Source organism: Bicyclus anynana, chromosome 19, assembly GCF_947172395.1.
Source record: "Bicyclus anynana chromosome 19, ilBicAnyn1.1, whole genome shotgun sequence".
Classification (NCBI taxonomy): Eukaryota; Metazoa; Arthropoda; class Insecta; order Lepidoptera; family Nymphalidae; genus Bicyclus; species Bicyclus anynana.
In genome coordinates, this window is record NC_069101.1 from 13765096 (window position 1) to 13829641 (window position 64546).

General features: G+C 39.1%; 6 protein-coding genes across 6 annotated transcripts; 4 read left to right on the forward strand and 2 right to left on the reverse strand.

Moving 5' to 3' along the window:
* The first annotated feature begins 5483 nt into the window (after positions 1–5483).
* On the forward strand, positions 5484–10766 carry LOC112049239 (collagenase-like). The gene is made up of 5 exons (XM_052887384.1): positions 5484–6032; positions 7369–7636; positions 9092–9181; positions 9788–9984; positions 10509–10766. Exons 1-5 carry the CDS (start codon positions 5793–5795, stop codon positions 10611–10613), a joined length of 900 nt encoding a protein of 299 aa, XP_052743344.1. The 5' UTR covers positions 5484–5792; the 3' UTR covers positions 10614–10766.
* A 3733-nt stretch (positions 10767–14499) lies between these two features.
* On the forward strand, positions 14500–18292 carry LOC112049234 (collagenase-like). Its single transcript, XM_024087044.2, has 5 exons — positions 14500–14797; positions 15371–15638; positions 16269–16358; positions 17196–17386; positions 17947–18292. Exons 1-5 carry the CDS (start codon positions 14597–14599, stop codon positions 18049–18051), a joined length of 855 nt encoding a protein of 284 aa, XP_023942812.2. The 5' UTR covers positions 14500–14596; the 3' UTR covers positions 18052–18292.
* A 7938-nt stretch (positions 18293–26230) lies between these two features.
* Positions 26231–31817, forward strand: LOC112049236 (collagenase-like). The gene is made up of 5 exons (XM_024087046.2): positions 26231–26428; positions 27964–28231; positions 29213–29302; positions 30561–30757; positions 31713–31817. Exons 1-5 carry the CDS (start codon positions 26231–26233, stop codon positions 31815–31817), a joined length of 858 nt encoding a protein of 285 aa, XP_023942814.1.
* A 1880-nt stretch (positions 31818–33697) lies between these two features.
* LOC112049217 (collagenase-like) lies at positions 33698–39209 on the forward strand. Its single transcript, XM_024087016.2, has 5 exons — positions 33698–33895; positions 34976–35243; positions 36539–36628; positions 37743–37939; positions 39105–39209. The coding sequence occupies exons 1-5, from the start codon at positions 33698–33700 to the stop codon at positions 39207–39209; spliced, it is 858 nt and encodes a 285-aa protein (XP_023942784.1).
* A 1993-nt stretch (positions 39210–41202) lies between these two features.
* On the reverse strand, positions 41203–45375 carry LOC112049218 (collagenase-like). Its single transcript, XM_024087017.2, has 5 exons — positions 45181–45375; positions 43921–44188; positions 42756–42851; positions 41965–42158; positions 41203–41307 (listed from the first exon to the last, which is right to left on the reverse strand). The coding sequence occupies exons 1-5, from the start codon at positions 45373–45375 to the stop codon at positions 41203–41205; spliced, it is 858 nt and encodes a 285-aa protein (XP_023942785.2).
* Positions 45376–46773: 1398 nt separating this feature from the next.
* LOC112049238 (transmembrane protease serine 9-like) lies at positions 46774–59848 on the reverse strand. The gene is made up of 10 exons (XM_052887607.1): positions 58882–59848; positions 57789–58056; positions 56559–56654; positions 55464–55654; positions 53899–53964; positions 50876–51070; positions 48977–49244; positions 48407–48502; positions 47235–47428; positions 46774–46878 (listed from the first exon to the last, which is right to left on the reverse strand). Exons 1-10 carry the CDS (start codon positions 59083–59085, stop codon positions 46774–46776), a joined length of 1683 nt encoding a protein of 560 aa, XP_052743567.1. The 5' UTR covers positions 59086–59848.
* Between the last annotated feature and the right edge of the window lie 4698 nt (positions 59849–64546).

The following is a 64546-nucleotide window of genomic DNA, read 5'->3' on the forward strand; positions in this document are numbered from 1 at the left end:
TTTTCATCTTCCTCCCAACAAGTTAGCCCGCTTCCATTTTCGACTGCATCATCACTTACCATCAGGTGAGATTGTAGTCAAGGGCTAACTTGTAAAGAATAAAAAAAGCCTTTTATTTCCAGTACAATTTTTAACTTTTTACAAATTTCTTTAGGTAAAGGCCTCCTCCAAAGATCATCATTTTTCCCGGTCTTTGGCAATTCGTAGCCATTGTAGACCTGCATTTATTTTTATATCGTCATCCCATCTAGCTGTAGGCCTTACTTGGAGTTAAAACTAGTATGGAATTAGTCAATGGGGATGATGACTAATTGACTAGGTTTGAATATATTGATTTTTATAATAAATTCATGTGTCAATGTGACATTTTTTAATAAATGAACTATAAACATAAACGCAGAAATAACAAAGATATTAGTAATTTTGTTTAAACACCCATACAAACGATCATTAAGTGCCTACGACATCATTAGTTCGTACCATTTTGTATGGGGCGTTTCTCAGGTATCCGCGGCAGCGCCGCAAATCTGACCCTTTAAATCCCCTGTAGCTCTGAAAGTAATGATCGCAGATACCCTGTTACTTTTACAAAATTGCTTTACTATTAGCATAATCTTAATTTATATACAATTTAAAAAACTGTCATCATCCATATTGCAAGTGCAATGAACTCAGATCATATGCACGATAAGGCGTTGTGAGCAAATTCTGGTGTCAGCTGTCAGCGAGCGCGCAATTACACGCGACGTCTCAAATTATCTACCATGGAGCCTGCAGTAGCCAGACATACCTGATTTTATGAAGACTGAAAGGAGACCGACCATTTTCCGTACATCGCTGGGCCCAGATTTGATGAATAAACCGTTACACCACAGTAGATATATTACAAGCAGTAGTTGGACTTCATACTAAAGGTCGAAACGCGAGCTATACCTACGCAGCTCGTACGTGGGGTGATCGTGGGGTGAAGACCGTTGCGACTGTGCCGCGGTGACGAACGCAGTGTATTGGATTTTTATTGACGACTAGAAAAAAAGTTATTATTTTTATAAAGTTTGATTAATATTTTGTATTCTAAAGGCATAATTTAATAAATATATATATAAATAAATGCTTAAATGATAAAATTGTGTAAATAGGTAAATGACGTAAACGTTAATATAATATTATTAAATAATTATTTATTAACTTCTTCATTTAGGTTGTTTTCTTTGATTATTATGTAATACATAGATTTAAATCTTATGACATGTATGTTTTGTATACCTGTATTTTAAGGTAATAAAGAAGTTACGTAAAGAAGTTGTTTGAATATAACAACATTATTGTGTTGCTCATAGTTTAATGTATTTGAATAAAAAAAGTAAAGAGCCAGCTGATATCAATATACCTATCCAGATTTTTTTATTAAACTACTAGCGAACCCGGTCAATCTCAATTTGTTTTTTGTAGTTCCTTCCCTACATGCCAAGTCAGGGTCAATTTTTTATCGTCTATTCTATAGTGTGGGGGTATCGTTATCGGTATTTTTGTACATTACATAAGGGGTTAAAGTGCTAACATAATCTACGGAACCCTACACTGCGCGTGGCCCGACACGCACTTGACCGATTTTTTATTATTTGGTCACCTAGTGTGGTGGTAATAGATAGATGGCATCACCAAAATAAATATATGAAGGTCCTTCAAGATCATTGATTAGTATCAGCCTTATTTAAATCTACCAATCAAAAAACAACACGCATTTTATTGATCACTTCCTATTTTACTACAATTTACAAAGTATTTTATTTGTTTATTTAAAAAAAAGTATATTTACAATTACATAACTAAATGGAAACACAAAGTTGGCAAATGTAATTAAAATGCTGGAGGCAGGCAGCCCTATCACATGTTTACGGAGCGCGCGGCTGTAGGTATTTATTTCAAAAATATGGCCGAGTTATTATACTGCTTGTAATATATCTACTGTGGTTACACTGTCCAATTTAGTGTAATTTGTTAAATAATAATATCAGCTATTTTTTAGAGCTGTGATAGCCCTGTGCATATGACCTCTGCTTCCGATATCGGAGGTTGTAGGTTCGAATCCGGTCCGGGGCGTGCACCTACAAGTTTTCAGTTATGTGTATTTTAAGAAATTAAATATCACGTGTCTCAAACGGTGAAGGAACAACATCTTGAGGAAACCTGCATACCACAGAATTTTCCTCATTCTCTGCGTGTGTGAAGTCTGCCAATCAGCATTGGGCCAGCGTAGTGGACTATTGGTATTGGCTTAAACCCCTCTCATTCCGAGAGGAGATTCGAGCTCAGCAGTGAGCTGCATATGGGTTGATAATGAAAAAAATCGATTTTAGACTGGTTTAATTTAAAGATTGACAATTGCACAATCAAGATATGGGCCTACATTTAACATACCTAAAACACTAAAATACATACGTTTCAAAATAGTCTCCTTTGTCAGTCCATGCTTCCCAATTATGGAGTTTACGGAGGCTTTGGGAGGTAGCAGGTTCCAAGTGTACAGATCCTCAGCTGTCCAAGTATTAGGCTTTGATTATAAGGTATCAGGTGTATTTTTTAATATTTCCCTAGACGTAATATGAAAAATTATATCCCCAGTCGTCAATCCTTAGCTTCTCGGCAACTCTTCGAAAGTGATAACTTAAACCTGCTGCCGTATTGTGAGAGAGACGGCAGCCAGACAGAGTGGCACCGTTACGTGTTACGTTACGGTGCGGTTTACCCTCTCATGATAAGTAATCTATTAAAAACCCTTCCCTTCCCTTCCCGTCCCTTAAAACTTACTCTACCAAAGCAATCATGGACCAAACTCTATAACTGAAAACCGTACTTACCTAGGCTAAGATCATGACGTTTTAGCATTTATAATGAGGCATGTGTGGCTCTCGCAGGCTCTTTTTCAACAATCAAGATGGCGCGCTATCAGTCAGTAGAAATCGCTGCCGACCGAGTGGACTATTCTAGGAATAAAATATCCTATTTACAGTGGCATGCACGACATAGAAGCTAAATCGCACTGCCTACCCTGAGGACTATGAACCTGTGTTGTATTTGTAGGTGTAATGCCTACTTTTAGATAAAAATCTTATGCGGTATCAATGATCCGGGCCCCCGGACTACAAGGGCCCCTTACGTGTGAAGGCAAAAATTAATAAAATGTAATACACAATCTCACTTAATCTGTTGCTCCCCGGGAAAAATCATTAAAAACTGTAGTTTCTAAAGTAAAAAAATCAGTTTTTCCCGGATTCCGCCTAGCTAGCTACGCCTACGCCTAGCTTTTTTTAATAGCACATACGCAATTGTGTTGTTTTTAATAATAAAATTATTTGATTTAATTCCTTCTTGAATATAATATAATAATTTATTTATATTGCTATCATCCGCGAAAAGCCGACGAACCCATGTGACAACGTCACCCAGGTCCGACAAAATACTCTCTGCGTACATTTCACTCCGAAACCAAATAAACCAAACCGGTTTCGGGCAAAGTGAGTGAGGAATCCTCAGGAGATCACTTTGCAATTGCACGTTGTAGAGTCAACATCTCCTGAGGATGCTCCGATTTTGGGGGTGAAACGTACGTAGAATTAAAGGAATTATTATTAGAAGGAATAAAATCAAATAATTTTATTATTAAAACAACACAATTGCATATGTGCTATTAAAAAAAGTTAGGCGTTTCCATCAGAAACTCAAACTCAGCGAACAGAAATGTAGTACCGAGTGATTGACATATAATAATACCTTTGTGCTGAACCGTAAAACAATAACACAGCCACTAGTCCCCGGCAGCCCCGTTATTCCTAGTTCTGGCAGCGGTTATATGGTACTTGCTAGGCAAGGGGTGTTAAGAATCTCCGAAAGAGATTCCGCTGCCAACCCCGACGTTGGGTCTGAGACTTGGTCGCTAGCTATGGGCCATAAGAAGGCTCAGAGTCACACACAGGGCGGTGGGATGAGCTATGCTAGGAGTATCTTTGCGTGATCGAATCAAAAATGAGGAGATCCGCAGAAGAACCAAAGACACCGACATAGCTCAAGTGTATCGCCATAATATAAATGCGAATGTAAGTCTGTCTGTCTGTCACCTTTTCACGACTAAACGGCTAAACCAATCAAGATGCATTTTGGTATAATGGTAAATAGAATCTTGGAGCAAATCATCGGGTACTTTTTGACCCTAAAATAAAAATAGAAGGAGGTAAAATAGGGGTTGAAAGTTTGTATAGAAAGTCCTTTATTTGTAGAGTTATAATTTTAAAAATTTGTTCATACATAATTAAAAAAATTACGAAATGCCTCAATAACTCATTATAAGAAAAAAAAAGAATAGATTTGACTCATTGTCATTAGTCTGTAAAATATACGCGTTAAGGAATTCTTGTACGATTTAGGATCAGCCTGTAGCCAAGTGGCACGATTCTCTTTCTACGATCGCAAACGCTTCGAAAACTAGAAAAATGTATGGGAATGACAGATCTTGATCACGTGACCTGTCGATAGCAAATGTCATTCCTATACATTTTTCTAGTTTTCGAAGATATATTAGCTTCAAAATATAATGAACAAGATATGTTAGCTTCCAAAACCACTAGGTAGGTATTGTCCAAACTTTATAATTTGGTTGGACACTCTACTCTCCGTATATTTTTTTATGCAATATTGGCTTGCGCTTGACTACAATTAAGCCTGATGGAAAGATATACATATATGTTCTGCAATATTTTGAGCTATTATTGTTACTAACCCTTTTTAGGGTCCCGTAAGTCTGAATAAAAAATGGTACACTTATACAACAATCAAACATTAATAATACACGTGTATTTGAAGACTTCTCTTTTTTTTGAAGTGGGATTAAAAGAGTGCTTAGGGCTTGTATTCTATATTAGGTACTCCAATTCGAGTTAATAGGTTTTTGTGAAATACCTATTCAATTTTCATTATTTTTGGATCACCATAAAATATTTGGGGAGGGGGGGGGGGGGGTCGGTAGCAATGTGGCATAATCTTATTACCTCCTGTGGCATTCATGCTGAAACTACTCAATCATTGGTATACTTAATCAAAGATTTTATATTATTAGATATGTGTCACTATTTTTATATTTATATTATCTATTACATATTTATAATTTATGTCACTAGCGCGTCAAAACCGAGACGAACAAATATTGTATTACACAATAATAATTATTTACTGTTTAAATAAAAAAGACTGTAGAAGGTTTCCACCATGCCAGACGTGGCAGCGCTCGACCAATTCTTTAACCCTGCTACTAGCGGTTGCCAGTCCGTAATCCCGCTCGTGCTTGACTACCTGCCCTATAATAGTTAACCCTGGTTTACATTATATATTGTATTGTACTACTGGTTTACATTATTATATTGTAGTTAGAGGGTAGAACTTTATTAGTAAGTTAAGCGGTCGTTCCGGTAATGATCGATAGTGTTACTTTGTGTATCTGCCATCCTTGACACGTAAAGCTTAGAACCTGCTCTGAGGCTACGACTTCACCGTTATCAGAAGTGGAGTTTGGTCTTTATCCGCCGTTATATACATAAATATATAATGTTAAATGTAAAGTCAACACAAAATTGTGCTAAATTCAGATCACTTATTGCGGGAATTTTGGAGGCACGTAACATATCTAATAGTATAAAATCATGGGATATAATCTTATAATCAATCAAGTAAAAATACCAAACAAAGATTAATAGTTAAAAATAAATTATCAGATAAGATTAACAACTTAATAAATATCGATGTGGACTCCTATGCATCAGACCACAATATCAGCAATAATGAAACTCCTGGTCATCATTTTTGGGCTGGTGGCAGCTGTTGCCTCGGAGGTGGAGTTCCCCCCGATCTTCCAGGACTACCACGAGGAAATCGGTATCCCGGCGGCCAAGCGTATCAAGCTGTTTGAAGATTCCCTTGACTTTGACGGCTCCAGGATTGCTGGTGGGCAACCAGGGCGTCTTGGGTCGCAGCCTCACTTGGTAAGTTATTAGTAATCCTTTAGTTAAGTTACGTAAAGTTATGTAGATCATACGAGTCCCATTTCTGGTCTATCGTCAGGCGGCGTTGCAAACCACCCTACCGAGAAAGATAAGACGTGCCAAACGATTTAAAAATCCAGAAACCTATACTTTCAAATCTAGCAAATAGCATTGTCGATGCCTTTCTCATTTACCAAAGCGATAAATTAATTTAATTCTTATTTATACCCCTCTACGAGTAGGTTCTATTTTACAACGATGACAAATGATCTGGAAGAGGCCTACGCCGTAGAGGCGACTTGTACATAGTGAAATTAATTATGAATAGATTTATTTCATTGTACTTTGAGTGAACTCACAAAGGCTGCCCAGTGGGCTATTTGTTACAGTATCTAGGTAAAATAAGTTTTTGATTTTTTATTGTTTTAGTTTTTGTTACTTGTAAATTGTATATGGCTACACTAGTGAATTGGGGATAACCTGTAATGTTAGTGTAAGTTTGTAAATAAATAAATAAATAATAAATAAAAGTTTTTCCATTAATATGTTAGACTACTAGCCCACGCCTTGCAAGTTTACCTGCGTAGTTTAGTTACCGTGATAATACGGGAATAAAATATATCCTATGACACTCAAAAATAACGTGGTTTTTTGGTGGTAAAGGAATTTCCAAAATCAGTTCATTGGATCCAGAAATTACCCTCAACAATACCATAAACTTTACCTCTTTATTATATAGAAGAATAACGAAACATTGTACAGTACTAAAATAAAGGCCTTTTAATTAATGACTAGCTGACGCCGCGTGGTTTCACCTGCGTGGTTCCCGTTCCCGTTGGAATACGGGCCGGCCTTTACTTACCTTTAAATACGGCCTTTCTTAATAAATGGGCTAACTAACACTGAAAGATTTTTTTGTCAAATCGGACTAGTAGTTTCTGAGATTAGAGCGTTCAAGCAAACAAACAAACTCTTCAGCTTTATAAAATTGGTCGTTATCAACCCATATACGGCTCACTGCTGAGCTCGAGTCTCCTCTCAGAATGAGAGGGAATAGGCCAACAGTCCACCACGTTGGCCCAATGTGGATTGGCAGACTTCACACACGCAGAGAATTAAGAAATTCTCTGGCGTGCAGGTTTCCCCACGATGTTTTCCTTCACCGTTTGAGACACGTGATATTTAATTTCTTAAAATGCACACGACTGAAAAGTTGGAGGTGCATGCCCCGGACCGTATTCGAAACCACACTCTCCGGAATTGGAGAGGTCATATCCACTGGGCTATCACGTCTCTTATAAAATTAGTATAGATGAGAAACTTTATAAATTTTCAGGGTGGTCTGATAATCGCCCTGACCGACGGCAGACAATCAGTGTGCGGCTGCTCCCTCCTCAGCAACACCAAGGCGGTGACGGCGGCCCACTGCTGGCGGTTCGGCAGCTTCCAGGCGAGGAAGTTCACTGCTGTCTTCGGCTCCACCCGCCTATTCAGCGGGGGCCATCGTACTGACACCAGTAACGTCGTCAGCTACCCCAAGTACAGACCCACCGTAATGGACTACGATGTCGCTGTCATGACCTTGGACTTCGTTCCTTTTAGTAGTAAGTAAAACAAGTCATCTGTTAAATTCTGAAAACGCACTACAGTCAAGATTTTTTTTTGTATAAGCAAGCGCTTAGCTGCATTCACGCCTGATGGTAAGCGATGATGCCCATAGTGGAACGCACTTGCCTACGAGATGTCTATTCACTCTTTACTTGGAGATACCCATATTGTAGTCGCTGCGATGCCTAGCAGTCCTGTAATAGAACGACGAAGGTGGCACAAGATCAAGCAAAGCAAATCTTGTGCCTACTTCCCGAAATATTTTGTAGAACACCAATGTCTATTCTATTTCTATACCGATGAATACCGGTGTTCTACAAAATATTAAACTAACCTTTCGGCGTTGCTCTCAGTTTTGAAGTGTAGAGTTTGTTATTTCCTTATTACCAATGAGCCTGCTAGCGCATTTATCCACTGAATGAAAGCAGCAAGCTGGTATTTGGTGGAACCATCCCACAAATGGGAGCAGTACACTCCATACACGATCTAAAACGGCTTTGTCAGAATATACCATCAAAACGCCGATTTTGTACCCACACATTCTTTACTTTCTTTAATTTAATAACTAACACCCGTAATTTTTTGCGTTTAGCGTCACAATAGTGTGGCAAATAAAATGAATCTTTTATTTGCGACACTATTGTAGTGTCTGATGCCGCAACTATAGGGATCAATTTCTCTTTAGGGATTTCTTTTCAGATTTCTTTTAAAATTTAATTTCAAGACATTGAGGTCTTACTTTTTGGTTCTCAGAACGTTTTCGTAACTGAACGTTGCATAATGCAATCAAGATTAATTTATTTTTATAGACGCCTGCAGTTATACCCATTACTGTACAACAGTGGCGAAGAATTTTTTTTTTAATGCAAATAGGCTCGCGTTTGACCATGATCTAACCTGATGATAAGTGTAAATATAGTCTAAGATGGGACACGCTTGCCTAGAAGGTGCCTATTCACTCTTGTTTTGAAGATACCCAAGTTATAATAAACACAAACTTGGGAAGGGTATTCCAAATCTTAGCCGTGCGTATGAGAAAAGAAGACGCAAAGCGTTTTGGTCCTAGGGACATCTACAACATAGGGATGAAAACCCACCCGATGTCTTGCGGTGCAGGATGGAATTTTGATGAAGATAAGCCGTCCCAAAGAAATGTAAATTCATACCGCATGATACTCCACAACTCCAATATATTTATACATATAAAATTAAATATCCATACATTAAATTACATCGCTTAGACTCGTTGAATAGAATATTTGATTACTTGATCGATGTTTTGCTGCTTCGACTAAAGAATCGATACATTAAATTAATTATAACAATGAATATTTATGAATGTATATGTATATGATCGGCTTGTACGAACTCTTCGCCGTTGCTGTACAGTGACTTTTACAAAGATAGCTCTACTCGTACAATAAAATTGATGTGTTTATGCACAATTTCAGACTACATCAGAGCCATCGCAGTGGCTACTGGTACTGATGACTTCGTCGGCGTGTGGGCCTCAGCTGCTGGGTTTGGCTCTACTGGAAACAGTAAGTACAAGGGCATTAATGTTTCTAAACGCTGTTTTTCACCCATATAATAATAATAACCTGTATGTGTGTGTAGTATACATTTTTCTACGAACGCTAACGCTTCGAAAACTAAAATATGTACGGGAATGACACTTCCGATTTATAGGTTGATCACGTGAGCTATCGATAACGAATGTCATATCCATACAACCAACGATATTTTAAATAGTTGCATACAACCATACGCTGTTTAGTTTTCGATCCGTTAGCGAGAAAGAAAATTGATATGTAACTAGGCTACAGGCCCTGATGCGGTTAGAATGTGCTTGTTATGTTATCAATAACTATATCCTCTAGACCGGAACAAATCAATGCTGCTGGTATAGGCGACTGTAACTGTAGGTAGGTGCTGTGAAATATTGGCCTTAATTTTTTTAATGAAAAGTAGCAGCCCGGAGAGGAAATTATTAAAGACGGCATCGTTACAAAATCGAAATTTATCGCCTTAAGCTCGCATTGGAACAGCGTGGTCTAACCTATAAGAGCCCTCTTATACTCTTAGAAGGAATAGAGTTAATTATGTAGGCTGCTGATTAATTAATTCTCTATTGTCTGTATTCTCAGATCATCCCATTACCCAGGCTCAATCTAAGAACGAGGCGATACTCCCAGTTATCACAAACGAAGTGTGTTCGCGAAGTTATGGCGTCTTCGTGCTGGTGCCCTTCACCATCTGCGGGGGAACGACACACGGTCAGAGCACTTGCCCAGGGGACTCCGGCGGCCCCCTCGCCGTCGGAACAGGAGATGATCGTAAGCTGGTGAGTAAAACATCACCTCAGGCAGTCATACTTTACCGTACTGGCGTCCCCTGCTCCCTGTGGAGGAACGACACACGGTCAGAGCACTTGCCCAGGGGACTCCAGCAGCCCCCTCGCCTTCGGCACCGGAGGTGATCGTAAGCTGGTCAGTGCAACGTCACCTCAGGCAGTCCTACTCCACCGTACTGGCGTCCCTTGCTTCCTGTGGAGGAACGACACGTAAGCTAGTCAGTACAAAAATTCCACCAGTCAAACAGTCCACCGTAGGTACTGGTACCCTCTATTCTCTGCGTGGGCACAAACCACGGACAGAACACCTCAGGAAACTCCGGCAGCCCCCTCGCCGTCGGCACCGGAGATGATCGTAAGCTGATCAGTACAATGTCATTATTCTATCAAGTAGGACGTACCTCTGGCAGTCAAACTTCACAGTGTTTAGATGAGCCGGTGCCGTGCCGCGATGCCTCTGTTAATAAATACTATGATGATCCTTATTTAATTGAAATAAAATTGTTTGTTCCCAGATCGGCATCGTATCGTTCGGTCACATCTCGGGTTGCGAGAACGGGCACCCGATTGGCTTCTCCCGAGTCACGTACTTCGCACCTTGGATCATCAGCCAACTCTGAAGAATACCAATAACGCAGCAGTTGAGGGGTTGGACGCAAAGAAAGCTCCTAGAGTCGGTCAACTTTCGCCAAAAACACTTTTAATACTTTCATTTCACTTTTCTCTATTACGGTTACTACAACTATATTACAAATAAAACAGTGATTTAGCTATTATTATTTATTACTGATTTATCTTGCTCAAAAAGTACCTACATCATAATAATGAGAAATGGCTTTTTTTTCCTCTGTAGCCACAACTCTAAGCAAACAATTTACCAAAAAGATCTAGATTTGTTAGATCACAGATTGATTAGTCCAGCACGTCCATCGGCTGTTGATAATGATGATGAGGCATTAGTTAAAATTTCAAGTTTATTTTTGCTAAAAGGATCTCATAAAGTCCCATTTAAAAAAAAAGAATTACATTTATCTATTTGTTCAACAAGAGAACAATATTTTTTTTTGCTGTGACTACTGAGAATATAATGTAAATACAGTGTTTTGTGAGAGATCTAAGGCACGAGAAAAAATTACTGTACCGGCTCTCGTAGGACATACTACTTTTCTTCTAACTTTACTACTAGCGAAAAAACACTAGATGTAAGAATAAACCTACACAGGGACTGTGATTATGTCATTTGCGAATAGAGCTATATACAAAACGAAGCAACCATTTACTACTCTATATTAAAAAAATACAATATAAATTGAAAGTCGTTCCATATCACCTGCATCATCACAATCATTGATTGTTAGGGTAGTATACAGGTATTCAAACTGTAGAAGACAGTCATAGACTAATAAGTAAACAAAATAATCTATAAATGCAGTCCATACCAAAGAGATAGTAGAATTCAAAGATGGCCGCCAGTTGCATCACGTGACAAATACGTAGACATCCGCCCGATTGTCAAATACCGTTTGTGTAAGGGTATAAATGTCGTAGCTCATTAGAGCCTCACGGGACTTGGGCATCGCCTCGCCTCGAGTAGTTAGTACTTTTCGTATGGATTTATATGGGCATGCGCTCACTACATCAACTCTGTACCATTACCAGATCGCTTCGCTCGCTAGGTGTCCACGCGTGGACTGCGAGTAGACCATTCGATGATAGCTCGCTGTTGGCATGCTTGCCTCGCGTGAAATACTACTCGGAAATTCGTTGACCACGCGAGGTTCACTGGTGACAACGCGGCGTCCATCAGTGGTAACTCGGAAATTCGTTGACCACGTGAGGTTCACTGGTAACAACGCGGCGTCCATCCGTGGTCCACCCGCGGTCCACCTGTCGAATACAAGTGGTCATGTCCCAGGTGGCTCTAATGAGCTACGAACTTAAAAGACTGATACCGAGCGAGGACAGAGTTGCTCATCAGACGTAAATACATAAGTTCGGAATATTAATAAAAAAAAAAAACAATTAAATACACATTGAATTAAATCCATAAGTACTAAATAATTACTTTACAATCATAAAAGTATCACGGAGATTAGATTTGGTTGTTACAGTCATGAGTCATGAGTCAGACAATCGGTTGCTAGATGCGTTAGCTATAGCAATTTCTAGGTTCTGTGCAGCGTTGCAAGATTTTTTTGCCAAGTCGGGATTTGGACCTTTTTGAGTGAATAAAGGGGTTTATTCGTCGAAAGCGGGACATCGTAAAAACTTATACATATGTGAAAGTAATCAAAAGTATTTATATTTTTATTTGAATTCAAATTACGTTTGCCTACGTGACAAATATCCATTGAAATAATTGTATTTTAATAAAAATAATATAACGTTTTAAATTACATATACCCTATTGTTAAATAGTCGAGTCTTATTCGTCTTAGCTGAGTTATGCCGAAAAAGCGGGACTGAGACTGTCCCACGCGGGTTATTATTTTTAATTAAAAAATCGGGACGTCCCGCCATAATCGGGAAATCGACGCTGATTCTGTGGTACCTTCGTATAGTTTCGCAGATTGTACAAAATGACAAACGGAAAAGGTAGGTATAGACAATTTAAGTTGAAGAGTCATCAATACGAGTATATTCGATCACATTGAACAGAGGTCTGGTTGAAAATTGGTTCCCAGTTCATATTCGTAACTGTTAGTAAATCATAGGATTGAAACTGCAACCTTTGTTCAAGATGTAGGGTGCTCCAATATTTGGTACCAAGTTGGGTAAGCAAATATGTCGAGTGTTGTCGGGTGTCGGGTGTTTGGCCGTGGCTAGTTACCTTAGGGGTGTTACTAGGGGTGAGGATTTTCATCCTCTCCTAAGAAGTTAGCCCGCTTCCATCTTGGATGGCATCATCACTTACTATCAGGTGAGATTGTAGTCAAGGGTTAACTTGAAAAGAATAAAAAAAGTGTCAAACTTCCCTTCGGTCATGTTCACGGGAAGAGCAACACTTAGAACGATGACTCCGGTAAATTGGCTTAGTAATTTAGCTCATACGTTAATTGGTAGGAGGGCGTTGATGGCAAGCGTCTGATCGTTGAAAAGCAGTGGATGGAAGGGTTTCCGCCTACCTGCCTTCTCATTTGTAACTGACATGTCCTTCACCCAGCCGTGATATCCCAGTGGATATAACCTCAGCCTCCGATTCCGGAGGGCGTGGTTACGAATCCGGTCCGGGGCATGCACCTCCAACTTTTAAGAAATTAAATGTCACGTGTCTCAAACGGTGAAGGAAAAACACCATGATGAAACCTGCATATCAGAGAATTTTCTTAATTCTCTTCGTGGGTAAAGTCTGCCAATCAGCATTGGGCCAGCGTGGTGGGATACTGGCCTTCCTCCTCTCATTTTGAGAGGAGACTGGATCTCAGCTGTGAGCCGAATATGGGTTGATAATGATGTCCTTCACCCAGCAGAGTTCTACAGCAGGCTACTAATAGATATGTTTCCTCTAAGAGGTGTCAGAGGCGCATCGCTTTATTGAAAGCTTTTGATTTTGTTGCATTGAAATAGGACGTAAGGAAAAAATAATCCAATTGAGGAAAAAGTCGCAGGCCTCCGCAAGTAATATAACATGGACGAATTAAAAAAATATCTGGATTACGTAAGCTGGTTTATCCCACGTTAAATTGGATTAAGCTAAGCTCAATTACCTTCTTAAGGCAACTTTGGGAGATAAATGCATATTTTTATGCTGATATGTGATAACACTTAATGTTTATTGGCACCTACTTCCTGCGAAGTTTAATCACCTTTTCACAGAAGAGATTAGTTACATAGATAAATTTATATTTATTTTATTATAGTCTATTATTTTTTTCGCCAGCAAGTCTTCATGGATTTCTCATCTTGGAGAGACGCTGTTGAAATTGCTTTTTATTGAACGATAACTTCAAAATTGCGATCCATATAATAAACAAATTTATTTATGGTCAATATTTTAATATTTTTTATTTTTTTTTTATTTTAGTGGTAGTGCGTTTACTTGGTAGAAGTATAGTTTTTTCCATCCATACTCCTCTCAATGATCAAGAATATAGGTATATTCTTGATCATCGAGAAGGAAATTAAAAAAATGTCCGTCTAATGCGGAGTAGCGAATTAATTCGCTAAGCATATTCAAAAGATAAGTTGTATCTATCGAAATTGAGATAGAATACAATAAGTAAACTCAAGACCTATCCTATAGGTAATATACATAGTAATATAATTATATAAATCATGGCCAAAGGGAATGGTAGCAAGATTACTGACTGCATTTCCGCATTTTAACCAGATTCTTTGCGCAAAAAATTCCCTAACCATTCTGTCACCAGTCCTGCATCTCCCGGTCTTGATTCAGTCTCCCTGATAAGACACGGAACCAATTTGTACAAAGCAAGTAGCGAAAGTAAGAACAACGCACACCGGGAAAGGGCTTAATTCAACAGATTAGATGTACTAGATTAGATTTGTATTGTAATCTAATCTAAAGCGTAATAGTAATAATTAGCTCTTGGTACAAATAAATATCGACGTGTGTTATGATCAGACAACAATATCAGCAATAATGAAAGTCCTGGTCTTCATTCTTGGGCTTGTGGCAGCGACTGCCTCGGAAGCAGAGTTCCCTCTGATCTTCCGGGACTACCACGAGGAAATCGGCATTCCGACGGCCAGGCGCATCAAGTTGTTTGAAGAGTCGCTTGACTTTGATGGCTCCAGGATTGTTGGAGGGCATCCTGCGCGCCTCGGCGCTCATCCACACCTTGTAAGTTTTTTGTAGATATTTATTGAGATACTTTTTGAAGCTAATAAACTGACTAACTGAAAGCCAGACTGCATTACAGTGCTGTTTTGCTGGTACTGGTACTAGTGGTCGTCTGATCGTCATTTTAAGCGTTAAAATAATGAATTAGCGCCTCATTTAAATGCTAGCAATTGTAATATTACTTGATGGTGGTATTTTTTTCAATCTCCTGATCTGCTTATTCTAACAAGAAGTCAAATATTAGATTGGCAGAAGCAGGATTGCTTATATGCTGCGCATGCTGAGATTGGGAAAACATTTTATCGACATGACCAGAGGCCCTCTTATGTATCCGTTGGAAAAACTATTTAAGATAATTTTGTGATATCTAAATTAGTTCGGGTCTGGCCTGATATTAGGCTTAGTTCTACTTACTACGTAAGAGATTTAGAGTATTCCTCTTAGTTTCACCCTTTTTTAATCCTCCTGTTGTCTTAGATACCATCGTCGGTTAACGTCAGATAGTGTTGGTATTATGATAAAATTAAAAATGTTTTCTATTGATAATAAATAATTAAACACTATCGGTTTCAGGGTGGTGTTTTAATTACCCTGACCAACGGCAGAAACTCAATGTGCGGGTCTTCCCTCGTCACCAACACCAGGGCGGTGACCGCCGCGCACTGCTGGCGCCACGGCACGCACCAGGCGAGGATGTTCACCGCCATCTTCGGCACCACCCACTTCTTCAGCGGGGGCCATCGCACCGACACCAGCATGGTCGTTACCCACCCGAAGTACGACAGTAATAACGTTTTCAACGATGTCGCTGTCATGTATTTAAACTACGTTCCTTTCACCGGTAAGCACCTACAATCATTTAACTTGATCCATCTGACTGCTCATAGTTGTAATGGCTCCGGAACTTCTAGAGCAGAGGTTCTTTCAAATTTAACTGGTTCCGGTGGACCCCCTGCTGAATTTCTATCCAAAACTCGACAAAAGATGTGATTAGCTAAATTAACAGCCACCACAAGATAATAGTTTTTAAAAGAAAATGTGAAAAATAATTACTTACTTAATAAGTTTAGCCTATTTAAGTATTATCTTCATTAATAAAATAAATAATTACTTACTTAGTTAATTAATTAATTTAGAATTTAGAAAACTTTCCATTCGGTATGAAACCAGACAAATTTTCACTTTGGGAATCAATGCTCTAGAGGTTCAGACAAATTTTCACTTTGGGAATCAATGCCTTAGAGGTTCGCACGCACGTACTTAGAAGTGCAATAGCTTAGTACGTACGTATGTGAGTTACTTTCAAACTTTCGGGACTTTGCTTGTATTTTAAAGTTATTTCACATGCATACACTTTTCTAAATGTACTTAATTTGCCGTATCTCCCGTATACTAACCCCTGACTTGAATCCAAAAACAAACTAACCTTTATAAACTAAAATATAATAATGATTGGTTTATATAATTACAGAATACATCAGAGGGATTCCGCTGGCCACAGGATCTAATAAGTATGTTGGTGTATGGGCTATGGCCGCTGGATTTGGCGCCACTGGAGACAGTAAGAAAAATTATAGTACTATTTCTCTCAAAAATTAGTTACTGTTTCTGTTAGTTAACTAAAAACAATGCCTATTATATGCGTCAATAAATTTTGACGGCCTTCGTGGCGCAGTGGTTTGCGCGGTGGATTTACAAAACGGAGGTCCTGGGTTCGATCCTCGGCTGGCCAGATTGAGATTTTCTTAATTAGTCCAGGTCTGGCTGGAGGCTTTGGCCGTGGCTAGTTACCACCCTACCGGCAAAGACGTACCGCCAAGCGATTTAGCGTTCCGGTACGATGCCGTGTAGAAACCAAAAGGGGTGTGGATTTTCATCCTCCTCCTAACAAGTTAGCCCGCTTCCATCTTAGACAGCATCATCACTTACCATCAGGTGAGATTGTAGTCAAGTACAGTAAGTATTGTAGTTATTTTTATTATACATAATATATTATGACACCTTGGCAAGTTCGTTGATGACACTCGCATTATATGCGGGCGACGGGGGACGAAGGACGAAGACATCACTACCCACCTCCCGACCCCTGCGGACCATCGGGAGTGTTACGATCGAATTTGTCAAGCTATAAGTACGCTGAGTCTACGAACTTCGTCCAGATCTATTCAGTCAGTTCAGTTGTCAAATTCGCACACCAGTAAGTGCGAAGACCAGTGTTGGTCGACACACACAAGGACCGATGAAATTAAAGGGGTTGAAGGAAGCCCTTAGAAGCGGCTCAAAGTCGTTATGTTTGTCACAAACCTTCATACAGAAGGCCTATGTTAAACAATGGACATCCATCAACTGAATATGTTGATTATGATAAGGACAATGATAGTCAATATCTATTCCTCAGGCCCTATCGCCGAACCTCCAGCCAAGCATGAGGCGTATCTCCGAGTCATCTCTAACGCAGAGTGCGCTAAAACCTACGGCTCGTTCATAGTTCCTGCTACTCTCTGCGTGGGCACATCCTACGGACAGAACACCTGCGCCGGAGACTCCGGCGGCCCCCTGGCTGTTGGCATCGGAGCTGATCGTAAGCTGGTCAGTACCACGCAGTGTGCGCTAAAATCTACGGCTCGTTCATAATGCCTGCTACTCTCTGCGTGGGCACATCCTACGGACTAAGCACCTGCGCTGGAGATTTCAGCGGCCCCCTGGCTGTAGGCATCGGAGATGATCGTAAGCTGGTCAGTACCACGCAGTGTGCGCTAAAACCTACGGCTCGTTCATAGTGCCTGCTACTCTCTGCGTGGGCACATCCTACGGACAGAACACCTGCGCCGGAGACTCCGGCGGCCCCCTGGCGGTCAGCATCGGACATAATCATAAGCTGGTCAGTAGGTACAATGCAGCGCTCGCTACTATCTCCTCTCTCTTTTTCTTGGCTTGATTTTTGTATTTTTGATGTCGGTTAGCGGTTACGTATTAAAAAGCTTAGAAAATTCGGAAAACCCCAAAGACTTTCTTTGGGTTAGAAATTGATTATTGCAATTTCAAATTCCTCTAGTTTGTATTATTTCTTACCCCTAAAGAGTCAGTTTGTACTCTTTATTTAAAATCTGTCTTGGTACAAGTAATTGAATATCCTTGTTTGTTCACAGATTGGCATCACATCGTTCGGTCACGCCGCGGACTGCGAGAGCGGGCAACCGACAGGCTTCGCCCGAGTCACGTCTTTCGCGTCTTGGATCCGCTCTCATCTGTAAAGGTCGCCATTGACGGTCAATTATTCTCACGTTTCTGAAAAGCAAACTGCAGTACCCACGCGGCATACCATACAAGTCATGTACGCAGTGACCAACACACGATCAATTATAGTCGTGGGTGCTACAGAAACGTGAGAGTAATTGACCGTTTGTGGCTATCATAAGATGTACCGAGCCCCGCGAAGAGTTGAACACGAATCCGGGAGGTCCTATAATTTGTCAACTTTTATCAACATTACGGAACCAGATTAGTAAAAATAAAGATTTCAATTATTCATATTATTTACTTATTTGACCTTTCTCTGTTATATAATAGAAAGTAATTTTTAATAGGTACCTTTTTCTTTGGTTTCAATATAGCTTCGCGTATTTAGTCAGTCGTCAAGTAATATTTTTTATCAAATTTAACCTATTGGCGAAAGTGGTCCGTCGTTAGTACATTTATGGCGCGAAAACGCAGCGCCTCGTCAACGTCCTTCCACGTCGAGCTCTTAGTCGTTCCCATATTAATTTACTCTTTGGTCGGCACTAACTTGCAACGTTTAGCACACAGTGGGTTAGAGTTAGACCCAAGTCGTTATATAAAACAAAATTTTTAAACAAATTTATTACACGATAATGAAAGATAGTTCTGGGACAAATTTATTTTTATTTACCATTTGAAAACAACGTAAAAATAAAACGCGCTAAGTAACTACCTCATAGGTGGCGTGGAAACGTGTGCATATTATGACGATTACAACTTTTACAACTTTTTGAATCGTTATATCTTAAAAACGGTAACTCGTAGAAAAAAAGAATTAATAAATTTTTGTACATAATTTTATGATCTACAATTTTTGTCTGAGATATTTTCATGATAAAACTTTAACTACTACTTTACTTTAAATATTTTTTTTTCCTTACAGGGGAAAGATGGGGAACTTTCAAATTTTGTTTTTTATGATATTTTAAACAATCTTACCGATTTTCAGCTTGGTGGGAATTTAGGTAACTTTACTCTTATTTTTTGGTTTGATTTGACGCTACATGCGTTGACACATTAGCACCGTGTCATATCAGGGAGACAGAATCAAGACCGGGAGCCGCAGCAGAAAAAGCTGAAACCGGTAAGTGGCTCAAGTATGCCTCTCCGACAGAGAGTTACATATTTGTACCTTTTGTCGTGGAGACCCTTGGGCCATGGAGTCGCAGTGCCAAAAAATTTTACCGAATAATTTCACCGCGGCTTTTTGCCTCGACTGGTGACAGAAGGGCTGGCTCATTTTGTGCGCAAAGGATCAGTCTGGCTGTCTCTATAAAAAATATTAAATCAATTCAAAATCTTTGTTTCTGCCTAGTAAGCTTAATTCACAAGCACTTTGAAGCTAACAGCTAATGCATTAGACCTGCCATGACCACATTTGATATAAAAAAATAAAAAATAACAGTAGCCCCATGAATGTCTTGTGTTTTAAATAATTGACTTCAATTGCTCTTACAGAATTATTTTAATTTCAAAAGTAATAAAAAAGATCGTCACTTTAGAGCCCACCACCAGTCAAAAGAGCCACGAAGCTGACTGATGACATGACTCCTCGTATATCTCGTAAATATAATAAAATACGTATTATACTTGAATAATTGAGGTTATGGACCCAGCACAACCTGCTGCCCTCTTAATCCACCGTACAGCGTACTCCATTCCGAGAGCGCGCCACCATACACGATCCTCCTTCCTCATCCAGCCACTTTCCACTACTTTTCACTACCATATTTGGCTACTGGAGGACAATTCTAAACGATGTATTGTATATCTCGTAAGTCGTTATCAACCCATATTCGGGTCACTGCTGAGCTCGAGTTTCCTCTCAAAATGAGAGAGGTTAGGCCAATAGTCCACCACACTGGCCCAATGCGGGTTGGCAGACTTCACACACGTAGAGAATTAAGAAAATTCTCTGGTATGCAGGTTTCCTCACGATGTTTTCCTTCACCGTTTGGGACACGTGATATTTAATTTCTTAAAATGCACACAACTGAAAAGTTGTGACTGAAATCGAACCCACACCCTCCGGAATTGGAGGCAGAGGTCATATCCACTGGGCTATCATGGCTCTTACCTCTATAGTATCGTGTTAAACAGAGAGATATAGAGGTGAATTCAAAAATTATATGCTAATATGCACTTGCGATTTATACAATATATCGTTACAGAATAATAAATGAAAAAAAAAAATAGTCCTGCAGTACTAACGTACGGTAGGAACATAGGCTCACGAACTTTCAGCCTTCGTACAATAAGAAAAGTCTGACTTTCTATAGGTATAGGAAATCCCTTTCCCTTATAGGTATAGGAAATCTGTGTGCACGCTTAAATATTGAAAGAGATGTAAAGTTATAGCTTCATCTATTTATACGAGTATAATATCGCTGATATGTTCCTAATACCTACTTAAAAAAACCCACATAATATGTATTACATCCTTGGATTTTTCATTGGCTCGGGTTTTCCCTATAAAAATAATCATAGGATTAAAATATAAACAATTGAGGTTGATACTACATTTTCAATGATGTTTTGTTATTCAATGATTAGTAGTAGTAGTAGCCCGCGGCATTGTCTGTTTATTATTTAGGTTTAGAAAAAAGTCACAAAATTCATCTTTACGAAGCGGTTTACTGTGCCATAAAGGCCATTGGATCAGCTTTTACACATCTCACACAGGAAGACTGTAAGAATTTGTAATGTTGTTATCAATTGTAAAATAAAATACTGCAAGATTTTTTTTTAATTAATTAAACAAATGAAAAACTGCATAAAATATAAAAAAAACTAAAAAAAATCGAGCTCAGTCCAGAATTTATTTCACACTTTTTAGTTACGATAGATGGTGAATTTCGGATTTATTACGTTTGTTACATGTTACAAAGTACGATAATTTATATCGTACTTTGTAACATGTAACAAATTACGATATAAAAAATATACAACGAATATTGACCGCAATCTGCCTCCGAATTGCAGGGAGCCGCCGTTTGGAAGTTTGTACAAAAGCCCCATGTCCAGAAGTAGATGTCTATCGGCTGTTGTACCGACTATGGGGATGATGACTAGGTTTGAATATATTGATTTTTATGATACATTCCGGTAAATAAGGTCAATTTTAACTAATTTATACATAAAAAGCAAAGATTGAGTGGATATTTGCAAAATAAATAAGATTATAAAATTTCAAAATGTACTAAAAATATTTTATCGTAATTAGATGAAAATTCATACAGTTTTAGCTTCCTTACATTAAATGTAACATTTTTTAATAAAAGAACTAGAAACATTAACGCAAAAATAACAAATTTTGTTTAAACGTCCATACAAATCTAAAGATCATTAATTGCCTACGACGTCATAAGTGCGTACCATTTTGTATGGGGCGTTTTTCAGGGATCCGCGGCAGCGCCGCAAATCTGACCGTTTATCCCTGTAGCTCCGAAAGTAATGATCGCAGATATCCTGTTTCTTTTACAAAATTTCTTTACTATTAGCGTGCTCTTAATTTATATACAATTTAAAAAACTGTCATCATCCCTGTAATGACATACAGACAATGTTAACGTACAAAATACATAATATTGATTTTGCTACAAATTAAAACAAATAGATACCTAATAAGATTAATTAAGATTTGGTGTCGATTAACACCTACGTAAGTATATGATAAGTTAACAACAATATATCATATTCGTCATACACGATAATTATGTCTATTGTTGTATTAGCCTACTCATTGTTACCTACGTCCCTAATATCAATGAGGATGTTGTTTTATTAGGGTTCTGTACGTACGTAAAACTGAACACAATCACAATTTCTCCAAGTTTGAACCAACTATCTACTGAACCAATTTAATTAAAATGTGAAACACATTTTATAGAGCCTAGTGAATATGACCTCCGGAGGGTGTGGGTTCGAAACCGGTCCGGTGCATGCACTTGCAACTTTTCAGTTGTGTACATTTTAAGAAATTAAATATCACGTGTCTCCAAGTGTGCCGAATATGGATTGATAATGATGATGTCACATTTTATGCCTGTGACCCAAATGCAAAGGTGTGGCGTGAATAGATACGAGTATGATATTTGAGTACGGGGACACTTTTACGGGAAAAGACATCGATCGTAGATCGTTAGATGGGCCTCAACGCGTCGCGGAATTGTCATTGGTTTCGCACCTTGAGTACGTCATCACTCGTACCACATTTCTCTTTATTCATATTGTGGCTTGTATTTTTACACCTCCAAAATGAACACGGAAGTATAATTAAGGGATTAAAATAAGAAAAAATAGTCAATATTTTATCAAGTCCACGTCCACTCACAGCATGCGCTTGTTACTTGTTACGTACTAAGATAAGATGTGCGTGCACGTCTTTGGGTAATGACCTAAAATTGAGCGTTCTGTAATATGGAGGGGCCCATCTAACGATTTATATCGATGGGGAAAGATGGTTTTTTTTTTCAAACTGCATCGTGTGACATCAAAAGAAAGAACTGGGTAAGAGGATATCAAAAGTATATTTTTTTGTATTTTTAAAATGAATAAAGCGACTTAGCCATCGTTTTATTTTTTACTAGCAGATGCTTGCGACATCGTCTGCGAGTAAATCAGTGTAATCTTTTACCCCCCTGTTTACCCCGATTACATTACATCGATAGTCAATGTATCATTTAGGTGGATGTGACGAAACCATGTGGATATGATCTTCGATTCGGAGCTCCAACTTTTCAGTTAAATAAAATAAAATAAAAATAAAAAAAAATAAAAAAGCCTTTTATTTCTCCTTATTTACAATTAATTAGGTAATAAGTATTTTAATTTTTTAATTGATAAAATTAAGTAATTTTACAATTTTAAAATGTTTATTTATTATATCTTCCCTTTTATTTAAAAGAAGAACCCTTGACGGTGAAGGCCTCCTCCAGGTGCTGCCATTTTGATCGGTCTTTTGCCTTCAGTAGCCAGTTTTTGCCGGTAAAATTCATGACTGAAAACTTTTCAGTTATGTGCATTTTAAGAAATTAAATACCACGTGTCTCAAACGATGAAGGTTTGAAGGGAAATAGAAAACCTATGAAAATATTTCACTTACAACCTTAAAGTGGTGGCGTGTACTCTATAGATACAAAAATGCACTTCTTTCCCTTAGGAGTCATTGCCACCGATTCCGGAGGGTGTGGGTTCGAATCCGGTCCGGGGCATGCACCTCCAACTTTTCAGTAGTGTGCATTTAAGAAATTAAATATCACGTGTCTCAAACGGTGAAGGAAAAACATCGTGAGGAAACCTGCATACCAGAGAATTTTCTTAATTAACTGCGTTTGTGAACTCTGCCAATCCGCATTGGGCCAGCGTGGTGGACTATTGGCCTAACTTCTCTTATTCTGAGAGGAGACTCGAGCTCAGCAGGGAGCCTGGGAGGAATACGGGTTGATAATGATGATGATGAAATATTTATATTGCCTCGGGAATATCCGACAACCGACAAGTGGGCCTCAGCTCGGAGTGTTGGCACTATGGTGTCTTTTTTTAAAGAATATTTGCCATAACTTTTAAATATAACCAATATTCCCATTCCCCTCCAACTAGTAGGGAAAGACGTATTAGGAGAGCCTTGTAGTGCACGGAGCCAATTGCAGTTTCGAGCAAATATCTAGGGCTATGTACTCGTACCTATAGACAACAAGCCCTTGAACAAAAATTACCTGTGAAATGAACCAATGTGAATAACGCTTAGATGCCTGTTACTATATCAGAAAATAACTCTAAGCACTATGCCGCCATTTCTGAGCGGTACAGCGGTGAGTACGCGAGTGAATGGAATTTCTCAGGTACAAATTATGAATTACGGCTAATTATTAATGTTCGGCTTTGTTATAGTGTTAAAGATGATTAAAAATAAATGTCGAAAATCCTAGTGCCGTACTAAAATGATGGTGCCGGAAGTCAGAACAAATGTTAATTCGTCGACAACTGCAGAAGCGAAATAGGTCATTTATTACTGTACGGCTTTTGTGCAATTCCCTTTGTACACATATAGATACAGATACTTTACCCGTAAACGCCGTACATATTTCCAGCGCAGGAGTCGAAAGATAAGGGCCACAAAACTTACTTTTCACTCGCGTACTCACCCGTACCGCTCAGAAATGACGGCATAGGGAGAGTTATTTTCTGATATAGTAAAAGCCTTCTAAGCGTTATTCACGTTGGGTCATTTTGCACAGGTAATTTTTGTTCAAGGGCTTGCAGCCTACTACGCAAATAAGAATATTATATTTCGCAAACGTCAGATATACGACCACTTTATTATGGTAGTTCACATTTTTTTTATTCTTTAAAAGCTAGCCCTTGACCACAATCTGATGGTAAGTGATGACCAATCTAAAATGGAAGCTAGGTAACTTTTTAGGAGTAGGATGAAACGGATCGTAGTATTCTTTCGCAACGGAATGGACGCCAAACATTAATCCTAAAAAATTGCATTATCATATTTTTACCCGACTACGGTGAAGCCAAAAGGAAGGGTAAGTATGTATGTGTGTATGTTAGTTCCATTGTCGCCTAAACAACTGAATCGATTATAATGAATGTGGTGTCAAAAGATTCGTAATAATAGCGCAGGCTATTTCATAGATATAGCTAGATAGGCTATATAAATTAAAAAAAAAGTTTTATGACGGAGTTTTAGCCTCATATTCTAACCTAAAAAATTAAACCGAGATAATCACTATGTCTTTGGTATCAAAAGAAAACCTTGGAGGTCTTGGCGAGCATATTATGAATATGTATATACATCATATTGTATGTATGTATATACGATAGTACGTACTAAGGGCTTCGTATGGGTTCGAAACTAGTCGGGCATACTCCGACACTGTATCACGTGAGTTTTAGCCGTGTTTTATATCAATTAATAAAACGTACAGTTTGTGCGATTCAGTCGTTTTCATTTAACTATATAACCGTGAGCCATGATAGCTTAGTGGATATGACCTCTGCCTCCGATTCCGCAGGGCGTAGGTTCGAATCCGATCCGGGGTATGCATCGCCAACTTTTCTCAACTTTAAGAAATTAAATATTACGTGTCTCAAACGGTGAAGGAAAAACATCGTGAGGAAACCTGCATACCAGAGAATTTTCTTATTTCTCTACCTGTGAGAAGTCTGCCAATGCGCATAGGGCCAACGTGGTGGACTATTGGCCTAACACCTCTCATTCTGAGAGGACACTCGAGCTCAGTTTTCAAGTTTAAAAATCAACGACATCACATTTGCCATTTAGTACAAAAAAAGTTCTCCGTCTCCTAAGAAAATGGTTCAGATGTTATTCGATTTGGAATTGAATGTAGATAGTTTTTGAAATAGATAATTAATTGTTTATAACTTTTGAAAATTGCAAAAGTTATAAACAATTAACTAAAAATAAAAAAGGGGTTCGGTTTTTGATTACTAACTCAAAAACTATTTAAGCTATTTCTAATCTGACAAGATTCAAAAAGAAGAGGAAATTCCTGTAACCTGTAGAAGTCTGCACAAATATTTATTTTACTAAAATGCTCTGAAAATGAGGTTATGCCAGCCGCTGAAACTCAGGCATGTCGCCGCTAGGAAGGGCATATATTTTTATTTTTTCAAATACCAAATATTAATTTAAAAATTAAAAAAAATACAGAATAATTTCAAGACATAGTAAAACTGTCGAAAAAAAAGATTTACTTTGAGTTTAGAGTTTAGTTTGAGATTACTTTTCTAAGAGTTAAAGACAATTTTTGCGAGCGGGCCTCCATTTTTTATTAAAAAGTTTAAAAACTATAACCCGACTACGTATAAAAGTTGTCTAATAAAATGGACGAAACAAGAAAATATTTCTGATGGAAATTGGGAATTGCATGGGCATTATTTCATTATTTCAGTCCATGCATTTCCCAATTTCCATTAGAAACATTTTCTTATTTCGTCCGTTTTGTTAGACAACTTTTATACGTAGTCGGGTTTTTAAACTTTATTTTTTACACTAGGATTTGTAATTATTATTATTTACGAAAAAAAAGTAAAAAACCCATCGTCCAGATTAGATAAACAACCAAATATATAACGGCGATTTAGAGTGCTGTGTATTAAACAACAGTGGCATCAACAATGAAACTCCTGGTCGTCTTCGCACTTTTGGCAGCGGCGTCCGCCGAGGTGGTGGATCCTCCAATCTTCAAGGACTATCATGCAGAGATCGGTATTCCTGCCGCTGCGCGCATCAAGCTGATTGAGGAGTCAGTAGACTTCGACGGCTCCAGGATTACTGGTGGAAACCCAGCGCAACTGGGATCTCACCCTCATTTGGTAAGAATTTTCACAACTATTGAAATTTTCTTTAAATATGTATCCAAATTTTGATTTAGATTAACTGTACCGTAACCGATATTAATCATACAGGAGAAGATTTTTTGTGCTATCCTATTCAAAATTAACATAGAATTAGGATTTTGATCATTTTTAACCGACTTCCAAAAAGCAGGAGGTTCAAGTTCGGCTGTATGTTTGTTTTTTATTATATATGTCCAGAGATATTTCCGTCATTTGTAGACCGATTATGAAAATTCTTTGTTATTTCGAAGGGTACCTTTCTGACGTGGTCCCATTTTTTCCATGTCAGGATCTGATGATGGCATCCTGGAGAAATCGAGGGGAACTTTCAAAAATCGTAGAGACGGCTAATCCGTTTGTTAATGTTTTCAATAGGTATTTAAAATCACTACAATTTCATGAAGGTCTGGAGTTGGTCTGATGATGGAACCGGAAAACAGACGATGGAACTCGTCAACGATTTACAGTAGTTACCTTTTGTTTGGGCTTAATTAAATTGTATTGATGAGAACTTTCCACCTAGATTGGTTGTGACTATATTAGGAGTCTGGTGATGAAGACGAATGACAGTTGAGGGAACTCCTCGACGGTTCACAGTAGCTGCCTTGTGTTTGGAGTTGATAAATTTGTATTGATGAGAACTTTGTACCTAGATAGGGTGTGAATGCATAAGTGGTCTGTTGATGAAGATGAAGGACAGTTAAGGGAATTCCTCAATCCTCATTGGTTATGATACATTTCACGTTTTTTTTTAGATAATCATATTATGTGTGGATAAAGGGGAATGTAGTTTTGTATGTGAGTTAAGGTACTAATTGGGATTGTATCCTGAGGTACGAATCATAAGAATATAACGTTTCAGGCAATTGCTTATTAATTATTGTTAACACTTATTAAGAGTTCCCCCCGAATTCATACGATTTTGTGGAAAACTGCGGAAGAGTTTAAAGAAGGCCTTTGCCCGGAAATGGGATAGGTTATAATTATAATATATACTAATTTACTAAATAAATAACCAGGCTAAAATAAAAATAAAAATAATTCAAGCAATTTTATATTACGTTTAGAAGTTTAAGATTTCGCTTACGATAAAAAATTCCATATTTTACTGTACCTACTTTAAAATACTAGATTTTATATATTGACCAAAGTTTCTATTTTTAAATTTTACCCTTAAAAGATGACACTTTTACTAAAATTTACACTTACGATAAAAGTGTCGCTTACTATAATTTCACGGTCACTATGTCTAACCTGGTGCTGCCCCTGGCGGATTTTTTTAAAACCGCCAGGGGTAAATACTCTCCGAGCCACGGTGGGTGCCACCAACTTCTCTACTCCTCGCTGAGAATATTAACTGAAAATTTCTTGGAAGAAAGAAAAAGTCTGTTTTTAATTTCCCAGGTTCCCAGAACCCAAGGTTCGAACCATAAGCCTCGTATCCGAAACCACATGGGCTAACCACAGGACCAACGAGACAGTGAAATAAATTGACCTGTTTTCTTATTCAGGGAGGTCTGGTAATCAGCCTGACCAGCGGTCTGACTTCAGTATGCGGCTCCTCCCTTCTATCCAACACCAGATCGGTGACCGCCGCTCATTGCTGGCGCCACGGCTTCAGCCAGGCGGCCACGTTCACCGTGGTCCTCGGCTCCATCAGACTGTTCCAGGGTGGCAACCGCATCTCGACTAGCAACGTCGTCACCCACGCCAACTACAACATGATCAACCTGAACAATGACATTGCCGTGATTTCTTTTCCGCATGTTACTTTCACCAGTAAGTAATCATCATCATCATCCATCATCATCATCATCATCAGCAGCAGCATCTACATCATTATCAGCCGATAAATGTCGACATAGGCCTCTTCTATAGACTTCCAAACACCACGTTCTCGAGCCGCTAACATCCAGGGGCTCCATTTAACCCGTTTGATGTCATCCCATCTAGTGGGATCGACCAACTTTCCGGTGCGGAGTTCTCCTTCCACTGCTGGGAAATGTTTTTACGCATAAGCTCGTATTTGCATCAGAGTTTTTTTATATTCTTATATTCTTTACAAGTTGGCCCTTGACTACAATCTCAACTATGCAATCTAAGATGGAAGCGGGCTAACTTGTTAGGAGGAGGATGAAAATCCCTTTCGGTTTCTACACGGCATCGTACCGGAACGCTAAATCGCTTGGCGGTACGTCTTTTGTCGGTAGGGCGGTAACTAGCCACGGCGGAAGCCTCCCACCAGCCAGACCTAGACCAATTAAGAAAATCTCAATCGGCCCAGCCGGGGATCGAACCCAGGACCTCCGTCTTGTAAATCCACCGCGCATACCACTGCGCCACGGAGTCCGTCAAAAACGTTTTTCAACGGACGTTAAAATTGCGTTCAAATACAACAAATGCATTCCCAAGTAAAGGTTCAAATAACAGCACAAGCAACACGACGCTTTTTTCGAGCAGTGTTGCATTTTCGAGCAGTGTTGCATTTACAATTTTGGCCGATGGAAATAGACCTTCATTTAACTTGATACTATATTCGAATGCCTTTTAATGACCGTTAAAAAAACTCACGTGCGAATGACAGCTAATGTCGGAAACCAACTAAAATATCGCACCGCGCTCGACGGTGCACTCAGTGATGTCTACAAGAGTGGAAGGAGGATCGCATATCGGCAGCTCGTACAGTCGGCTCTTCTTTTGCAGAGCTTCTGAACAGGGACAGAGACTACCTCATGTGATTAAGAATGAGTATGCTTCCAGATGCTATCGCTGCCATCCCCCTCGCCTCCGGAACCAACCAGTTCGTCGGCGCCTGGGCCCATGCTGCCGGATTCGGCGCTAACGGAGACAGTGAGTGCTTCTGTTTATAATAAACTAGCTGACTCCGCGTGGTTTCAGTTCCCGTAGGAATACGGGGATAATATATACCCTATAAATTCTTCTCGCCTTCCTCGATAAATGAGCTATCTAACACTAACAGAATTTTTGAAATTGGACCAGTTGTTCCTGAGATTAGCGCAATCGACCAAACATACAAACAAACTCTTCTGCTTTATAATATTAAATAGATTAGTTTATATTACAATAAACAGACCTAAACGGCTTGAATTAATAGAAAGCAATTTGAAAACAGTCGGAACCCATTAAATAATATTCATGTAGTAGATTAAAATCATTCTATCCAATATTGATCCCGACTGTTTTCAAATTGTTCTCTACACTTCTGGTTACAACTTGTCTTTTTTCTTTTCAGTTTTTTTATATTAAGCAGTCTGGTTTTTAATTTTAATAATTATTCATCTGCACAATTCCACTGAATATATTATAACCACTCGGAGGGTGTGGGTTCGAATCCGGTCCGGGGCATGCACCTCCAACTTTTCAGTTGTGTGCATTTTAAGAAATTAAATATCACGTCAAACGGTGAAGGTAAACATCGTGAGGAAACCTGCATACCAGAGAATTATCTCAATTCTCTACGTGTGTGAAGTCTGCCAATCCGCATTGGGCCAGCGTGGTGGACTATTGGCCTAATCCCTCTCGTTATGAGAGGAGACTCGATCTCAGCAGTGAGCCGAATATGGGTTGATGACGACAATTCCACTTGAAGATCAAAAGAGTGTTAAAGCCGAATGATATTCTACCATTTGTTTACTCAAGGTGTTAGAAAAGGGTCACGAAAGACGACCAAGATGCCGCATTGTCCTACATCATGACAACACTTCTTCACACGGCCAACAAAACGAAGTAATTTTTAGGTAACGAAAAAGTACAACTCGTCACCCATCCTTCCATCCATCCTGCGCGTAGACCTAGCACCCTGTGATTTCTGTATTTTCCCCAAAATTAGAGATTTGATGAGAGGTTTCACTTTTACCAACTCCAAAGAGGCAGTGATAAAATCAAACGTTTAACCAGCACATAGAAAACATGCCTTCAAGTCTGTGGTCCTCCTGGTTCGATCGCATGAAAAAATGTTTTAAATGTAAAGGAAATTATTTTGAAAACCAATAAATATTGGTTATAACATGTTGTTTTTTTAAGTTGTGCAAAACACCGAACGCGTAGCATTTTTAACAATAGTCTAACGTGCTGACACTATTTTCAGACATGCCCATCACCATTAACCAAGCCAAGCACGAGGTGACCATGCAAGTCATCACCAACGCACTCTGCGCCCAAACCTACGGCAACACTGTGGTGGTATCGAGTGTCATCTGTACCTCCACAACCGGCAATAAGAGCACCTGCGGCGGTGACTCCGGTGGTCCTCTCGCCACCGGTGCCGCACACAATCGCCAACTGGTCAGTAGCTTTTGAAGTGATAACTGAAAAATTGAGGGTAATCCGCTTGGTAACGTAATTTAATGTAACGTCACAACTGAAGTTGGCACGTTTGAATCTTGCATTTAACAGACGGACATCGGACTGATTTTATGACCACAGATTATGTTAAAAGTGTCGTTACTATCAAAATAATCTTCACATAATATCTCCGACAGTAGAGGATCTTAATTAAAACTGGATGTTTGCAAAATAAATAAGATTAAAAAATTGCAAAATCTACTAAAATTCTTTTGTCGTAATTAGATGAAAATTATACATTTTTAGCTTCTTTACATTAAACGTGACATTTTTCAATAAATGAACTATAAACATAAACGCACAAATAATAAAGATATTTGTAATTTTGTTTGGACGCCCATACAAATCGACTAACGAGTCAACGACGTCATTGATTTATGCTATATTGTATGGGGCGTTTTTCAGGGATCCGTGGCAGTGCCGCAAATCTGACCCTTTAAATCCCTGTAGCTCCGAAAGTAATGATCGCAGATATTCTGTTACTTTTAGAAAATTGCTTTACTCCTACATTTACTACATACTCCTAATTTATAAACAATTTAAAAAACTGTCATCATCCCTATTAGATTCAATAAATTAAAGCAATTATAGATAAAGGCAAACGTTTGACTGCAATCTCATACATGATGGTAAGCAATGATGCAGCCAACGGTGAAACGCACCTGCCTAGAAGATGCCTAATCACTCTTGAAAGATATGTAGGTGATAAGGAAAACGGAAGCTGGAAGAGCGTTCGATATCTTTGCAGTGCATATATAAGGAATGAGAAACCAAACTTTGTAGTTTAATTGTTTGCGTTAGAGCAGCTGGACGTCTTACGTTCAATGCCACATCCCTTTTGTGGACCATCAAAGCATGAGATGAAAAAAAAATTAAATGTCATTCGTGTTAACAGATCGGTATCACCTCGTTCGGTCACCGCGACGGTTGCCAGAGAGGCCACCCCGCAGGATTCGTCCGAGTCACCTCCTTCTACGCCTGGCTCAGAAATCTAATGTAAACCTGGATATAAGCCGAATTATATTATTTAATAATAAAAGTTTTCAACTACGAACATTTCAATGGTTTCTTTGAGTCTACCCCTTGACATTCTACATATTGACCTTGAGAGGTTTTATCACACTTCGAGTACAAAAAGAACAACAACACATAAATACACATAATCAAAATTTACTGTCTGTTTGTGATTTCAAAATAACAAAATAAAACTGTGATTTCTCTAGTGGTTATAATTATTTACACGATACTAGAATCATAAAACTTTTGTTGACTGTTATTTGTAAAATCAATCTTATCAAAACTTATATGAGAAAATTCTATATCACAGTTGTGTGACGTTATCGATTATGCCAACAAAATAAATGATATCTAAGCGGGTGCTATATTCTATAAATAATAAAACATAGAATACATTAAAACTCAAGATTTGTATTGGCTAGTTTTTGCCAGCAAATAAAATCCTTAAAAAAGTACGTGCATATATATATCAACAATAATTTGAAAACGATATAAATTACATATTAATAAAGATACTTTTATGCGTATATTAGAGTCAAGTAAAGTCTTGAGCTTTGATGTATTCTAAGTTGTATAATCTATATAATTTATCTATTTATCTACGTTGTCTTACTATGGGTTTGATATTGATGCTGTCAAATGGTTTGATAGTTATCTCAGTAACAGGATAAAGTTTGTGTTATGAGGATGGTAGTAAGCGGTGTTCAACAACTACATTAGTACCACAGGGTTTGGTTTTGGGTCCGCTTCTCTTCATTATATATTGTGCGGATATAATCCAGCAAATTAAAAACTGTAAGTACCACCAGTATGTCGATGACCTGCAACTGTACTATTCTTGTAAGCCGGAAGATTTTCATAAAGCCGTTAACTTGTTTAATGAGGACATCAATCGAATAGCGGACTGGTCTGAGCGTAACTCTCTTGTCCTTAACCCTTCAAAGTCAAAATTTATTTTATTTGGTACAATTAAACAATTGTTAACAACACTTTGAAGCGAGTTTTCCAAGCGTGGAATTTAGATTACTTATTGTTTCTGCTCTTAGGGTCTAGGGATCATGTGACTGAGGTAGTTCGTAATTGTTTTTATCGGCTACAAGAATTATTATAAGGTCCGTGATTACCTCTCTCAGGAACTATGTATAAAATTCGTTGAATCTTTGGCACCTACTGCCAAAGCTATAACTCTTTCAGGCGCACTTTTACATGTATAGTAGCAGACAATTTTAATATATACTCTGACCTTTATTTATTATATGTACATTCAAAATTTTTATTGGACTGATTCTCCTGGAAGGCAGATGGAATTCCAGCATCATGTGAGGGGGTTTTCTTTCTTATAGCATATATACAATTTATATATTATAATATGTGAGACGAATATCTTAGCAATCCGTGGATTCACTGTGCGGGTGCCGGATCTATCGCGTGGAGAGAAAAATTCCGAGCACAGTTCAGGACAGTGACCAAAGGACGTAGGGTTAAGGAAGTCCTTGACAATTAATTAACACTCCCTATCTTCGCTCGTGTTGCTTTTTTTTCGGGGGCGAAATCTTATTGTGAGATACCCGACATACTGGGGGACAAGACGGGTTATGATGGCAGCGGGCTAACTTTTTAGGAGTAGGATGAAACGGATCTACCGTAAAATTAAACATCCGATAAGTACCTACGATGCAGATAAGTGGACGCCTAACGACTAATCCTACAAATTGCATTATCATATTTTTATCACACTAGGATTTATAATTATTATTAATTACAAAATGAAATACTATAAGACCCTTCGTACAGATAAGATAAACAACCAAATATATAACGGCGATTTAGAGCGCTGTGTATTAAACAGCAGTGGCAGCAACAATGAAACTCCTGGTCGTCTTCGCACTCTTGGCAGCGGCATCCGCCGAGGTGGTGGATCCTCCAATCTTCAAGGACTACCATGCGGAGATCGGTATTCCCTCCGCTGCGCGCATCAAGCTGATTGAAGAGTCAGTAGACTTCGACGGCTCCAGGATTACTGGTGGAAGCCCATCGCAAGTGGGATCTCACCCTCATTTGGTAAGAATTTTCACAACTATCGAAATTGGCATTAAGTATGTGTCCAAATATTGATTTAAATGGACTCTACCGTTCGTTATCAACCCATATTTGGCTCACTGCTGAGCTCAAGTCTCCTCTTAGAATGAGAGGGGTTAGGCCAATAGTCCACCACGCTGGCCCAAATAACGGATTGGCAGACTTCACACATGCAGATAATTAGGGAAATTCTTTGGTATGCAGGTTTCCTCACGATGTTTATCACCTTCACCGTTTGAGACACGTGATATTTAATTTCTTAAAATGCACACAACTGAAAGTTGGAGGTCATATCCAGAGGCAGAGGTCATATCCACTGGGCTATCACAGCTCATACATTGAATTAGGAATTTGAAGATTTTTTTACACCAATTTTGTCTTCATTCAAGCAATTTTATTACGTTTAGACGCCTTTGAAAATTACACTTACTAAAATCGACACTTACGATAAAAGTGTCGCTTACTATAATTTGACGCCCATTATGGTGCTGCTCCTAGCGTATTTTTCAAGTTATTGCATAGCCTTAATCACGAGCTTTGAGCGCGGGCTCCAAGAATCAAGAAATTTTGTAACGGAAATAAAAATCTAACACCCAAGTCGTGCAATAAGTTGACACATTTCGACAATTTCATATCGACTAAACTGTACAAATGGCGTGGAACTAAGGAGCAAACTTAACAGAGTTCGATTCCGGCTCAAAGTAAAGGCAAATTTTATTATTTTTAATTTATTTATTCTTATCTAAAGAATAAAAAAATACTGCCTAAATAAAATAAATAATTTATAACTTGATAAAAAATGGTATGGCTTTACGGCGGCAGTCCCCTAGTGCCACACGTTTTTTTTTTTAATTATAATTTTCTCTCTCCAAGCTACGGTGGGTACCACCAATTTCTCAACTCCACGCTGAGAATATAAACTGAAACTTTCTTAGAAGAAAGAAAAGTTAGATTTCATATAGCCCGACATAGGATACGTACCCAGGACGTGATCCGAAACCATAATTGCCAACCACAGGACCAACGAAGCAGTGAAATAAATTGACCTGTTCACTTACTCAGGGAGGTCTGGTAATCACCCTGACAAACGGCAGGACATCAGTATGCGGCTCCTCCCTTCTGTCCAACAACAGAGCAGTGACCGCCGCTCATTGCTGGCGCCACGGCCTCAACCAGGCGCGCACGTTCACCGTGGTCCTCGGCTCCAACAGGCTGTTCACAGGCGGCAACCGTGTCGACACTAGCAACGTCGTCACCCACGCCAACTACAACATGGCCAACCTGAACAACGACATTGCCGTGATAACCTTGCCCCACGTTGGTTTCACCGGTAAGTAATCATCATCATCATCAGCAAGAGCAACCCACCTCCTCCCATGGCCTTTTCAACCTCTCGGTTATTTGGGCCGAATCCTCGATTCGGCCCGAAGGCGAACCCGGTACTTGCTCTGTGCGTGTTCCCGGGACGCCTTCTTGACTCCCTACAAGTTATTTCTCTTTTCGTTCCTTGTCCCTTTTTCTTCACTCTCCCCCTTCTGGGGCTGGACGACACATCAGCAAGAGCAGCATCTACAACAGAAGCAGCCGATATACGTCGACCGCTGGACATAGGCCTCTTCTATAGACTTACAAACACCACGGTCTCGAGCCGCCATCATCCAGGGGCTCCATCTAGTGGGGTCGAAACACTGCGCTTTCCGGTGCGAAGTTCTCACCTCCTCTTTTGTATTCAAATTTCCAAAAATCCGTTGTATTGAGCGTTTGGCTCGCGAACGGAGTTACCCGTATGTGTGCTCTTGAAAAACTTCGTGATGAAAATTTCGCTCAATACGAGTAGAGTCTGTGTTTTTATCGATGGGAAATGTTTTTACGCCTAACAAAAATCTAAATTCATTTATTTCAATTAGGCTTAGTTTATAAGCACTTTTGAAGGGTCAAGTTATGTCATAATTTAATTTAAATTAACGGTGTTAAATGTAATCCAAAACTAAAAATTAAAAGCGGGAACCCACAACAAAATCAGCCAAGGCTTATTTTATTTAAGCTTAAGCCATTGTCACCACTGTCAGGAACTGCACAGTTTACGCTCGCGTCTGTGAGACTCGCCGGCCTTGACGGCCTCCGTGGCGTAGTGGTATGCGCGGTGGATTTAATGACGGAGGTCCTGGGTTCGATCCCCGGCTGGGCCGATTGAGGTTTTCTTAATTGGTCCAGGTCTAGCTGGTGGGAGGCTTTGGCCGTGGCTAGTTACCAGCCTACCGACAAAGACGTACCGCCAAGTGATTTAGCGTTCCGGTACGATGTCGTGTAGAAACCGAAAGGAGTGTGGATTTTCATCCTCCTCCTAACAAGTTAGCCCGCTTCTATCTTAGATTACATCATCACTTACCATCAGGTGAGATTGTAGTCAAACTAAAACCCAGCGGCGCCACCATATTTGGGAAGTCGAATGATCGTAAAAACAGGCACTTTGACATCCCTCCGTGCTGGACGGTGCACTCAGTGATGTCTGCAAGGGTGGAAGGAGGATTGCATGTCGGCTTCTACCGTTGGCTCTTCTTCTCCGGAACTTCTGATCAGGAGTAGGAACAGGACCTCATGTGATTAAGAGTGAATATGTTTCAGCTCACATCGGTCCCATCAGCATCGCCTCCGGAACCAACCAGTTCGTCGGCGTCTGGGCGAATGCTGCAGGGTTCGGCGCTAACGGAGACAGTGAGTGCTTCTGTCTATAACTAATTTATTTTACAAAAAACCGGACTAGGAGAATTCCGTCTATCAATCGTGTTTTTGAAAACTGACCTGGCTAATTAATAATTAGTATATAATTATCTTATTATCCTCGTTTCTTCTGGGCTTATTTGTTTTGTTAAATATATAACTAAACTTTAAATTATTGTAATAATATACTAGTATAGTATTTAACAAAACGTAACACGTTTATATTATTTAAACAATATTTATGCTATTTATATAATAAATAATTAAAAAACAAAACACTACCGACTCCAAAAACACAAACTTAAGCAAGAATAATAAGCAGAAGAAAACATTATAATATTTTCTATCTACTGATTACTTTGAAGCCGGTGTCAATGGAACAATTAATGGGTACGCAATCAATAGTAGGTACCCTCTTTTTCCACCTTTAGGATTGGAATTGCTTTCCCAAATTTATATGGGACCTACTTCGAAATATACCCTTTATAAAAAATAAAGAGTTATTAAAATCGGACTACTCAATAAAAAGTTATGCTTAGTTTTACATTACGAAAACAGGGGACGATTTATTGTTTACCCATTAATTTTAGTTTAAAACCAAGTATAAGTTTTTTGTAAATATGAAAAAACAATTCGAAACCTATAGTTAGGAAAACGGTAGATGACTGATTGTCGGCCCATTAATTCGACCATTGGCACCGCCTTGAAAGTGAACCATAGATGATACATTATATGTGAACAATAGATAGAAAATATTATAATACTTTCTATCTATTTTTATTATATATTTTTGAAGTAGGTAGTATTTTTAAATTATTTTTTATATAAATAGCATAGATATTTTTTAAAAATATAAATTAATTTCGTCCTCGCACCAAAACATTTCTGATTTTAAATAACATAAAAAAACATTACTGTTAAAAAACATCAAAATCGGACCTGTTTCTAAGGTCTTCCTACATTTGCTTGTTTCATGTATTATTTGACTCCATTATTAATATTGTTTATATTAAATTTGATATAAGTCAACTGCCCTATTATAATGAAACAAAACACCGAACGCTTAGCACTTTTAAAAATCGCCTTAACGCTCTGACACTATCTTCAGACATGCCCATCACCACCAACCAAGCCAAGCACGAGGTGAGCCTGCAAGTCATCACCAACGCTATCTGCGCCCGCACCTACGGCAACGCTGTGGTGGTATCGAGTGTCATCTGTACCGACACTAGTAACGGCAGGAGCACCTGCGGCGGAGACTCCGGCGGTCCTCTCGCCACCGGCACTAGAAACACTGGCGATCTGGTCAGTAGCTCTTTTTCAAGTGATAACTTCTTAAGGGAGGATAAACCGCTTGGATAAACCGCTTATGAATCCTTTTCATGAAAGAAGTCCCGCGGCTAAAACCTGGACTAAAATTGACAGCGCTTTACGCAAATGACAATTAAACCGGAACTATACACTACAGCCTTTCTTGATGAGCCGCGTCTGGGGGACGTCTTTCATGAAAATGACATTTTTAAAAGTTTCTGTGTCATTGCTTTCAAACTGATCTTCACATATCTCCCACAATAGAGGATTCTTAATTAAATTCAATACCCATATTAAATTAATTAAAGCAATTATTAATTAAAGCAGTTATAGATATGGTCGCTAACTGTGGCCCTCAGAGGCACTCAGCGGGCGATGGAGCGAACTATGCTTGGGATTTCTTTGTGTGATCGAATCAGAAATGAGGAGATCCGCAGAAGAACCAAAGTCACTGATATAGCTCAGCGAGTCGCAAGCTGAAGTGGCAATAGGCAGGCCACATAGTTTGAAGAGCCGATGGACGTTGGGGTCCCAAGGAGCTGGAATGGCGACCCCCAAGTCCCCCCCAAGACCCCCAAGGTGGACCGAGTACATCAAGTGGGGTGCAGGGAGCCGCTGGTTTCTCGCGGCTCGAGACAGTTTTGTCTGAAAGTCCATGCAAAAGGCCCATGTCCAGCGGTGGACGTCCATCGGTTGTTAATGATGATGATGATGATGATGATGATGATGATGATGATGATGATGATGATGATGAATTATTGATATAAGCAAACGCTTCAATGCCAACCGTAAAACGCGCCTGCCTGCCCGCCTGCCATCGTCAGAGGCATATTCTATGCCTCTGACGATGCCTTTTGATGGCCTCCGTGGCGCAATGGTATGCGCGGTGGATTTACAAGACGGAGGTCCTGGTTTCGATCCCCGGCTGGGCCGATTGCGGTTTCCTCAATTGGTCCAGGTCTGCTGGTGGGAGGCTTCGGCTGTGGCTAGCGAGCGATTTAGCGTTCCGGTACAATGTCGTGTAGAAACCGACAGGGTTGTGGATTTTCATCCTGCTTCTAACAAATTAGCTTCCATCTTAGATTGCATCATCACTTAGCATCAGGTGAGATTGAGATGAAAGCATGAGATAAAAATTAAATGTCATTCGTGTTCACAGATCGGTGTCACCTCGTTCGGTCACCGCGACGGTTGCCAGAGAGGCCACCCCGCAGGATTCGTCCGAGTCACCTCCTTCACCGCCTGGATCAGAAATCTAATGTAAACCTGCATACAAACCAAATTATTTTTCTATTAATTGAATACTTAATAAAAGGTTTTAAGTGCGAACATTTTAAATGCTTTCTTTGAGTTTACACCTTGACCTTCTACGTTTTGATATTGAGAGTTTTTATCACGTGTTTCCAATCACAATTTAAGTGTTTGTCTCTGATTTCAAAATATCTGTGATCTCTCAAGTGATTATAATTTAAACCATACTAAAGTCGTGAAAGCTTTGTTAACTGTTATTTTTAAAATCAATATCATCTATACTTATAATAAAACTGAATTTTATACATTTATTCGCAATTTGGGATATTACTTAAACCATTTGTAACACCAAAGGTTACCGTGGCATAACGGACGCCAGCGCTATCTAGTATCTATACTTATAAGACCAATTCTGTACATTTTTTTTTCGATTTTATGTCTACCTGTCTGTCCGTGTTTTTTTGTTATTCGGGCATCACGCTGAGACTACTGAATGAATTCAAATGAAACTTGGTTTAAGACCGTAATACGGAGAAGGTTATACTTATTATTGCGAAAGTAAAATAAGAAGGGGTGAAATAGGGCTTCAAAGTTTACATTGATTTTCACGCGGACGAAGTCGCGGGTGTCCGCTAGTATCAAAATATAAACGTGAAAATGGATTCCAAATCTATGCTAATTATAAAGCTGGAGAGGTTTTCTGTTTGCTTGAACGCGCTAATCCTAGGAACTACAGGTCCGATTTGAAATATTCTTTTAGTGTTAGATAGCCCATTTATCAAGGAAGGCTATAGGCTGTATTATCTCAGTATTCCTTCGGGAACGGGAACCACGAGGGTGAAAGCGCGCGGCGTCAGCCGGTTCAATATAAATGTAGGGTTTTTGACTTTGCTGACAAAAGATACGAGATCTAAATGGGTGCCTAATCAATACATTATCCGTGACTATATATGAATGACCCTAAAAAAATTAAAACCGATTTTTTTTGTTGGCCCAGATGGATGGATCTTACCTATTGTAGTGGCATTGCTATCAGATAACTGGTCAACTTGTACTAATGTTTTTCGGTCAGTAATTTGTCCTTTTTTAAAAATTTATAAAAAAATCAACCCTCCCGCTGCGGGACTTTTGAGTGCCCAATCAACCGGTGATCAGGGTTCCAGAGTGAGGAACCTCACAATTCGCGCCATCTGAACAATCACTGCCTTCTGTATCCAACCCTTGATCCAGCAGTTTTAAGTAAAAGCTTCATAAGGTGTTGGTCGAAGCTTTTCGCTATAAGACCATTGACTGAAACGGCTATCGGAACAATAATAGTTGACTCAACATTCCACATGGCGGTACTCTCGTGAGCAAGGTACAAGTATTTTGATACTTTTTGCCTTTCGGCTTTACGTTCCACATGACGATAATCTGTATCGTCATGTGGACGATAATGCTAGGCCACTGCAGGGTAACAGGGAGCCGCTGGATGGTCGCGACTTAATACCGTACTTTTTCAAAGTCTACACAAGTGACCTATGTTCAGCAGTGGACATTCATCGGTTGATTATGACGAAGATGATTATGATAATGATGATGATGTACTGACGCTCCAAATTGCAATTAAAGCATTTTCATCCAACGGACGTATGCTACGCCACTGCAGGGTAGCAGGGAGCCGCTGGATGGAGGCGGCTCAATACCGTAAAGATCTTTTTAATCAAATTAAAATTAAAAATAAGTAATTTATAAATTTATTGCAAAATTTTCATTTTTTTTTTATTGAGAATGAATACAACAAGCAACTTATGCTAACTTATCCTAATAATTATACAAATCATGCCCACAATAGTGGCAAGAATACTGGCTGCATTTCCGTGCTGGATCGTTTGCGCAAGAATTTAGTCATTATAAGCACTGGGTGATCCGAGAGCATAATTTTTCTTTACAAGTGGTTATATACGCTCTAAAGGTAAAGTTAGTCGTTTATAGGCGCTGGGTGATCCAAGGGTGAAGTTCGTCATTTATAATCGCTGGATGATCCAAGGTTGGAAGGACGTGACTCTAGCATAGCCCGCAGGATGGCTGGCTGTGCAGCCGTCGCGATGTACGAACGATACTACACCAATCTGTAACGAATGTCACATACATATATAATGGTGTTCTCACAACAGTATAATATGTAATACGGACCACTGATGTATAGTTTTTCAACAATAATTAGTATATAGTAAGCGTCAAACTTCGAATTCATTCTGAACACGAAGCACAATGACAGCACAACGTACGAAAACATCTTCCAACAGAGTTATAATAACTGTTCGGTGTATAGTTCGGTACATACTCTAGCACTAGAAGGTTGACGTGTAGGTTCTATATCAAAAGAGAAAATCAAACAAGGACATACTGCACCTGCCAAGGATTATTATGTACCTCGGTTAATAAACTCGAAACAGACCTCAGTAACAATCAATATCCTGTGTTGATCCGACGGCCAAGTGCTGTTCAAGGCATGGACGCACGGACATGAAAAACCATCGATTTTACACTAAATCGCCTGGCCGTATGTCTTTGTCGGTAGAGTAGGATTTAGCCCTACCTAAGCTTACCATCAGAACAACCAAGGAAACCCTCTGTGTCTTGAAAACTATATCCTCACCAACTGCGCCAAAGACAGTCATGGATTAAGGTAACTTTACCACTGCCCTAAGCAATAGCTTAAATCGTTTATAGGCAAATCCAGGACTGACCAGAGAGATCGTCCAAGAGGCGAAGTTGATACTCACCAGCCGGCGGTTGGCACCGCTGCCGACGGTCAGAGGGCCCCCAGAGTCCCCGGGACAGGGCCCGCGGCCGCCGGGTGTGGCCGTGCAGATGGTGGAAGAGAGGATGGCAAACCCGTACACGCGACGGCACACGTCGTTGCCAATGACTTGAAGGGTCAGTTCAGCCAAACTCTGGTTGTTGCCGATAGCGTGTTCTGAAACATTCCGTTGAACTTCTTTGGGCGGCGCGAAATATTCTTTCTCATTGGGGAATATAATTATGTGATTGTGAGAAGTTGTACGAAATTAAAAGTTCATTGAAATTCTATTAAAAACTAGCCGATGCCCCGCGGTTTCAACCTTTCCCGTAAGAATACTGGGAAAAAATTTTGCCTACCTAGCCTATATGGTGTAGTGGTATAATAATTTTCAAACAAAATAGGTTCAGTAGATCTAGAGATTACCCCCTACAATACCATAGACTTTACATCTTTAAAAAACTATTGAGTATAGATGAAGGGTTTGCTTACAATGGTTGAAATATGAATTGTAGCTTTATAGGAAGTGTCGGAAAAAGTCAAGCCTGAGTACTTCGTAACTCTTTCGACATACGACAAAATTATATATGATGCGATATTTCTCTTTTATAGTTCTAAAAAAAAAACTATATTTCAAGGATAAGAAAGTTAGACTGATAGATTAAGTCTTTATTGAACAAGATATAAAATAACGAAAATAAAACACTTAAACGAAAGTAAAATGCGCAATGAATTATTGAAAGTAAATAAAAACTGTCTAATAAAAAATCTTACGTTGTCCATCGCCGGTTGTGCCGAAGCCAGCGACGTTGGCCCAGGCGCCGACAAACTGGTCGATTCCCGTGGCGAGATCGATATTTCTGATGTGATCTAAAATATTACAAAAATCGTTAAAAACCTTCAACTTTTTATTGTTTACACATAAACGTGTCTTAGAGCAATGTACTTCTCCATCAGATAAGGCTTGTATTTTGGCGTTATCTGAGAAGGAGTCTGGTCATTGGCTACAGGCTTTGCCATCATATAACTTGGGTACGGTTCTTGATAGGATATTGTTTCGCATAGCCGTATGCTTACGTTTGAGTGTCAAAGTTTGCGAGCCTCATGTCTGCCCCTGTGGTAGCCGCGTGGATCAATTTGGTCATCACGGACTCAGCTGCAGCAGAAGCGCTTTTCGTTTGTATCGCTATGGTACTATTAATGATATAATTCATCGCGCCATTAGAACCTTCCAGATTGTTCAGGGATGACTTGTTCAGTTGTTCAGGCAAGAGGCTCGACGGGATAATAATAGTGCCGTGGTCTAGGGGGCGTGCTGTATTATGGGACGCAACCTGCGTAGATACGTTGGCAGCGTCTCATCTATCACGCACGTCCCAAACGCCTGGCGCAGCTGCTGAATACGCTCAATTTTGTAAGCGTCGTAAATACTCGGTCATATCGAATGACTATATATTTGCGGCGCTTGCCTTTAGGCCCACGGTCAACAGATTCTAAAAAATTTTTCAATGCTATGTCTGACAAATTGATCCATGTTTCAGGTGACCCAAGATCTGGAGCTTCTTTGGCCCAAAGGGTAATCCAGAGGGGTACTAGCGCCAGCGTATTGGGTACCTTACCTCTGTGTGAACAAATTTAATGGGGGTGTATTTCTTATGATTATTTTAATTATTATAAATTTAAATTTAATATACTGTTAATTAGTTTTAATTTATTTTAATAACTTTAAAATCAAAGTTAAAAAAAACTTTTCAGTTATGTGCATTTTAAGAAATTTAATATCACGAGTTTCAAATGGTGGCTTAATTCTCTACGTGTGTGAAGTCTGCTAGTCAACATTTGGGAAGCGTGGTGGACAATAGTCTAACCCCTTTCTTTTTTAGAGGAGACTCGATGTCAAAAGTGAGCCGAATATGGGTTGTTAATGATGAATACTTACTAGTGTAGGCAACGTTGGGAATAGTGATGACAGCGACGTCATTAGCTAGATTGTTCTGGTTGTATTGCGCGTGCATTTGGACGTTGTTGGAGTTGACGCGATGACCGCCCTGGAAGAGGAAGACGGAGCCGAGGACAACAGTCACAGCTCTGCCGCGGCTGTTCCCGTGCTGCCAGCAGTGGGCGGCAGTCAGCAGCCTGTTGTTGCTGAGGAGCGAGGAGCCGCACACAGACTGACGGTTGTCGGTCAGAGTTACTATTAGACCACCCTGAAAAGGACAACGGGCACCAAAGTATGATAGCTATCATCATTATCAACCCATATTCGGCTCACTGCTGAGCTCGAGTCTCCACTCTGAATGAGAGGGGTTAGGCCAATAGTCCACCACGCTGGCCCAATGCGGATTGGCAGACTTCACACACGCAGAGAATTAAGAAAATTCTCTGGTATGCAGGTTTCCTCACGATGTTTTCCTTCACCGTTTGAGACACGTGATATTTAATTTCTTAAAATGCACACAACTGAAAAGTTGGAGGTGCATGCCCCGGACAGGATTTGAACTCACACCCTCCAGAATCGGAGGCAGAGGAGATATCCACTGGGCTATCACGGCACTGGGCTATGATAGCTATATTTATATTATTTGTACACCACGAAAACAAAACAGACTCAAACTGAAGATACTTTTGAAGTCGATTAAAAAGTAGGAAACAAACAATATAATAAACAAATAAGAGATAAAAAAGATGTATACAAAAAGGCGGCCTTATCGTTTTCAGGTAACCTTACGTTTACGAAATGAGTGAGTGAAATATTGCGATGCATAAAAATATTGGTGATACATAAAGATATGAATATCTACGCTGTACAGATAAGTACTAAGGAGTTAGACATTCATATTGTGGGACATTTTTTTTTAAAGAATATTTGCCGTATCTTTTTAAATATGACCAATATTCCCATTCCCCTCCAACTAGTCGGGAAGGACTGTATTAGAAGTGGGCACGACAATGGTGCAACGGGGTGGGATCGAATCACCAGTTCCACCACCCTTCGGTATTGAGACCGACCGCGTTGCCGTTGAGCTAAGTAAGTCATATTTTCCAGTAGTGGGAATCAACCTTAATTAGCCAACATGCATTGTAGCAGGATTAAGTCCAAGCTCCAAAACCCCTCTACTAAGTATAAAAGGAGACCTTTGTAGTGTGCTCATAAAATAGACTGACGATAAGGAATCTGATAAGAAATAATAGAGCATACCAGGTGAGGATGTGCTCCCAGAGCGGAGGCACTGCCGCCTGCAATCCTGGAGCCGTCGAAGTCCAGCCCCGCTTCTGAGGCCTTGATGCGGGCAGCCTGAGGCACGCCGAACTCCTCATGGTAATCCCTCATGAGAGGACCATACTCCGCGGAGATGGCCAGGGCCAGGCTGGCGACGACCAGTAACAGCTTCATCTTTGGCAACGAATGTGCCTTTCCTCTACACACTACAGTTTTTTTTATATTTTTTTATTTATTCGAAGAATTCGTACGTACGCGCTTACTATCTAAGAATTAAGGTGATATTAAACTGCCACCAGGATTAACGAAAAGTAAGGTAATGCATACTTTATCTGCTGACATAAATTAAGTTTGGTTTATATAGATTTCGATTTTTGTAAAAACCCACCAAATATGTACGCATCATTCTATCAGAATGTTATAGCTATTTGTTCAAAACTTTATAAGGTTCCTTGTGAAGATGAAGAACCATTCTTGATTCACCGTGTCATCCGAAACAACAACCATTACCTATACCTACTCTAGATTATATCGAAACTCTAAATAGTCTTATGGAAGCAGCAATTTAGCAAAATTACAAATTAAAACCTTCATATTTTTATCAACACATTTATATTAGCTTCACTTATAACTATATGTTACGCTCAAAGATCGAAAACGCTCAGTGAGCGGTAAAATAGGTCACGACGCGCTGTGGCAATCACAGAAAGACCAAATAGCAAAATTCGTGTCGTGGCTGACATGCTATTCGATCTCAACGCAGTGAAGAAAAGATTTTAATGTAAGCCCTAATTATGAAGTAAATATAAATAAATTTTCTTTTTAAAGATTTCCATAAGAAAATCTAAATCTAATAATAGTGGCAGTAAAATAATACAGGTTGCTGAACCCAAAGAGCCGTGATAGCCCAGTGGATATGACATCTGCCTCCGATTACGGAGGGCGTAGGTTCGAATACTGTCCGGGGTATGCACCTACAACTTTAACTTTTCAGTTATATGCTTTTTACGAAAGTAAACATCACGAGTATCAAACGGTAAAAGAAAACATCATGAGGAAACCTGCATAACTGAGAATTTTCTTAATTCTCTACATGTGGGAATTCTGCCAATGCGCATTGGGCCAGCGTGGTGAATATTGGCCTAACCCCTGAGCATAATATGAATTGATAATGATGAATGATGATGAACCCAAAGAAACAGAATAAATCCTCCTTGCCTCCTATTTCTCATTACTGAGGGTCGTGCACTTTAATACAAGCTTGCTTTCTGACGATGTCACGCCATGTGGCTTATCGCGACTTGCAGAGCCTCGTGTACCTTGGTGCGAAGAGTGGCGCGATTTGGTTTGACTAACCAACGTCCTTGAGGTCTCTTTCCTTCGACTTTGTTCGTGATAGTTTCTCTAAGTTATTTCCTTCTCTCCTGGCAATGTGACCGAAGTATTCGAGGATCCTCTGAAGACAGGTGGTGGACAGTCTCTTTGAGACGTTAAAACAGTTTGAATAAAACACATTATTTTATAGAAGCGTTTATTACTCATTTAATTTACTTGGAGAAGTGTATTTGTCGTTTATATACGCTGGCTGATCCAGGAGTGGAAGGAAGTGACTCTGGCGTAGCCCGCAGGTTGGCTTCTAGTGCAGCCGTCGCGATGTACGAATGATACTACACCAATCTGTAAGGGGAATCACATATTGTGTATTTGTGAGTGGATATACTCGTAAATTTTATTTCTAAGTAGAACATCATATTAGAACACTATATTGCCCGGCCGTATCTTTTTCGGAAGGGTAGAAAGTAGCCCAGATACCAGAAAAGCCATACCATACCAACTCTGCCGAAGACGAAACCAACTGCACCAGAGAAGAAATTGGTCATTCAAGAGACGATCAGCAGCAGTCGGATCATCTCCTCCCAAGAATGTTGGGTGAGGGTACGGGCCTCGAGGCTTGGCTTGTCCGAGGGGTAACCCGTTGATTTTTTCCATCCCCATTCGGAGCTGAGTCAAGAGGCGATGTTGATATAACTCACCAGTTGCCTGCCGGTGCCGCTGCCGACGGTCAGAGGGCCGCCGGAGTCTCCAGGGCAGGGTCCGCGCCCGCCGGGTGTTGCCGTGCAGATGGTAGACGCGAGGATGGAGTTGCCGTAGACGCGACGGCACGCGTCGTTGCCGATGACTTGGAGGTTCAGTTCAGCCAAGATCTGGTTGTTAGTGATAGCGTGTTCTGAAATATACCGTAGAAATTCTTTAGAAAAACCATCAGAGCGGGATGAAATTTAATATTTTTTCTTACTGGCAATTATTAAAGTATTATGCGTAACGTTAGCGAAGCGTGAAAACCAATAAGAAGCTGTAATAAATTAAAAAAAATTATGAAAGTCTATTTAAGTCTCTCATGCGACTTTTAACGCTTTTACTTAATCCGAATCAAGTTCTGGTAGTCTATCATGCGACTTTTAATGCTTTTACTTAATCCGAAACAAATTCTGGTAGTTGAGTAGCTTAAAAAGTAAGTAATGTGATAAGTCGATACATGTTATAAAACAAAGTTCTCTCTAATATCGATTCGTTCGCTTCAAAAGGTCGTGGCTTTCTGCAATAATAAAAAATAATACGTCTAATAAGTATTATAAGGATAATCTCAAATATTAATAACTAGCGGATGCCCGCAATTTCGTCCGCGTGGAACTTTCATCCCTGTTTCATAATTTACAATATTAATCTCATATTACACCTACCAGTTTTTAAAAAATTCACTTAAAAATACTTTCCATACAAACTTTCTACCCCTATTTCACGCCCTTCTTATATTATTTTCGAGATCAAAAGTATTTCATAAGTTTCTTCGTATAATGATCACAAAATGTCCCTAATTTCAATTGAATTCATTCAGTATCGATTGTCCTCCAACAAAAAAATTCAAAATATCTTCAATGTACAGAATTGGACCTGTTAATTGTTACAGTTTTATTATAGAGGGACGAATATCATAGTATTCCATGGATTCACCGTGCAGGTGCCGGGTCCATCGCGTGGTAAAGAGAAAAACTCCGAGCAGAGTCCTGGACTTGTGACTACAGGATGTAGGGTTAAGGAATTCCTTGACAATCGATTAACACTCCCCTCCTCCGCTCGTGTTGCTCTCCCTGCCTAGATAGGTGAGATAGTATAGATAGATATAGATACTGTAAATAGAACCTACGAGCAGCGTCACCGGTTCTCCCGAAGCCAGCGACGTTGGCCCAGGCGCCGACAAACTGGTTGTTTCCGGAGGCGAGGCCGATGTTTCTGATGTGATCTAGAATTACAAATCATCGTCAAAATAATGGACAAGTTTCATACGATATTTCGCAGTTCTCTGTGGTGCAAGACTGTACCTATTGTTTGAATTATGATTTTGTCTTTGTTAAAACTGTGTTGTGTTACAAAAATATTTCATTTCTAAATAAACTAAGTAAGACACTGATTTTAGATCTCGATTTGTTCTGACTTTACATTGCCTGAATAGCAATTGTTCTTCTATTCATCTTCTGATAAGATGACTTAGATATTTAAGTATTCGTAATTACCCCTTACAGTGAAAATATTGGGATCACCACAGTGAAATCTTTGGTATAGGCAATACCTACTTACTACAAAATAAGGGATAGACAGAAGTGTTACATATAACGGCTAACAGGGTGCCAGAAGTCGTAACAGTGTCCAGTAAGAGTCCTGTAGTATCTATTAGAGTATCTATGAAGACTTCCCTTCCTGAAGGAAAAGTACTTACTGGTGTAACCAACGCGCGAGATGGCAATGATAGCAATGTCGTTAGCGAGGGTGTTTTGGTTGTAAGATGCGTGCATTTGGACGTTATTGGTGTTGACGCGATGGCCGCCGTGGAAGAGTCGTATGGAGGCGAGGACCACGGTCAATTGTCTGCCGCGGCTGGTGCCGTGCTGCCAGCAGTGGGCGGCAGTCAGCAGCCGGTAGTTGGTGAGGAGCGAGGAGCCGCACACAGACTGACGGTTGTCAGTCAGAGTGACGATCAAACCACCCTGGAATATGTGTAAGTCCTTAATAATACCATAATTCATACTTAATGAAGAAGCAATCCTACGGACTGCGCCAAATATAGTAGGTATGTACTTAAAATAAAACTGTAACAGGTCAAATTCTATACATCAGAAAAATTTTAATTTTTTTTCGTAGGGCATTATAATCGATTGGTACTAAAGCCAATGCTTTTTATATATTTTTTGTCTGTCTGTTTTTCTGGGGTTTTTTCTTTTATTGTAAACCCTGAAACTACTGCATTAATTTAAATGAAACTTGGCGCTATTTGAGACCGAGGTTATAGGAAACATTTTGCCGCGAAAATAAAATCAGATGTGGGGGGGGAAATAGGGGTTGAAAGTTTGTATGGAAAGTCCTTTATTTTTCAAGTATAAACATTGGTACTTGTAATTGGTACCTCTAACTCTAACTCTACCTTATAAGAACTAGTGGACTTTTTATTGTATTTAAAATATGCCAAAATATAAATAGAAGGGAGTTTAAAGTTTACATCGACTTCCAAACGGACGAAGTCGCGGGCGTCCGTAGTTTATTAATATGATTCATGCTTAATAAATTGGCAATCCTACGGACTGCGCCAATGTGGTATAATGAATAGATAAAACAACGAAATATCACGGAGTGAATGCAAATAGTAACATAGTTATGTTATAAACTTATTTTTATTATTATGTTTTGTTTATTCAATTCCACTGGAATAACTGGTCAATTAACAATAATGTAATGTACTTAAATCAAATATTTTAGATGTCTTAAAGATGAAGGTACTCAGAAGATATTTTTACATGTTATATATAGTTAGGTAAGACGTCAGCTAAGCAGGTAAAGGTACACAAATGCAAACTAACATAATAATAAAGTAAAGTTACCTTCGCCTTACTAATGTATGACATAATTTGACTAAGACTGATTAATTTACTCTTTCTGACTGACTAACAACAATGACAATGACTATAATTTTTATCAAATAGGGTAAATTATTTGACAAAATTACTTGACGACTGGCTAAATGCTTAAGCAAAGTCATATTGAAACAAAAAAAAAAATAGCTGATGAACTTTTGTCTACTTTAGACCTCCTAAAAACACGCCTATGATAATATAAGAAAAGTCCGTGTAGTGTAATAAAATAGGCTGATAATAATCAATCTAATAACAACAATAACTTTTTGCGCAAAGGATCAGCCTGGCTGTCCAGCGCGGAAATGCAGCCAGTATTCTTGCCACCATTCCCCGTGGGCATGATTTGTGTAGTTATTAGAATAAGTTAGCTTAAGTTCCTTATCATCTCCTTACCCTTATTCCACTTAAGTGGGGTCGGAAAAATATGTCAATCTTTTCCATTCGCCTCTATTACTCGTCAACTCATCATCCACTCCTTTAACACACATGTCCTCTTTCACACAATCCAACCATCTCTTCTTTGGCCTTCCTCTCCTCTTATGACCTTCCACTTGCACATTCAACATTTTTCTAGTAATATGACTTTCCTCTCTACGCATTACATGTCCATACCAAGCTAACCTTCTAATCCTCAATTTTTCTGTCACTGGCGCCACCTTCAGAAAAAAAATCAAATTAAAAATAAATCTAATAAATGATAAAAAGGCTACCATGTGAGGATGTGCCCCCAGGGCCGAAGCACTGCCGCCTGCAATCCTGGAGCCGTCGAAATCCAGCCCCGCCTCAAAGGCCTTGATGCGGGCAGCCTGAGGCACGCCGAACTCCTCATGGTAATCCTTCATGAGAGGACCATACTCCGCGGAGACGGCCAGGGCCAGGCTTGCGACGACCAGTAACAGCTTCATCTTTGCCAACGAATGTGCCGTTTCTCTACACACCTCTGCTTTTTATATTATGTCCTATTCAACGTACCTATTCCACAAATCTACTCATTATCTGAGAATTAAAACGATATTAAACTGCCAACAGGATTAACGAAAAGTTAGAAAAGCAAACTTTATCCACTAACATAAATTATTACCTTTAGGGTTTATATAGATTTGTTTAAGTGTTGATAAAACAATTATAATTTTTATTTATAACTTTTCAGAGTACCGCAATAAAACGACGAACCATTTAACCGTGTGCGAATGTATACTTAACCAGACCATTAGATTCTATACGGTATATCTATACTAATATTATAAAGAGGTAAAGTTTGTAAGTTTGTCACATTTTTAAATGGGGTAATCTTTGGAACTACTGGTCCGATTTTAAAAATTCTTTCACCAGTAGAATGCTACATTATCGGGGAGTGTTATAGTTTATATAGGTATCATATATATTAGCCGAGTTATCACAGTTTTTCTCATACAGATCGCACCGAAAATCCTCTTAAACAGACTTATTCGCATGCGCATGGGTAGAGGTAGGGGTTGGGTAAGGTAGGGGTAGGGTAGGGTTAGTAGTAAAGTTGACGTCGAATTTTACGCAGACGAAGTCGCGGGCGTCCGCTAGTATAGTATATAAGACAACGATATCGTCCGCGACTGAGATTTTCACCGTCTATTTTTATGCCTTTATCCACTCCCACTCCAGATTTTTGAATACAGTTTTGAGGGCAGTTGTAAAGATTTTAGGGGTGAGGGGGTCCCCTTGCCTTAAGTCGCTACTTATTTCAAAAGTATCACCTTCCTTTTTCTAATTTTACTCTTGCTTGACACTTTGAGTATATACTTTCGATTAGATTGACATATCCATTTCATATCCAACCAGACCATTAGATACTATACAGGGTGCTCGGGAGTATATCACATAACTCTATAGGAATATTCTATATGGAAAATTAAATAAATGTCTAAGGAACATGTGTTCTAAAATGAATATTTTCGGAATATTAAATATTTCTTTTGTAAATAAATCTTAAATTGCGTACCTTTTATCGCATCCTTATATTATAATCAAGCCAAACTTATTCATTGATACATATCATGACGTAGCCCACTAGTGAAGTGATATCACATCGTCGATATCGACAGTTTTATCACTAGGATTACGTATTTTAAAATGCAAGGATAGATAAAGGCGTGTGTTACATGGATAGTCGGATTTATTTGAATTACTTTGTATGAAAACATACAGTTATGCAGTTCGGCTCCTATATGAGGACTTGTCAACACCTTGAAGTTATGGGAAATACTCTTGATCACCCTGTATCACATGACATCACATCACACTAATATATAAATGCGAAAGTTTGTGTGTGTGTAGTTGTGTATGTATGTTTGTTTCTCCTTTGTGCAGCGGCTATTAAGCGGTTTGGCTCCAATTTGGAATGGAAATAGATTTTACTCTGGATTAACACATAGGCTACTTTTCATCCCGAAAAATCCATGGTTCCCGCGGGACTTGTAAACAACTGAATTCCACGCGGACGAAGTCGCGGGCGTCCGCTAGTAACTAATAAACTCTTAACAGTTGTTAGAAAGCTTACATAGCAATTTAACAATTCTGGTCCAACTATATACCTCCTGCTAAATTGAAGTTTTTAGAATTTTAAACTAAACCGCGGACGGACAGACGGACAGTCGGGCATGGCCAAACTTTATTTACGTCATTTCTTATTATATGCAATTATTCCATTTGTATCTCTCACTTCTGATATTCCGTTGCAATATGGGTCAGCTGTTTACTCACTAAACTTCCTCTGCTTCTGTTGCATTGTGGGTCTCTCCACTTTTTAACTATGCATCATACTACGGCACAAGCCGTGATAGCTCAGTGGATATGACCTCTGCCTTCGATTCCGATGGCCCAGGTACGAATCTAGTCCGGGGCATGCACCTCCAACTTTTCAGTGATGTCAGAATTTTCAGCAGAAATTAAATATTACGAATCTCAAACGGTGAAGGAATAACATTGTGAGGAAACCGAGAGAATTAAGAAAATTTTCAGTTGCAACCTGAAAAATTTCTTAATTCTCTACGTGTGTAAAGTCCGCCAAACCGCATTGGTCAGGCCTAACCTAGCCCCTCTCATTCCGAGAGGAGACCCGTACACAACGGTGAGCCGAATATGGGATGTTGATAATGATTCCCAGCATCGGTAGAAGTAATAAAACTGTAACAGGTCAAATTCATTGACGATATTTCGAAAATTTTGAAGTCGGTTTGATTTTTTATAGTAGTAGTACCTTAGCTCTGGCTCAATCGCTCGACGCGCGGAGCCATATACCCAAAAGAAGAAGAAGAAGGGCTTTACCTACGATGATTCTATTTACGAATAAAACCTCCTTCGTTATAAAGTAGGCTAGTACTTGGCTAGTACTCGTAACATACAAAAATTAAAAAAACAAAATTACTTTAGCCCCTAGAGGCTGAAATGCTTGTTTAGCCCCGCTGTGGAGTGGTAATATGACAATGTTTTTGAGCAAGAGTAGTGAAAAAAATGTTTTACATCGTGTGTAGTTTGTCACAGCAATAATTTTGGTACCAATTTTACATTGTGCTTCAAAACTTAGGGATACATCAAAAACTAAAAAGACATATATCAGGCTACGCCGCTCGTCTAATATAATAAATAAAAATATATAAATGGGAGATAAATCATAGAAATGTGAATTGTTGTTAATTTTTTTATTAGATGTTGTTTAGAATTATATACGTTGACGGATCCAGGCGTTGAAGGAGGTCACTCTCTGGAAGGCAGCGGGGAAGTTGCGCTGGCAGCCGTCGACGTGTCCGAACGACACGATACCGATCTGAAGAGGAGAGAAACTTGGTAATATAATTAATTTTTGTTGTTGTTGGCTTTACGGCTCTGAGTTCTAGCCCTTTTGAGCCTGTTTGGGCCATGCCCACCAGCCAATACAACGTCGGCCCAGGGAACCCAAGTATACCCCCGTATAAAAGTGTACCTTTATGGAGATGATAATAATTATGATGTATTAAGATCTGGTTAAATAATTGGATTAATAAAAATGTTTCTTAATTAAAACAAACAAACGAACCAATCCTCAAATAATCCTCAGGGTTTATGGTCAATGATCTTTGTCAGCCATTGGGGACAAATTATAGATGAATTAAAAATGTCGTAAAACGTTGTAGAAAACTAATTTGATAAAACAATTATTAAAGTAGAATTATCAATTTTTTTGCTACAAGTGATTTGCCGGGTGTTTAGGGTAGGCCAGGGCCTGAGGTAGGCATTTCCTTTTATCACAGCTCGTTTGCAAGCTTTTGCACACATTGCAAGTGCCATCTGTAGTTACTCGTAGTAAACTAAATTGCAGTAGCATTGTTGGTCTTAACTCTTAACTACAAATCCTCCTCTCTCATATATAGGACGCCTGGGTTGTGCACTGCAGCTTTATAAATTCGTTGATGATGTAGTACAAAGAATATATTACTCCAAGGAGAAGAAGTGAAGGTACATACACGAAAACGTTGGACATAGCAGCGCTACCAGTTCCGCAAACGGATTATTTTAGAACTAAAACAGCGGCAATTTTAAATGGAGATTTTTGACATTATTTTTTTTTCATCGAGGTTTGGTAAAACCTCAGACCAACCATTGTATAGGACCTGCCTCGCTATACGTTAATTTTCTGTAAGTATATGATCAACGATCTAATGCGATTATAAAAACTGTCTCTATAGCATCGAATTTTCATAGTTGTAATCGTGTTCGTCGGTTAAAGAGCTCCATAAAAATACCTTTTTGTGTAGTTGAATAATGTAAAAAGCGGGCAAAAACTTATACTTTATTAAAAGATATAAACCAAATTTAAGCTCGTTTTTCTTAGAAAATGACAGAAAATTTCGTTTGTGAATATGGGTGCGATACTGGTCCTTCTATAATTGGTCTGAGGGTAAAACACTTAAATTAGTTGTTTCAAAAAGAAAAAAAAAACAAAAAAAAAGAAATTTTTTTTTGGTACCGTTACCCGAGCTCGAAATCATGTTATTTTAACGTATCTTAGGTTCACACCACTCGACCATTTACACCACTCGGTCAACTAACCACGTAGGATGCGGTTGAAATTTATGTACGCTTACTGTCTGATTTCTGTGCCTACTAATTTAAGTTCGCAACCAACACATGCATAATCTCCTACGTCCAAAAATCTTTGTAAGTTCCAGCCCCTTGATGTATTACCTAGGTACTTATTTCTAACGAAGGCATCCGCCAAGAAACAAACATGTTTGACAAACTGGCCTGTCAAACTTTTTCTCGCAGACGCCGTGGGTGATGACTTACCAGTTGGCGGCCGGTGCCGCTGCCGACGGTCAGGGGGCCACCGGAGTCGCCGGGGCAGGGACTGCGGCCGTTGGAGGTCCCAACGCAGAGCACGGAGGCGGGGATGCCTCTGAACGTTTGCGCGCAGACGTTGTTGGTGATGACTTGCACGTCCAGGTGAGCCAGAATTTGATTGTTGCTGATACCGTGTTCTGAAATCAACACATTCATCAAGTATGGATCACTCGGGTAAATGCTGCCCGAATTTTCGCCATTGCCGCCTCAAACTCGTGCCGCGTACAGCGGCTGGGGAATTTCGCATACACATTTGAAGTGTCGTAGTGATAGGTTATATAAATGATCAAACGAACTTCCAAGTGAAGTTTGATATATATTATCCACTTGACTCCTAAATGGACGACCGGTCGCCCGTTACGTGACATGTAAAAAAAATATAAAGTAAACTAAGGGCAATAGGCGAGCACAGTATCATGCTCCGCGCGATAGAGGAATATAAAGATTTTTGAAATGGCTCACAACGGTAGATTAAAACCGCATTCCCTGACTGTCGGCTTCTTTAACGCAGACGGGCTTTTCGATAAAATACTCGCGGGCAGCGAATGGTTATATGAGTTGTTTCATTATTCATAAATGATTTTTAGATTCATCATCATCATTATCAGCTAATGGACGTCCACTGCTGGTACATAGGCCTCTTGCATGGACTATCAAGCACAGCGGTCTCGCACCGCCAGCATCCAGCGGCTCCCTGCAACCCGCTTGATGTTTGCGGTGCTCCTAGTGGGGTCGACCAACACTCCGGTGCGGGGTCGCCATTCCAGCACCTTGGGACCAACGTCCATCGGCTCTACAAACTATGTGGCCCGCCCAATTTTTGAATTACAACGTATAATAAATTTTTATATACAACGAAATATAATTTTTTTGACTGTTAATTACGATATTGATGAAATTGTGAATTGTTACTAAACTAGCGTTGTATTTTAATGAACGTTTTAAAAGAGTTCATAATGAATTGTGACTTTATTATAGAAGTAGTGAACGTTTTAAAAGAGTTCATAATGAATTATGACTTTATTATAGAACAAGACTTACGTGCTCCGTCCCCGGTTCTTCCGAAGCCGGCTACATTAGCCCAGGAGCCGGCGAACTGGTTGTTTCCGGACGCCAGGTTGATATTTCTGATGTGATCTAAAATTACACAAAACCATATATTTTTTAAGAATATTAGCCGTATCTTTCTAATATGACCAATAATTCCGTTCCTCTCCATCTAGTCGATAAAGACTGATAGGAGTGGGTACGACAATAGACCAACGGGGAGGAACCACGATCTCTCGTGATGAGTCGGGCCCCTTTTTTTTAAAGAATATTTACCATATCTTTTTAAATATGACCAATATATATTCGCCTCCTATTCGCCTCCAGTTAGTCGGGAAAGATTGTATTAGGAGTGGGTGAGTGGCTTTACCGAGCTATTGAGGCTTTAAATATGAAAGGATCGTAGGTTCTTTTAGTGACCATCTCTCTGTTAAACTATGATGTCAGCTCATGTAGACGAGTGACACGTCGATTCTTTCTACGATTGCAAACGCTTCGACAGGTCACGTGATAAAGATCTGTCATTCCCATACATTTTTCTAGTTAACCGACTTCCAAAAAGGAGGAGGTTCTACGTTCGGCTGTATGTATGTTTTTTTTCATAATGTTCCACAGGCTACAGGGGCTGGGAACACAGGTTCACACAGACAGATTTCTTTCTTTCAGTTAGTACCCTGCTGATAGCAAGGCACTAAATTCGGAACTTTACATACATCTAATAAAATTTATTTAAAATCCGGCGCAGTGCGTATCGGGTTACGCGCAGTGTCGGGTTCCGTAGATTAAATGAGAACTTTAAACCTTATAATGCAAAAATACCGATAGTGATATTATAACACAATAACATCCTTTCTTTACATTTAAGGAAGGAACCCCAAAAATTATTTTTTACTATTTTATAGACGTGATTAAACCAATCAAAAGAAACGTGCAGGACAATGCCATTTGATTCTAGCCTGACTTATGGATAGGTACCTACCTACTATAAAAAAACCACTTTGAAAAAATAGCCCAATTACCTCAAAACGTTTCGCGTTTTCTTCTATTCTTTACCCAAGCGATTTAGCATTCCGGTACGATGTCGTGTAGAAACCGAAAGGGGCGTGGATTTTTATCATACTCCTATCAAGTTAACACGCTTCCATCTTAGTTTACATCACTTACGATCAGGTGAGATTGTAGTCAAGGACTAACTTTTACAGAATAAAAAAGTAACCCACTCACTTGTGTAGCCAACACGGGGAATGGCGATGATAGCAATGTCGTTAGCGAGGGTGTTTTGGTTGTAAGATGCGTGCATTTGGACGTTGTTGGTGTTGACGCGATGGCCGCCTTGGAAGAGTCGCACGGAGCCGAGCACCACGGTGAAATGTCTGCCGCGGCTGTTGCCGTGCTGCCAGCAGTGGGCGGCGGTCACCAGCCGGTAGTTGGTGAGGAGCGAGGAGCCGCACACAGACTGACGGTTGTCGGTCAGAGTGACGACCAACCCACCCTGGAATGTGTGTACGACGCAATCTTTGAGACGTTTCCCAACATCGTGCGTTAAGCTACGCAATACAAGATAATATAGGAGGGCGGTGGCAGGGCATCATTCACCACCATTTCGATTTTACATCTTGGCAAATTTGTTCGTAACACTCCCGATGGTCCATGCGGGTCGTGAAGGGGGTGTCGATGCCCGCACGACTTCATTCCTGCGCAGCAAGGTTTTGTGTAACTCGCAAGTGCGAGTTTCGAATTCACCGCTATCTTTCTCATTCTATAGTATCGTGTTAAACAGAGAGTGATAGAGGTTAATCTGCCCCGCGCGCACGACTTCACATCCGCGCAGTCCTTTTCCCCCGTCGCCCGCATATCATGGGAGTGTCATCAACGAACTTGTCAAGCTATATTATACTTTATACACAGCATATTTCTGAGGCGCCATAAATATTGCATCCGATTATACACTGCTTACAGAATATTTTTAGGGTTCCGTAGTCCACAAGGAACCTTATAGTTTCGCCATGTCAGACTGTCTGTACGTCCGTCTGTCCGTAGTTTAGCGCAGACTGTTAGTACTGTGATAGTTATATAGATATATTAGATATTCGATTGTAGATAGTTTAGTGACAGAAGGGCTGGCTTATTTTTTGCTTTTAGCGCAAAGAATCAGCCTGGTAGGCACCAGGCTGTCCAGCACGGAATTGCAGGCAGTATTCTCTCCACCATTCCACGTGGGCAATTTATATATTTATTAGAATAAGTTAGCTTAAGTTCCTTATTGTATTTCATCTCAAAAAAAAATCTGAAGAAATGTGAAAGCAAAATATTTTACCAAGTGGGGGTGAGCTCCGAGACCTGAAGCTGTGCCGCCTGCAATTCTGGAGCCGTCGAAGTCCAGAGCATCTTCTGCAGCCTTGATGCGGGCGGCTTGCGGAATGCCGAACTCCTCGTGGTAATCCTTCATGATGATGGATTCATATTCAAACTCGGCGGAGACGGCCAAGGCCAGGCAGGCAACAACCAGGAAGACCTTCATCTTGCAGACTGAACGTGTCGTGATAACACGCACTCGCTTTATATACGCATATTTTTATACGATTTTTAAATAAGAAGCTATTCATCATTCAAAACGGATTAAAATTACATTAAATTGTCAACTTGGATTAAATTGCAAAGAATTCGTGTAAATATTTTAAAACAAACAATCGCAATCCGCGTGGATTACGGTTACGATAAAGCGTCAAAGCTAAAAATACATATTAATATTATTATGTCATTTTAAAAAAAACAACGAAAATTGACCCTCCCCCCTTATTTCCGAAACTAGATTAATGGATAACTCACTTCCACATTTCCCACTTGTTCACTATCGACAGGACTCGTGACAAAGTCCTTTTAAATATCTATACATTCATACATACATACATATTCATTGTTGTAATTAATATAATGTATGGATATTTTTTATATTTATATTATTTATAATATTATACGATGATGTATGAGAAACAGGACGCGGTATGAATTTCTATTTCTTTGGGACGGCTTATCTTTACCAAAATTCCATTGCCACTGATGGCTACAGATCATTCTATTTCATGGTGATTTTTTACTTGTATGAACCACGATCAGAATTTAATCCTTTCTTAGCGGACATCTACTAACTATATACTACTTCCCTGATAAATTTCATTTTTATATATCAAGCGGTTTTTGAGATTTTGTGATGATGATGATTGAATGATCTTTCGCATTCATTTATAAGGATGAATGGAGTTTATAAATCCCACGCCCACTAACCCCACCCCTATAATCCCATCCCCTAAGATCATAAAAAAGGCTTCAAAGATATTATGAAAAACAATTGTTTTTTAAAAAGTAAAATGTATACCAAACCAAAGGCAAAATTCCGTATTACATAGAAACACGTCCACATACTCGCTGAAAAACCGCTTGATATACAAAAATTAAATTTGGCAGGGAAGTAGTATATAGTTAGTAGATGTCCGCTAAGAAAGGATAAAATTCTGATCGTGGTTCATACAAGTAAAAAATCAACATGAAATAGCAGGATCTGTAGCCATGTGGCACAAGATCCGATCGACAACTGTCACATGATCACATGAACAAGATCTGATCACATGTCCTGTCGATAGTGAACAAGTGCGAGTTGAACTCGCGTGACGAGGGTTCCGAACGATGTTAATCTATCACGATTTTAAAAACTGACCTGAAATTGTACCTAATTATATAATTTTCAGGCTTATTTGTTTCGTTAAATATTTATCTAAGCCTACGTATATTAATACAATATACATAGTATTTACCAAAACATAACATGAGTTTTGATGAATTGGTTTTATAATAATATGCACAAGTTTTCCTGTAATCTACCTATAATTATATATTTAATTATAAAATATATTTGAGATGAAAAGGGGGGAGATTGGTCAATTTTCTTTTTTTTTACATCTTTTTTTCTTTTAATATATCTCTACTATATAAAAATAAGTCGGGTTTTCCTTCCTGACGCTATAACTCCAGAACGAACCGATTTCCACGGTTTTGCATTCGTTGGAAAGGTCTCAGGCTCCGTGAGGTTTATAGCGAAGAAAATTCAGGAAAAATTTCAACGTAAGGTAGAGGTAAGGTACGGGTAGGGTAGGTGTAGGGTAGAGGTAGGGTAGGGGTAGGGTAGGGTAGGGTTGGGTAGGGTACGGGTACGGGTACGGGTAGGGGTAGGGTAGGGGTAGGGGTAGGGTGGGGGTAGGGTGGGGGTAGGGTAGGGTAGAGGTATTTGAAAGTTTACATCGAGTTTCACGCGAACGAAGTCGCGGGCATCCGCTAGTAATAAATAAAAAAACTTTTAAAGTATCGATTTATAAAAACACATCGCTATAATTTTTCCGTCTATTCTAACGTATTAATTTACGGAATATAATCCTTAATTAATTACAATTAGCATCCAAAATTAACCCGAGCCCAGGATATCTCTATTGTGTTGTGGCCAAGGGATATAAATAGCGATAGGTATGTCATGTTTATTTAAGTTGTAAAAGTAGGTACCTATTGTCCGCATTCGCAGACACATACAATGCTGGCTGTCGATATTTTTGTGGATTTAGATATCAAATGGATTATGCAATGCTAGTATGTCAAAGAAGAGGTGTTAAAAATCACCTACATATCAATACATATTTAGGTACAAACATTGGGATTAGATAAATAAATTACTTAACCAACAATCTGTGACGTAGGTAACTACGTATAGGGTGGGCATTGTCAGGGCTGACAAAATGACATGGACCTACACAATATCCTACAGTTCTTTCATTTTCTATTTCTAAAAATATTCTGTTACCTTTGGACATTGGATTTGCAATTTGCTGGCATGCCATTATCTGGTATAGCAATCCTACCTTCTCTATATTGATATTCTCAAGAAAGGGCACAGACAGTTCTTGAGTGTTCCGAGTGTGTGAAGTCTGCCAATCCGCATTTGGCCAGCGTGGTGGACTAAGGCCTAACCCCTCTCATTCTGAGAAGAGACTCGTTTTCAATAGAGAGCCGAATATGGGTTGTCAATGATGATGAATGATGAATAAATGATTGCAGTATGTTGCAAATGTATTGGTATTTCATCATTATTTTGTTGTTATAATGTTAATAAAACAATGAAAATAGTTAAACACATTTTATTAATAGACTTCTAAACATTACATTGACAATATATAACTCTCTATACAAAACATGAAACGTTATAATTACACAATTTACATAATAATACAAGTTTAAAAAATTTAGTAACCCTGAAAACTTTTACGTTACGGCATTTAACGTGCATGTATGACACATAAACCCGAAAACCATTTATCAAATCAAAGATATATCTAAACACTATGGAGGGTAGACAGGATAATAATAATTTGTGTATGAAAAGTACCCGAAAAATGCGTTAAATTAGGGTGGCGCCACAGTAGCTGCAGGGTTAAAGTATTTACAAAATTATATTGGACTGCGATAATAGTTAATATTTTATCTACGATTCTAGACACCAAAAATATTATTATTATTAACGCATCACGGGCACTGTTCATTTTGTTTACAACCCTCAGTTCTATTGCAAACGTCTAATAATTAAATACCTACTAAATAAAACATTACTATTTAGTTAATTATAAACTTTAACATGTAAACACTTAATATTTTTTGTCTCTGGAAACCCCAAGTCTTCTGTGACGATCATTCATCATCCTCAAAGTGTTACATGTTTTTTGATATAAGTAAATTAATTACAAGTATTTTTTTATATAAGTAAATTATGCAAAGCAGTGATAGCCCAGTGGATATGACCTCTGCCTCCGATTCCAGAGGGTGTGGGTCCGAATCCGGTCCGGGGCAGGCACCTCCATCTTTTGAGTTGTGTGCATTTTAAGAAATTAGATATCACGTGTCTCAAACGGTGAAGGAAAAACACCGTGAGGAAACCTGCATTTTTTGATTTTTTTTAATTCTCTGCGTGTGTGAAGTCTGCCAATCCACATTGGGTCAGCGTGGTGCACTGTTGGCCAAAACCCTCTCATTCTGAGAGGAGACTCGATCTCAACAGTGAACAGTGAGTGAATATGGGTTTATAAATGAATCATGTCAGATGATCGTAAAAATTTTCGACTGCATCGTCACTTAACATCAGGTGAGATAGCAGCCAAGCTTGAATAAAAAGTTCATTTACGTTAAAACATACTCTACATACACCGATTCTGAAAATAGATATTGGAATGTTCAATGAAGTTATAATCTAACACAAACAAGTAATATTTCATCAATAATTATTATCTGCTAAATCTGACATTAAATTAGATTAGACATGCAATCGACGTCCGACGTCGACATAATAATAATATAATTATCACACTAATATTATACACGCGAAAGTTTGTGTGTGTGTTTGTCCATCCTACGGGGATGCCACTACTGAAGGGATTTGGCAGAAATTTGGAATGGAAATAGATTTCACTCTGGATTAACACAGGCTACTTTTCATCCTGGAAAAATTCATGGTTACCACGGGATTTGTGAAAAACTGATTTCCACGCGGACGAAGTCGCGGGCGTCAGATCCGAATCCGAGAAAATATCCAAAGTAGCAATTGTATAGAAAATAACGTATGCATATCTTTACATCTGTAGTTTAATTGATACTTAATTATTATTTTTAAACATATTTGTTGCTTCTAATTGAATTTAATTCACTTGAATTTGTTCACATTTTTAATTTTTTATGTTAGCTGTGGCGTCACACGGGTCTCAGCTGAAAATCAGCGCCGTGTGTTATGCTTGTATATAGTACACGGCATATGCTGAGCTGTACACCCTTTCTTTTTTAAGAGTTACAGACAGACATGCTGTCTTTAGGAAAGGATACTGTTTGTAACTTTTAAATTTGAATAAATTTATTTTCTTTCTTTCATATATATATATATATATATATATATATACTATACTACATCTTCGTCATCCGTGAAATACTTCGGATGTGGTTTGGATTCAAATCGAACATATCCGCCCCGGTGATTGGTTTCTACTATTAGAATTCAATCTAAGTTTTTTAAACCGGATCTCTTACACAATACAATATAACAGACAGTTAACTAGTTTGGGACTATTTTTTCAATATTTTTAAATTAATTCATGGATAAGACCCATGGTTGCCCATGGAAGTAGTGCAATGGACATTTATGCCTTTGTCAAATAATGAGACTCATTATAACACAAGTGCTAGTTTGCGCCTACAAACTGAGGCGCAGCTGAATCAAAACGAGTCCCTAATTAATTACCCACCACGTCAATTCTAAATTGAACTATGTGATTATATATGTTAGAGGAATACAAATGTGATACTAAAAATATGTGGTCAAATCATATCAAAAGGTTGGAAAAGGACGTATAAAAATCATGTGACATAAATGTAGGTGGGGCGTAATTTATGGTTAAAATAGGCCGTTATTTTATACAACTATAACTATCCTTTTGTAGGTCAATTTTCACTGACATCAGCCAAAAGTGAAAGTTAATGGCTTCATAACGTATTATTGCATCTAAAAACTATAATATAATAGTCATAAAGGTACAAATACACACAGATAGGGCTCTGTGACATTTTGTCACAGATTGGTTAGGTACAGGACCAGTCCTTGTGCCCCGAAATAAAATATTTATTTAATACCATACTGCTTACACTTTGTGTATGTATGTAATATTAACAAAATATTAAAAAAATAATTGGTATCAAATGTAAACCATGTGAGTAAATTTCCAGGATGGACATGCCAGACAAAAGCCATTTCAGACAAAATTATGAACTTTGTGAACCATGGTTCGCTAAGTTCGACTCGTCATGAATGTTACTTTCACAAAGTTTGAGTAGTATGGTCATTAATAAATATTTTGTTCTTGGGCTCAAGGACTATAATGTGTGAAGTTTTCTGTACTTGTGTA

Coding starts and splice junctions, on each gene's coding strand:
- LOC112049238 (XM_052887607.1), bottom strand. CDS start 59,085: ATGAAGGTCTTCCTGGTTGTTGCCTGCCTGGCCTTGGCCGTCTCCGCC. Junction 53,965..55,463: donor GCGGCACCGGCCGCCAACTG/GTAAGTCATCAC, acceptor TCTCCTCTTCAG/ATCGGTATCGTGTCGTTCGG. Junction 49,245..50,875: donor TGGGGGCACATCCTCACATG/GTAGCCTTTTTA, acceptor CACATATTCCAG/GGTGGTTTGATCGTCACTCT.
- LOC112049218 (XM_024087017.2), bottom strand. CDS start 45,375: ATGAAGCTGTTACTGGTCGTCGCCAGCCTGGCCCTGGCCATCTCCGCG. Junction 42,159..42,755: donor CACAACCGGCGATGGACAAC/GTAAGATTTTTT, acceptor GGAATGTTTCAG/AACACGCTATCGGCAACAAC. Junction 41,308..41,964: donor GCGGTGCCAACCGCCGGCTG/GTGAGTATCAAC, acceptor CATTCGTTACAG/ATTGGTGTAGTATCGTTCGT.
- LOC112049239 (XM_052887384.1), top strand. CDS start 5,793: ATGTGGACTCCTATGCATCAGACCACAATATCAGCAATAATGAAACTC. Junction 7,637..9,091: donor GGACTTCGTTCCTTTTAGTA/GTAAGTAAAACA, acceptor GCACAATTTCAG/ACTACATCAGAGCCATCGCA. Junction 9,985..10,508: donor CAGGAGATGATCGTAAGCTG/GTGAGTAAAACA, acceptor GTTTGTTCCCAG/ATCGGCATCGTATCGTTCGG.
- LOC112049217 (XM_024087016.2), top strand. CDS start 33,698: ATGAAACTCCTGGTCGTCTTCGCACTCTTGGCAGCGGCATCCGCCGAG. Junction 33,896..34,975: donor TGGGATCTCACCCTCATTTG/GTAAGAATTTTC, acceptor TCACTTACTCAG/GGAGGTCTGGTAATCACCCT. Junction 35,244..36,538: donor GCCCCACGTTGGTTTCACCG/GTAAGTAATCAT, acceptor AATATGTTTCAG/CTCACATCGGTCCCATCAGC.
- LOC112049234 (XM_024087044.2), top strand. CDS start 14,597: ATGAAAGTCCTGGTCTTCATTCTTGGGCTTGTGGCAGCGACTGCCTCG. Junction 15,639..16,268: donor AAACTACGTTCCTTTCACCG/GTAAGCACCTAC, acceptor ATATAATTACAG/AATACATCAGAGGGATTCCG. Junction 17,387..17,946: donor TCGGAGCTGATCGTAAGCTG/GTCAGTACCACG, acceptor GTTTGTTCACAG/ATTGGCATCACATCGTTCGG.
- LOC112049236 (XM_024087046.2), top strand. CDS start 26,231: ATGAAACTCCTGGTCGTCTTCGCACTTTTGGCAGCGGCGTCCGCCGAG. Junction 29,303..30,560: donor ATTCGGCGCTAACGGAGACA/GTGAGTGCTTCT, acceptor CACTATTTTCAG/ACATGCCCATCACCATTAAC. Junction 30,758..31,712: donor CCGCACACAATCGCCAACTG/GTCAGTAGCTTT, acceptor TCGTGTTAACAG/ATCGGTATCACCTCGTTCGG.